The 72,089-nt window shown below is 40.9% G+C and overlaps 2 protein-coding genes across 2 annotated transcripts; one reads left to right on the top strand and one right to left on the bottom strand.

Moving 5' to 3' along the window:
* The first annotated feature begins 41,586 nt into the window (after positions 1–41,586).
* On the top strand, positions 41,587–43,958 carry LOC147614763 (uncharacterized). The gene is made up of 2 exons (XM_086779768.1): positions 41,587–42,307; positions 43,673–43,958. The coding sequence occupies exons 1-2, from the start codon at positions 41,816–41,818 to the stop codon at positions 43,949–43,951; spliced, it is 771 nt and encodes a 256-aa protein (XP_086635894.1). The 5' UTR covers positions 41,587–41,815; the 3' UTR covers positions 43,952–43,958.
* Positions 43,959–47,096: 3,138 nt separating this feature from the next.
* Positions 47,097–70,386, bottom strand: LOC147614762 (U-box domain-containing protein 44-like). Its single transcript, XM_086780099.1, has 4 exons — positions 70,271–70,386; positions 68,261–70,196; positions 48,984–49,287; positions 47,097–48,874 (listed from the first exon to the last, which is right to left on the bottom strand). The coding sequence occupies exons 2-4, from the start codon at positions 69,677–69,679 to the stop codon at positions 47,400–47,402; spliced, it is 3,198 nt and encodes a 1,065-aa protein (XP_086636225.1). The 5' UTR covers positions 69,680–70,196; positions 70,271–70,386; the 3' UTR covers positions 47,097–47,399.
* Positions 70,387–72,089: the final 1,703 nt, after the last annotated feature.

Genomic DNA, 72,089 nt, shown 5'->3' with positions numbered 1-72,089 from the left:
TCTAGAAGATTGGTGGCCACTCTTGACTCAAACAAGAGTTGAACCCTCAAACCATCAAGCCAAAGGAAAGCTCTCAAAATTCATTAGTATTTTGGTGATTCTTCTCTTTTCCATTTATTTTATGGTTTTTATGGTTTTTTAATGCTTTTTGTCTTCTCTAAAATTGCAAGTGATGTTATGCCTCATTGCAAAAGGCATTCCCCTCTCTTTTCTAGTAAATCCAACCATTCTTTATCCTAGGTGAATGATTAATAAATAAAATAAAGTTTTTCATAATGTTTCTCTTAAATAAGTAGAAAAATGTTACTTTAGTATGATTTAAATACTCTTGATGCATTTCTAATTAATTTTAGAGACTTAAAATTGAAAAATGGTCAGCCATACAAAGGAGTTTATGGTGAAATTTTTCAAAAATTTAGAAATAAGTATTATCTTTCATTATTCTAAAAGAGTAATCCTTATAATTTCTATATTCTAAAGTGACATTTTCATCCATAGAAGATGCATTTTGATTATTTGTATAACAAAAATTTAGTTTTATTATAAAAGTATTACTTTCATTATTATTGATTTTCATGCATAAAAGATTATTTTTTTTATTTATAAAAGTGTTACTTTTATTATATTTGATTTTTATGCATAAAATATTATTATTTTTATTATAAAAGTGTTACTTTTACCATATTTGATTTTCATGCATAGAAGTATGCATAAAAGATTTTTTTTATTATAAAAGTGTTACTTTTATCATATTTGATTTTCATGCATAGAAGTATGCATAAAAGATTATTTTTTTATTATAAAAGTGTTACTTTTATCATATTTTCAAGATTTTTATGCATAAAAGTATGCATAAAAGATTATTTTTTTATTATAAAAGAGTTACTTTTATCATATTTGATTTTCATGCATAGAAGTATGCATAAAAGATATTTTTTTATTATAAAAGTGTTACTTTTATCATATTTGAACTTCATGCATAGAAGTATGCATAAAAGATATTTTTTAATTATAAAAGTGCTACTTTTACCATATTTGAATTTCATGCATAGAAGTATGCATAAAAGATATTTTTTAATTATAAAAGTGTTACTTTTATCATATTTGAATTTCATGCATAGAAGTATACATAAAAGATATTTTTTATTATAAAAGTGTTACTTTTATCATATTTGAATTTCACGCATAGAAGTATGCATAAAAGATATTTTTTTATTATAAAAGTGTTACTTTTATCATATTTGATTTTTATACATAAAAGATATTTTTTTATTATAAAAGTGTTATTTTTATCATATTTGAATTTCATGCATAGAAGTATGCATAAAAGATATTTTTTTAAATTATAAAAGTGTTACTTTTATCATATTTGAATTTCAAGCATAGAAGTATGCATAAAAGATATTATTTTTATTATAAAAGTGTTACTTTTATCATATTTGAATTTCATGCATAGAAGTATGCATAAAAGATATTTTTTTATTATAAAAGTGTTACTTTTATCATATTTGAATTTCATGCATAGAAGTATGCATAAAAGATATTTTTTATTATAAAAGTGTTACTTTTATCATATTTGAATTTCATGCATAGAAGTATGCATAAAAGATTATTTTTTTATTATAAAAGTGTGATTTTCATCATAAATGATTTTTATGCATAAATGGGTGCATAAAAGATATTTTTTATATATTAAACGTGTGATTTTTATCATAAATTATTTTTATGCATAAATGGGTGCATAAAATATTTTTTTATTAAAAGTGTGATTTTCATCATAAATGGTTTTTATGCGTAAATGGGTGCATAAAAGATAATTTTTTATTAAAAGAGTGATTTTCATCATAAATGATTTGTATGCATAAACATATGCATAAAAGAAATTCTTCATGTTAAAAGAGTGATTTTCATCATAAATGAATTTTTATGATGATAAAAGTGTGACTTTCATCAGAATCGGATTTTATGCATAATTAGATGCATATAGAATCTTTATAATTAAATAAGGGTTCTCTTTAATCTTCTGTTAATTTTCGTAAAAATTAGAAAAATGAATAGATAGATAATATGTGAGAGGAAATTCTACCATTTCATATTCACTAAGATGGTAATGAGAAAATTCAATTAAACTATCGAAGTCAGAGATCGAGATAAATGATTATTTTATTCCTCTTAAGAAATCCATGTTTTAGAAATCTGTAATAAGCAAATATTCGTCGAACGAAATTTAGAAAAAGAGAAATTGAAATAGTATCTTTCGAGAAAGTTTAGGAAGAACCTTTGCAGACCTAAACTCTGATTTAGACTATTGACCAAGACCTAATCCCTTCCTCAATGATGACGATGTGATCCAGTTCAGGAAAAATGCACTCAAAACACCCACCGAGAAATCTGAAACTAGTTAAGACTTTTGATTTTGATCTGAGGATCAAGTTAACAGAATTCAAGGAATTCTATTTGGAATTCAGACCTGGATCTAGAAGTATTGGGATACGCAATTAAGATTTATTCATGGTATTCAAACAAAATCAAAACTATAAACTTGCATAGAAACCCTGTTTTCTTAAAAGACTGTCTTACGCCAAAATGCTGGGGAGGGAGCATTTGGCATATATGTTTATCTAAGGGAAGTTTGGTTGCAACAGCTAGCGGCGGGGAGTGTTCGAGGGACAGCTCAAGTGGCAAAGCCTGCGAGGTCTTGACCAGCCTCGGTATGGTTAAAATGGTGCGCTTCTGGTACGATGGGCGAGGGCCGACGAAGCGGTCCCTGAGTGAAGTGCCAGGACACCTAAGGAGGATCTTGGAGGGTTCTGACCAGGCGATGCACAGGCTCGTGGTGCCGAGGACACCCATACGTATGTCGAGGAAGATATTATATAACAGACCAATGTTATTGTAATCTATCACTGGATCTCGTTGTTGACTCGCTGGTCTCAACGGAGAGTCCAAAGTGATATTGTTTTCTGAGAAACAAAGACTCAATGGAAATTTTGAAGTATGACATGTGTAACCAGTAAATTGTTTGTCAATGGATTGTTTTTATTAAAGTTTTAAAGAGGAGTGTGTGCGTATCTATTTTCTAAAGCTAAAGTTAAGAAAGGCATTTTAATTATGGGTGGGTGAGTACTTATTTGGTTCCACCGATTCCAGTGGTAGGGTGGTGGCTAACCCATGGGCCGGCGGATGGGGTTAGGCTAGAATCATGGAGTTTTAATAATCAAACAGAAAAATTTTAAGATTACGCTAGGATTCGAGTAGATAGTTAATGCCCTGATAAATTTCTCGATTGAGTGGATCAGCGACGACTATGCCTAATCTTGATTAGGAAAAAAGCATTGAAATCACTCAGAATGATCAAATTATATCAGTGATAGTTTCCTTTTATCTGATTTATTCAGGTGAAGGATAGTTTAGAATTGATCTCGTTAGAAAAATTTGTTAAGAAAAATAAAAGAGGTGGAATCCTCCTCGCTTTCCGGGCATGGGAAATTTTCCCGGTTTCGGTTTTTGGAGTGACCACCAGCCTAGTCTCGTGCCCGGACATTCGTGGGCGAGGCCCTGAGTGAGAGACCCTGCCCCGCGCATGAGGGGGCTGCTTTCGCTATCAGCTACCGGGAGTTCGGTGTGCGGAGGGGGCAGAGGGATCTCACAGAAATACAAAAGTATTACATTGAAATTACCTTTCTATTGTTAATAATGAATATGAAGCTCTAATTGCCTTCAGTTTTGGGTGGTAAGAAGATCATGGTGCATTTCGGTGAGTGTATAACATTGCTTAAGAGATATAACAGCCAATAATGCTCCCGTTCATATAAAGTTTTTGAAGGGGCATTTTTCTTAACAATGTTGTTCTTGATGAGGCCAAGTGCCATTTGTAACAAAATTTAGCTCAAATATCCTAAAAACAGGCAGAATCATGCTTGCACACCTAAGAGGTCCTATGCCAATTTGGAGTGTAGGCACTAAATGGCGCAACAAAAGACCAGTCTCAACGGTGGTCATAAGTCAAGTTCACTGCATAGAAGATGAAATTGGCGATTTCCTTTGGTGTGATTAGTCGTCTAGGGATGTAGAGTACGTGTCTAAGAGATCTTGGCCAATGGTCAAAAGGATGAGGAGAATACTTTGCAATCTCAGCCTCTCTTGAGTAGAAGATAAGGTTGGGGTTAAGTGATTGATAATAGCTAATGATCTGAGATTAATGCAATGTGAGCTAAAGGAGATGAATGCTAAGATATAGGGAGCAAGAGATTGGCTTTGATACCATGATAAAGCTTGTGGATCCAAGCTCCCATAGAGATGGTGGTTAGTGTGATAAGAAAGACTTAATCTTATACTACTATAACAATGTGATTAGTGCTAATCTAAGCGTGTGGATCCAAGCTCCCATAGAGATGATACCTAAACACAAACATGATGAATGCCCTAAACTCAAGCACAATTAGGTTACAAGATTAAGACTTGTACTCATAAAGAGGCTTGAGAGCTTGCTTGATTTGATTGAGATTGAAAATGATCCCTTTTATATAAGGGAGGTACAACAAGGCTTTAATAGCTCATATGGGATAAATTTGACTAGTTGACTTGGCACTCTATCCTTACTCATTTCAAAATGCATTAGGGAAAATCAGAGCTCATTTTGGGGCCTTTTGGATAGAATGAAAAATCCCTCTCCTCCAATGAGAGAAAGGCCAATGTAACGTTAGAAAACTCGTACATCAAATTCTAATTTGAAAAAATGAAAGACTAAAACTATTCTTTATTCTAAATGTGAACGTGATGCATTTCATGTAGGCGTATTTTTTTAATTTTTAACTGGATTTTCAGGTTGTCAAAGAAGTCAATGCACTTGGGAGGAAATCAAACAAGAGTGAAAAAACTTCCCTCCCAAAAACAACTTTTCCTGCTCATGGTTGAGCTATTCTTTTCCTAGTCTCTTTGACAGGTATTGCTCCATTGTTTCTACTCTCTGTCATCTATTGCTCCTCCGTTCATCAAAAATGTTGATAGAAAAATATCAGCATGTATGTGCAAAATGTTGTTTGGAATAAAACATGGAGGAACAAAAAATATGTAAAGAGGTAACTTCTAAACAATGGAGACTTGCTTCTTCTATTTGTTTAGTAGTAGTAGTGGCAAATACAACTACTTCAATGAGTTAACAATGGGAGAAACTTGTCGTGTCAAAAGGAAATTGGGTACTTCTTTAACCAAACAAGAAAAGGAGAGCAAGATCTAATAACCTTTTCTTAGCAGCATGGAAAGGTAAAGCGAGTATTGTGATCATCACCATCTATGTAGATGATCTTATTGTTGGGGGTGACAACATGAATGAGATTGAGCATGTGAAAAGTCTTCTCAAAAGGAAGTTGGAGATGAAATATTTGGGAGATCTATGCTACTTTTTGGGAATTGAGGTCATTCGCACACCTGAGGGTATTTGGCTATCACAGAGACAATATGTATTGGACATGTTATCTAATTATGGGATGGCTGATTGTAAGCCAATCTCGGTGTCATTAGATTAAAATGGCAAGCTTAGTGTAGATGTAGGTTATGTGTTGGAGGATCCCACTATGTATAGGAAGATTATGGGGAGTTTGATCTATGTCACGATCAGCAGGCCAGATTTGAGTTACACTATTGGCTTAGAGAGCCAGTTTATGCATGTTCTACGCAAACCACATCTTGACATTGTGTGACGCACACTTCGGTATCTGAAGGCCACTATTGATTATGCATTGTTTTATGCAATAGGTGTACTATTGGAGCTATATGGGTACATAAATGCAAATTGGGCAAGTAGCATCTCAGACAGGAGATGCTATCAGTTGATTTATGTTTATGCAGTAGGTGTACCATTGGAGCTATATGGGTACACAAATGCAGATTGGGCAAGTAGCATCTCAGACAGGAGATCTATCAGTTGATTTATGCTTTCATTAGGGAGCGATGATGTGACATGGAGTAGCAACAAGCAACCCATAGTTGCCTTGTCGAGTACAGAGGCAGAGTACAAAGGAGCTATGGTGCAATGTGTAAGGTAGCTTGGTTACGCAACTACTTGTGCTGATTTGGGGTTGCATGTGGAGAGAAAGGTTGTCATATATTGGGACAATCTTAGCAATATACAGTTGGCTAGGAACCCAGTTTTCCATGTGCGGATGAAACACATTGAGATACATTACCACTTAATTAGGGAGAGTCTTGGCAAAAGCGACATCGACTTGGCCTACGTCAGCACACAGGATCAAGTCGTTGACATCTTCACAAAGGCCTTAGGAGCTGAGAAGCTCCGCAGATTTTGAGATATGCTTGGAGTTCATGAGCTAGAGTTGATATTGAGGGGGAGTGTTAAGATGTCAAGCTCAACATGAGTTGACACTCACGAGACACTTGCATGACCATTCGACATTTACAGTTGGCATTGATGTATCCTCGCCAGAGATTCTACAGCTGGACTACACCAACTAGTCCACACCTACCCATTCCTCTTAGTGTGTTCACATTATAGACCACTTGTGTATACTCTATTATGTGTGTTAGTCATTTTATCTTCTTTGTAGGCCTCTTTTGTTGTGTGAAGAAGAAGAAGAATTTTTAGCCTCTCACCTTGTGTGTTCTCTTCTAGGGTTTGTGTGAGTGTGTGTGTGTGTGTTCTCTTCTAGGGTTTGTGTGAGTGTGTGTGTGTGTACTTGCAAGAGCTCAAGCTCTCTTCTCCCCTACATCTTTTCAAAAGGCAAGTCCAATATTTTTGGTTCTATGAGAGGAGGTTTGTCATGAAACCACCCCATATTTCAAAGAAGGATTAGAAGTAATCTAAAAGGAAGCACCAAGAGAATCTCAATATATACACGTAGAACAAAAAGGCATAATTTTATGACATTCATGACATGAGATTGATTTTATTAGTATTACAAAGGGATTAGTTCATAGATTCATGAAATGAGACTCATTTTCTTAGTAGTACAGAGGGGTCAGTTCACACATTGCCTATCAAGTGATTTTCTCCATCAGTGACATTTCGTACCCTACCATCTACATATAGATTAATTTTTTTCTAGTTTCTTCCTTATAGCTTTAAATTTTCTTGTTTGAAAATTTGGCTTCCCCAAACACTCTTAAAGATTGAATACTCATGGTCAATATCTACATGCATGAAACCTATAACTCCATAATATATTTTACATGAATGTTGGTGAAGGTAGAACAATGACATTTAGGGGCTTTAATTATCTCAATAGTAAGAGGAAATAGGTAGCTCACACAATAAGATCCAAGGGAGGGAAGGATTAGGGAGGGAGGTATTTACAAATAGATAAGAGGGAAAGAGGGAGAGAATTGTGCCAAAATAGGTAGCTCACACATAAAGATCCAAGGTAGGGAAGGACTAGCGAGGGAGGTATTTACAAATAGATAAGAGGGAAAGAGGGAGGAAATTATGCCAAAATTATAGGGAGCGATGCATGAGTGAGACCCCTACCCACTAATTACATAGAATAATCACAACAAAAGACTAGTGTAAGGGTAGAGAGACTCACTTGAGGCTTCCATACATTATTAGCTTTCTCTACATACTGGATTGGAATAGACCTAATGTTTTCTTCATAATTCTCACCAATAAGAGGCATTGTGGCTCCCCTAGACTCAGCACGATGTCTTATTCCTTGATTATGAAGGGGTTGTTCCACCTTAATTTTGCTTTAAAAGACTTCTACTCTCTAAAGTTGATTCCCATACTTTTCCAAGTTTCTAAGTTTACAAACGAATTTAGTCTCTAGGTTTGGAAAACACCTGTAACTCCAATCCACCTAGCCGCTTGCTTTTAATGTTTAAATCCTTTATCAACTTTGATTGGTTCCACAGACTCAACATAATCCCATATGATCCCATGGGTTAGTGAACTCACACACCCATCATTGAAATTTCCTTTTTTGTTACACACACGCCGAATGAAGAATAGGTTTCATACATGCACTCCATGGAATACAATTCTTTTCAAAACTATATAATCAAAAACATGTATGAATATATTATCATATTATCACTACAGTAATCCATCAATGTCTCTACACACTTGATCCTTAGACTAGGAAGATATATTCTATATTGAGTCCAAATACTCTTAGACCACTACGCTAACCAGACGAGCCCATAAATCTCACATCCAAATCCAACAATTGCACCAAAATCTAGGGAGCTACTTCTAATAGCCATACCACTCCCAAGGCAAGAATGCTCTAACCAACAAGTCAAATGAGCCACATGAAAAGGCACAATGTCCAATCCCCTAACCTACCCTACCTACTACATTTGGAGCCACCTCTCTTGTCCACCCCTTGTCCATCACACAAACCATGCTAGGGGAGCACACGCACATCCGATCAAGATGGGTCAAGGTCTCAGGAGACTGTCTTATAACAAAATTCACTTTCAGGTGACATCTATACGGCAAACCATGCACTTGTGTGGTACCTTCACATGCATCCATAGTAGTTTACAATGAATACAAAGGCAAACAAGCAAAACATGATCAAGCAACCATACATCACTAATGCATCCAATCTGGCAAGTCATCACACAAGTCATGAGAATTTCACAGTCCTTGAGTCGTAACTTTGACAACAAATCCTCCAACCGCAAGTCTAGGCAAGGTCTCTGCCATTCCTTGAACATATTCCAATGTCCCAAATCTATCGAGAATTTCTTATTCTTCTTCGAGTATAAATATTCTCTATTGAACTTTCTAAAGTCAAAGCTAAAGTCTTCCTATGATAAAGGCTCTTAGTTAATGTTTGAATCTTTACCTTTTTCTTTCTTTCTCCTAATGGATTAAATTTTGATCTTCAAGATTAAAATTGATGCAATGTCAAATCTAAGGATGGGGATAACCCTAAGTGTCTTAGCCACATCCATCAGTTCCATACCATTTTAAAGATCTTATTCTCATAGGTGTGCATGGAGAGCGCTTAAACTCAAACTTTGTCATTCCTGAGCTACCCTCCTTTCTTATAAATGGCAAGAATTGTATCCTTCTCTCCCACATACAAAAGCTTTATAATTTAAGGGAGGATTACTGCCTCGCAATTATACCAGATGGTTGTGAAGCTCCCAGAGGTATACTCGATGTGGAGAATGAACATAAAGAGGAGTTTCTAAAGTTGGACACTGAGGTGATAGAGAACTTCATTGAAGCCCCTAGAGCCATGTAATTATGCTTTGAAAAAGCCAAGTAGACTTAATCTTCTCTTCCCACAGAGCTAGAGTTTCAAAGTCTTCAAGAGGACTTGGGAATTACTAAAATGGGAAGAAAGCCCTTGCTCGGTCTTGATCAAGGAAATGAAGAAGGTTCCATCAACCTTTAGTATGCATCCAAGTTGGAAGAGGATGAGAACCAGAAGGTAATTTATTTTTTCGTGTGACTGAGTTTATGGTATTGATTGAATTTATGTGAAAGCCAAGTTCTTTGTTTAATTCAAATAGAGCTTGATGATGCCGATGGTTTCCTTAGACGTGGAGGTGCTGCCCGTGCAAGAGTTGGGCAAGATGTTGCTCTTGCACACTACATCCCATCTATTGACAAAGAATATTTATTGTCTACCACAACAAATATTCTAGTGATGTTAAAATTCCACTCCTCACACTCAAGGCACTATCGAGATATACGGGCTATTCTTTTATCCCTTACAATACACATAAGGTCATGCTTATAGTAGAGAAGTGTGTTGCTATTCATATCTTTGGATATGGTATAGGATTTTGGCCTTCTAGAATCGGATACTTCCTCTACTATGCTAGCTATGCTCTAGGTGCCGAACTAGAAGATGTAAATACACTCAAGGGTTATAGTCGCAAGACATTTTTATGCTATAGAGGAAAAATGCCTAATGAAGAGGAAGAACAAGTAGAGAAGAGACTCGAGATCAATTAATTATCTTATTGTTGTAAATATTTTGTTATATCTTTTATGTAATGAAATGATGCGATTAAGTTTTAATTGCAAGTCTATATTAAGCAAAAATGTTTACAACACTCTTTAAAATGTTGTCTACTTGTTATGGCATGTTCTTAATTGTTTGGTATACAAAATTTCATTACACTAAATCCAAATTCTTCCTTCTCGTCTTCTTAATGATCTCCATGCCGCACGGCATATTGGTCCTATGCCAGCTTTCCACTTCAGTGATCTCCTCATTTTGGCTTGATTTTGTGCTACCTTTGCTAAATCACTCATACGGGCCTTTTCCATTGATGGTTTTCACCCAAAAGTATATCTATAAAACCAATTGAACATTTCTTTGAGGTAATTTGTACGAGTCTTTTTTTCTCCATGTTGAGTGTTTTTAAAATATACTCCTCGAGCTTGGTAGTGAGATTTTTCCATTCCTTGGGTGCTCCACATGTCAAGAGAACCATATTCATTCATGAATTATGCACCATGAGCATACAAAATGTGCTGCAAAAGAAAACAAGACCAATTCAAAAGCTATTATTCATAATCATTTCAAATTGATTGAGTAGAAAGAAACTCTACATGTTTACCATGTCATGCGTAATAATGGTATCATCCCATGTATCAAACATGGCTTTTGCAAAATTTTGAAGCTCTTCTTGAAAGTTTTGGTACTCCTCTACAGTCGTCCTACTTTGGTCATTAATTTAACCATCTTATTGAACTACAAGGCTTGGATTGGTACAGTCAAACATCGTGCATTTACACAAATCCTTCCACAAGTCCTAGGACTTTGAGTTCTTTAGTTTTTTTGGCCTCTCTATAAAATGTCTTGCCTTATATCCACTCATAGACACTTGCTGGGCCACTTCATGATTCATGCTAGAGGTCTTCTTATTAACGGCGGTAATCGACACATTGTCGCCATGGCACCCAATTGAGTTGAGTAGCTCCTTTACTTTTTGAAGAGCTTCATGTTGTCTTTCTTTGCCTTGCATAGTAAATGCATAATCAATGTGACATTTAAGCAGACGATCAAACACACACATGAATGCATGCAAAGTACAAAAGTGGACATTCTTGAGTTTGAATAGAATAACAGCATTCCATTCAGGGTCTCTCAAATGCCTATTTGGCTTAGCTATAGCATGTTAGCAGACAAGACACCACCAACCCAATTGTCACCATCATCATCCACTGTGTTGTTCTCATCATCTTGATTCCCTAGCTTCCTCTTCCTTCTTGCCTTCTTCTTTTTCTTTTCACTCACCATTCTCATGCACCATGGACAAGGATTTGGGGTGTTAGAACCTTGTGGACACTTTATTGTCTTTAAGTTATCTCCTAAAATGCTAGTCTACTGTATAAGTGCCCTTACCCTCCACTTCTAATTTTCTCCCCTGAATCTGTGCTTTGATGACATTGGTAATCCATGATATCCTATCAAACATCCAAGCCAGCACTTCATGTGTCTCCTTTGGTACTTCAAACACCCCAAGCCACCATATCTCCCTCTCAGATTAGACACTAAAAGAGGCAAAACTTGACTTGCAAACCCTCTCCCTGTTGCCCATCTGATTGTCTAGGTTTTCATTAGAACCTTCCAAAAGGAAACTCAGTCTCCTCAGTCATATTGATCTCACTCTTTGCATATGTCATTGCCTCATTCATAAGCATGATACTCATTCGTTCTAACCTCTTACCTTTCACAATCTGACACTCATCCACTTTCAACACAAAACTTACCTTATCACCTTGCATGACAAACAAAAGTAGATATGTTTTAGTACTTAAAATTATTTTCTATTAGCTTGCAAAAGGAATGTAAAAAAATACTTACATTGTTTAGGCAGTCCATAGAATAAGATCATAGCTATCTAAAGACGACGTAGATCAATAAATATATTGTTGAACTCATTGTAGGGATTCATGATCTTACCATTTGTGCTTCGCTTTTTCCCCTAAGCTTCAATGGTTAATGTATCATTGATGCAATAGTATTCTCCAATTTTGCATTGCACATCAGCATTACATGTCCTCTTTGCTAATCTTATCTTTCTGGGGACAGGAAAAATATTCCTTGTGATGCCTTGTTTGCGGAGTGTATCTTTTAGCAAATTGATGGAGGGCTTGATATCCTTTTGTGCTAATGCCCACCTCATTGCATGCATTCTAAACCTCCTCAATGCTTAGAAGATTGGTAATGTCATCCATTATCTCATTTGTTGGAATTAGGGTTGCAAAAAAGCATACAAAGCTTGGAGAAGAAGAAGCAAGAATGCACACAACACACAGTGTATTAGATTGTGTCAATGTACAAAGATAAGTTAGCCCTAGAATAATGGGCATATATACAAGCCGAGGGAAAAAACCTCCTAAAGAGGGAAAAAGTGCCTTGGCGGTCCTAAGTGTGTTCACACACATCACTACCTATATATATGGCAACAAATCCCCCCTGGGAGTGATGGTGTGAAAACGAGAGCTGGCACTCATGTATAGGGAAGTGCCATGCCCGAAGTAGATCAGTCCACAAAAGGGAGCAAGCCCAAAGCTTTGCAGAAAGCTTCAAACTTCAGGAGGAAGCGCCTTTGTGAAAAGATTGGCGAGGTTGTCCTGTGTTGGCACATAGGCCAAGTTGATCTCTCCTGCTGAGAGTCTCTCCCTGACATAGTGATAATGCACTTCAATGTGTTTTGTGCAAGCATGAAAAATTGGGTTTCTCGCAACTGCCAATGCGCTCTGACTGTCAGTGTAGATAGAGGTGGCAGACTCCTATCCAACACCCAAGTCAGCCACATAAGCCGTCTAAGCCACACACACTCAACCGTAGCTGTGAAAGGTGCCCTATACTCAGCTTCACAACTAGAAGTGGCCACAGTAGGTTGCTTCTTGCTCAACCAAGATATGCATGAGCTACCAAGCATGAAACAAAAACCACTTGTGGACACTCTTGTGTCATAGCAACCAGCCCAATTCGAGTCCGAAAAAAGCATGTAAATCTGGCGGCAAACGATCTCCCCTTGGGATAAAACAACCCAAGATGTATGGTGCCACTCAAGTAGCGAAAGATGCATTTAACTGCCTTCCAATGCTGAGACCCTGGGCTATGCATAAACTTGCTCACCTGTGAGACTGCAAACTGAATGTTCGGCCTCGTAATGCATACATAAATGAGGCAACCAACAGCTGTCTGATAGAGTGTGACATCAAAGTGATCTCCAGCATCATGAAGACTCAACTTCAAACCTGTCTCCATTGGAGTAGCAAAATAGGCTTGCAGTCTTCAATGCCAAATCTCCGCAACAATGTCTCAATATACTTCGTCTGACACAAAGCAATACCTCCATCACACTACTTAAATTGTATCCCCAAATAATGATGCAAATTCCTCAAATCTGATATCTCAAAAGAGGCATTCAAACCAGTCTTAAAATTAGCAATATGACTCTCATTTGGTCCTGTGAGCAGCATGTCATCAACATAGAGAGCAATGATTAGATGTACATCATCCACACGTTTGATATACAAAGTGCTTTCTGTTGGACTATTCTGAAAACCATGTGCAGTCAAATATGCATGTATCTTTTCATACCAAGCTCGTGGAGCTTGCTTTAAACCATATAAAGCCTTTTTCAACCTGCACACTTTGTTTTCCTGCCCTCTTTGAACAAAACCACGAGGCTGCGATACATACACCTCCTCATCAAATCTCCATTCAAGAATGCAGTCTTTATGTCCAACTGATGTACATTCCAACCATTATGAGCTGCCAATGCACAAATGCTACGAATGGTAGTCATACGACAAGTGGGAGAAAAGGTTTCATCAAAATTAATGCCCTTTTCTTAAGCATAACCCTTTGCAACAAGTCTAGCCTTATAACGATCAACACTGCCATCTGGCTTTCGTTTCAACTTAAAAACCCACTTACATCCCAATGACCTTTTTACCAATAGGCAAATCACACAAAGACCATGTACCATTCTTCATTATAGCATCATATTCACTTTGCATTGCAGCCAACCAATTTTTTTATTTTTGTGCCTCATCAAATGAAAGAGGTTCTTCCTCTTCACACATACTAGACACAGCCAAAGCATAACAATCTGATGCATAAGGGACATGCTGAAAACCTGAACGAGTACAACTAGACATAGGTGCATCAATTTTACTATCACGTAAGGTTTGCAGGCATACCTCTAGCCTGCTCATTTTCAGCCCTATCCTCATAAATTACATTCTATAAATCTGCATCAGAAATAGGCTGATCTATGATATCGTTTGAAGTCTGCATAGGCTGAATATTTACCTCATTAGGACTTACATTTGAATTCCCACCTATAAACAGAGGCAACAACGTATCAAATACATCCCGTGAGCTCACACCTGTCTCTTTGGTACATGATAACAAAGGTTGCATAGCATCTTCCACAAAAATAACATCTCGACTAATCAAGATACGCTTTGACTGCGGATAATACAATCTGTAACCCTTGCTCTCAGCACTGTAACCAACAAAAATGCATTTGACAGCCTTATCATCCAATTTTCTACGTTGTTGCACAGGCACGAAAGCATAGGCCAAGCAACCAAAGACACGCAAGTGACCAAGGCTTCTTGCCATGCCAAGCTTCATATGGAGTAACAGACTGCAAGGCCTATTAGTGAGACACCTGTTGAGTACATATGCAGCACACATGACAACCTCAAGCCAAAACGCATGTGGCAAAGCTTGGCTCTTGACCATACATCGTGCCATTTCCATAAGTGACCTGTTTTTCCTCTCAGCAACACCATTTTGCTGAGGGGTATACGGCACTGTACATTGGTGTTTTATCCCACGACTAGCTAGAAATGCCTCAAACTCTTTAGACATGTACTCCCCTCCCCCCCCCGATCAAAACAACAGAGGGTGCCCATAGTACAATTGGATACATTTTTAACCATAAGCAAAAACTGCTTGAAGCACAAAAACACTTCGGACTTTGCCTTCAGTGGATATACCCATGCATGCCTTGAGTAATCATCAATGAAAGTCACGAAGTACAAGTGTTTACCAAATGACAAAGTTTGCATGGGCCCACATACATCACTATGTACAAGTTGTAATTCGCGAGTGGCCCGCACAGAACCATCCTTTGGGAACGCAAAATGCTGCATTTTGCCCAAAATACAGCCTTCACAAACATGTTTCAATGGTGCCTCAAGAGGGGGCAATGAAGCAACCATATCAAATTTCTACAAACGCAGCAAACTAGCAAAGTTTAGATGACCAAAACGAGCATGCCATAGTTTTGCATCTGAAACTGCCTTTTCATCAAGAACTGCATTTGCTGAATCTTCCACACACTTGTCATAAGAATTGAGCCTATACAACCCATGAAACAAGGTGCTAGTTGCAATAATCGTATCACCAAAAGTCAAATCATGAACAGTACATCTGTCATCCACAAATTTGACTACAAGTCCAAGTCTAGCAAGCGCAAAGACAGACAATAGATTCTTCTTTATCCCTGGCACATACAAAGCATCTGAAAGTGTGAAAGTACTGCCACTTGTAGTAGTAAGTATAATTTTACCAACGCCGTTCACTGGGTAAGAAGCATTATTGGCACATGTGACAGTATTCCCATTAGGCCTCAAGACAAGTGAACATATCACGATGCGAGGTAATGTGCTTTGTAGCACCACTGTCAAAATACCATACATCAGAGTCAACAGAAACTGCCAAACATCCATCATGTACAGATGGGTCATACTGGCAATACAGGCTAAACTTCCATCATGTATAGAAACTATCAAACATCCATCATGTACAGATGGGTCATACTGGCAATACATGCTAAACGCCCATTCTGTATCCTGCACAACATTTGTAGAATCTACATTTGTAGAAACATCCGCTATTGTGGCTGCATTTGACTCTTTCTTCTTTGCCTCTTTAGCCTTTAGCTTAGGGCAATTCTTAATGACATGATTAGTTGCCTTACAATAGTTGCACCTGATCTTTTTCTTGCCTTTATCAAGAGCCTTCTCAGACCTATTGTTGCTACCTGTGGAAGGAGAAGAAGTTGCAGACCTACTAATAGGAGAAGAAACAGTGGAAGGGGCTTCCTTACCACTTCTTCTCTGCTGGGCAGCAACAAATGCTTGATCAACTGCACGCTGCCTAGCCCTATTTTGCCTGGACTATGCTTCTTGCAAGAGCTTGTTGACTAAAGCATCATACTTGACAACATCATGTCTGTCCTCAGGTCTTTAGGTGGAAGCAAAAGTCTAATATGACTCAGGTAAAGCATCAGTCTGCACAAGAGAATGATCAGGACTAATCTCACCTGCAGAAATCAACTGTTCCTTGAGATCTTTAATCTCAGCAAGAAAAACATTCATGTCATCATCCTCCTGCATAATCTTTGATTCTAGCTCTTTACGCAGGTATAAGATTTTTGCCTCATTAGACCTGCATATAAACCAGCTAGAATATCCCAAGCCTGTTTTGCTGTTTTAGCTAAACGAATATGTGGAGTGATGTTACTGTTGGAATTAGGGTTGCAGGAAAGCACACAAAGCTTGGAGAGTAAGAAGCAAGAATGCACACAACACAAAGTGTATTAGATTGTGTCAATGTACAAAAGATAAGTTAGCCCTAGAAGGATGGGCGTATATACAAGCCGGGGGAAAAAACCTCCTAAAGAGGGAAAAAGTGCCCCGGCGGTCCTAAGTATGTTCACACACATCACTGCCTATATATATGGCAACAAATCCCTCCTGGTGGGAGTGATGGTGTGAACGAGAGCTGGCACTCATGTATAGGGGAGTGCCATGCCCGAAGTAGATCAATCCACAAAGGGGAGCAAGCCCAAAGCTTTGCGGAAAGCTTCGAACTTCTCATGAGGAAGCGCCTTTGTGAAAAGATCGGCGAGGTTGTCCTGTGTTGGCACATAGGTCAAGCTAATCTCTCCTGCTGAGAGTCTCTCCCTGACATAGTGATAATGCACCTCAATGTGCTTTGTGCGAGCATGAAAAACTCGGTTTCTCACAATTGCCAATGCGCTCTGACTGTCAGTGTAGATAGAGGTGGCAGACTCCTATCCAACACCCAAGTCAGCCACATAAGCCGTCTAAGCCACACACACTCAACCGTAGCTGTGAAAGCTGCCCTGTACTCAGCTTCACAACTAGAAGTGGCCACAGTAGGTTGCTTCTTGCTCAACCAAGATATGCATGAGCTACCAAGCATGAAACAAAAACCACTTGTGGACACTCTTGTGTCATAGCAACCAGCCCAATTCGAGTCCGAAAAAAGCATGTAAATCTGGCGGCAAACGATCTCCCCTTGGGATAAAACAACCCAAGATGTATGGTGCCACTCAAGTAGCGAAAGATGCATTTAACTGCCTTCCAATGCTGAGACCCTGGGCTATGCATAAACTTGCTCACCTGTGAGAGTGCAAACTGAATGTCTGGCCTCGTAATGCATACATAAATGAGGCAACCAACAGCTGTCTGATAGAGTGTGACATCAAAGTGATCTCCAACATCATGAAGACTCAACTTCAAACCTGTCTCCGTTGGAGTAGCAATAGGCTTGCAGTCTTCAAGACCAAATCTCCGCAACAATGTCTCAATATACTTTGTCTGACACAAAGCAATACCTCCATCACACTGCTTAAATTGTATCCCCAAATAATGATGCAAATGCCCCAAATCTGACATCTCAAAAGAGGCATTCAAATTAGCCTTAAAATCAACAATATGACTCTCATTTGGTCCTATGAGCAGCATGTCATCGACATAGAGAGCAATGATTAGATGTACATCATCCACATGTTTAACATACAAAGTGCTTTCTGTTGGACTATTCTGAAACCCATGTGCAGTCAAATATGCATGTATCTTTTCATACCAAGCTCGTGGAGCTTGCTTTAAACCATATAAAGCCTTTTCCAACCTGCACACTTTGTTTTCCTGCCCTTTTTGAACAAAACCACGAGGTTGCGATACATACATCTCCTCATGCAAATCTCCATTCAAGAATGCAGTCTTTATGTTCAGCTGATGTACATTCCAACCATTATGAGCTGCCAATGCACAAATGCTACGAATGGTAGTCATACGACAAGTGGGAGCAAAGGTCTCATCAAAATCAATGCCCTTTTCTTGAGCATAACCTTTTGCAACAAGCCTAGCCTTATAGCGATCAACACTGCCATCTGGCTTTCGTTTCAACTTAAAAACCCACTTACATCCAATGACCTTTTTACCAATAGGCAAACAACACAAAGACCATGTACCATTCTTCATTATAGCATCATATTCACTTTGCATTGTAGCCAACCAATTTTTTAAATTTTGTGCCTCATCAAATGAAAGAGGTTCTTCCTCTTCACACATACTAGACACAGCCAAAGCATAACAATCTGATGTATAAGAGGCATGCTCAAAACCTGAACGAGTATGACTAGTCATAGGTGCATCAATCTTACTATCACGCAAGGTTTGCACCAGCCATTTAGGCATACCTCTAGCCTGCTCATTTTCAGCCCTATCCTCATGAATTACATCCTGTAAATCTACATCAGAAATAGGCTGATCTATGATGTCGTTTGAAATCTGCATAGGCTGAATATTTGCCTCATTAGGACTTACATTTGAATTCCCACTTGTAAAGAGAGGCAACAACGTATCAAATACATCCCGTGAGCTCACACCACCTGTCTCTTTGGTACATGATAACAAGGGCTGCACAGTATCTTCCACAAAAACAACATCTCGACTAATCAAGATACGCTTTGACTGCACATGATACAATCTATAACCCTTGCTTTCAGCACTGTAACCAACAAAAATGTATTTGACAGCCTTATCATCCAATTTTCTGCGTTGTTGCACAGGCACTAAAGCATAGGCCAAGCAACCAAAGACACGCAAGTGACCAATAGAAGACTTCCTGCCATGCCAAGCTTTGTATGGAGTAATAGACTGCAAGGCCTTAGTGGGACACCTGTTGAGTACATATGCAGGACACATGACAGCCTCAAGCCAAAACGCATGTGGCAAAGCTTGGCTCTTGACCATACATCGTGCCATCTCCATAAGTGACCTGTTCTTCCTCTCAGCAACACCATTTTGCTGAGGGGTATACGGCACTGTACATTGGTGTTTTATCCCACGACTAGCCAGAAATGCATCAAACTCTTTAGACATGTACTTCCCCCCTCGATCAGAATGGAGGGTGCCCACATTACAATTAGATACATTTTCAACCATAAGCAAAAACTGTTTGAAGCACAAAAACACTTCAGACTTTGCCTTTAGTGGATATACCCATGCATGCCTTGAGTAATCATCAATGAAAGTCACGAAGTACAAGTGTTTACCAAATGACGGAGTTTGCATAGGCCCACATACATCACTATGTACAAGCTGCAATTTGCGATTGGCCCGCATAGAACCATCCTTTAGAAACACAGAACGTTGCATTTTGCCCAAAATACAGCCTTCACAAACATGTTTTAATGGTGCCTCAAGAGGGGGCAATGAAGCAACCATATCAAATTTTTGCAAACGCAGCAAACTAGCAAAGTTCAGATGACCAAAACGAGCATGCCATAGTTTTGAATCTAAAACTGCCTTTTCATCAGAAACTACATTTGCTGAATCTTCCACACACTTGTCATAAGAATTGAGCCTATATAGCCCACGAAACAAGGTGCCAGATACAATAATCGTATCACCAGAAGTCAAATCATGAACAGTACATCTGTCATCCACAAATTTGACTACAAGTCTAAGTCTAGCAAGCGCAGAGACAGACAGTAGATTCTTCTTTATCCCTGGCACATACAAAGCATCTGAAAGTGTGAAAGCACTGCCATTTGCAGCCGTAAGCATAATTTTACCAACGCCCTTCAATGGGTAAGAAGCATTATTGGCACATGTGACAGTATTCCCATTAGGGACAGCCTCAAGACAAGTGAACATATCACGATGCGAGGTAATGTGCTTTGTAGCACCACTGTCAAAATACCATACATGAGAGTCAACAAAAACTGCCAAACATGCATCATGTACAGATGGGTCATATTGGCAATACACGCTAAACGCCCATTCTGTATCCTGCACAACATTTGCAGAATCTGCATTTGTAGAAGCATTCGTTATTGTGGCTGCATTTGACTCTTTCTTCTTTGCCTCTTTAGTCTTTAGCTTAGGGCAATTCTTAATGACATGATCATTTGCCTTACAATAGTTGCACCTGGTCTTTTTCTTGCCTTTTTCAAGAGCCTTCTCAGACTTATTGTTGCTACTTGTGGAAGGAGAAGAAGTTGCAGACCTACTAATAGGAGAAGAAACAGTGGAAGGGGCTGCCTTACCACTTCTTCTCTGCTACTGTGCAGCAATAAATGCTTGATCAACAGCACGCTTCCTGGACCTGTTTTGCCTGGACTGCGCTTCTTGCAAGAGCTTGTTGACTAAAGTATCATACTTGACAGCATCAGGTCTGTCCTCATTAAGAAGTCTCCACGTGAAAGAAAAAGTCTGATATGTCTCAGGTAAAGCATCAAGAACAGTCTGCATAAGAGAATGATCAGGAATAATCTCACCTGCAGAAATCAACTGTTCTTTGAGATCTTTAATCTCAGCAAGAAAAACATTCATGTCATCATCTTCCTGCATAATCTTCAATTCTAGCTCTTTACGTAGGTAAGCGATTTTTGCCTCGTTACGACCTGCATACAAACCAGCTAAAATATCCCAAGCCTGTTTTGCTGTTTTAGCTGAACGAATATGTGGGGTGATGTTACGTTTGACAGAAAGTGCAATCAAGGCATGAGCCTGCGCATCTTTACCATCCCAACGAGCTTGTTCAGCAGTGGGTAAAACAGTAGAGCTGCTAGAACCTGCAACATCCTCAACAGATCCTACATCCATAGAACCTCGACGTACATCCATACCCTGCAACAGTAGAGCTGCTAGAACCTGCAACATCCTCAACAGATCCTACATCCATAGAACCTGGATGTACATCCATACCCTGCAACAGTAGAGCTGCTAGAACCTGCAACATCCTCAACAGATCCTACATCCATAGAACCTGGACGTACATCCATACCCTGCACAATGTTCCACACTCCTTTTGCAACCAAAATATGCTGCATCATGTATGCCCAAAGTGGGTAGTTGCTGTCTCCATCCAGTTTGTCTTCAGCAGACAACATGCGAAATACATCATTGCCGTTATAAGCCATGGCCACTGACTGAAATTGATGCAAAAGCTACCTGTAATGAAGCAAGGACTGAATAGAAGACAACTTGTGCTATGTAGCACAGTCCACAATAGAACACGTATGCCTGTTTTGCAGAAAACTGCACTGTCGAATTTTCTGCAGAAAATGACGAAAACACCTGTGCAGAACTTGAAATGCAAAAACGGAGCCCGAAACGACCTCAGATGCAAATTCTGAGAACGCCAAGCCCTATGGGCTTGTTTGCAGAGCATAGGGACTTGAAAGCGCTCGTGAAAGCTCACCTCAATCGGAGAACGTGAGTCGGAGGGTGCTAGCGGCGTAGCCCTGGGAGCCGATGTGTGCTCTGATACCAATTGTTGGAATTAGGATTGCAGGACAGCACACAAAGCTTGGAGAGTAAGAAGCAAGAATGCACACAACACAAAGTGTATTAGATTGTGTCAATGTACAAAAGATAAGTTAGCCCTAGAAGGATGGGCGTATATACAAGCCGGGGGAAAAAACCTCCTAAAGAGGGAAAAAGTGCCCCGGCGGTCCTAAGTGTGTTCACACACATCACTGCCTATATATACGGCAACAGTTACGTTTGACAGAAAGTGCAATCAAGGCATGAGCCTGCGCATCTTTACCATCCCAACGAGCTTGTTCAGTAGTGGGTTAAACAGCAGCAACAGTAGAGCTGCTAGAACCTGCAACATCCTCAACAGATCCTACATCCACAGAACCTGGACGTACATCCATACCCTGCACAATGTTCCACACTCCTTTTGTAACCAAAACATGCTGTATCATGTCTGCCCAAAGTAGATAGTTGCTGTCTCCATCCAATTTGTCATCAGCAGACAACATGCGAAATACATCATTGCTATTATCAGCCATGGCCACTGACTGAAACTGATGCAAAAGCTACCTCTAATGAAGCAAAGACTGAACAGAAAACAACTCGTGCTATGTAGCACGGTCCACAATAGAATACATATGCCTGTTTTTTACAGAAAATTGCACTGTCGAAATTTTTGCACAAAATGACGAAAACACCTGTACAGAACTTGTAATGCAAAAACGGAGCCCGAAACGACCTCAGATGCAATTTCTGCAGAGTATAGGGACCTACAAGCGCTCGTGAAAGCTCACCTCAATCGAAGAACATGAGTCGGAGGGTGCTAGCGGCGTAGCCTTGGGAGCCAATGCCTGCTCTGATACCAATTGTTGGAATTAGGGTTGCAAAAAAGCACACAAAGCTTGGAGAAGAAGAAGCAAGAATGCACACAACACATAGTGTATTAGATTGTGTCAATGTACAAAGATAAGTTAGCCCTAGAATAATGGGCGTATATACAAGCCGAGGGAAAAAACTTCCTAAAGAGGGAAAAAGTGCCCCGGCAGTCCTAAGTGTGTTCACACACATCACTGCTTATATATATGGCAACATCATTTGTGAGTACCTAACATATCTTCTTGTGGCGTGGGTCTCGAATGATAGAAAGAATGTCACGCCTCCTCACACAACTATGTAATATTTCTCCAAAATCTTTAGGACCATTATCACCACATGCTTCTTTCAAAAAGTTCTTGTCACTCACAAACTAATAAATATTACGGAAAACACCTTAATCTATTGCTATAACAACCACGACAACCAAAAATACCTTAATCAGAATTACTTGCAATAATAATAGACAAAACAAAAAACAAACTTTGCTACATGGATTCTTTGCTTGCAAGCACCACCACTAACTATGAGTTTTTGAATGTTATTGATTGTCCTCTTTCGCTCTCTTTCTCCCACGGGGGTGCTCTTCATGATGCAAGAGATTGTGTCTTGTAGCTTCATAACGCGGGCCTCTTTCTCTTTGTCTCTTTTCTCTAGCTCCACAATATTATTTTGTGCATCTTGTAGCACATGTTATGTACTACTCAAAGTTCTTTGTAAGCTTTGTGTTTGTGAGTGAAGGAATTGGACTCTCCATGCATCACTAATGCTTAACCTTCTGTAGTACCCAAGCAGCCCATTCTCACCCTCTCCAACAAATTGAATAAATGAAGAGAGATCAGTGAAAGGGTGGAGGACAATGCAAAGAAGGATTATTAGGATATAACAAATGCCCCCTAATTTTTGGTGTCCACTTTGAAAAAATATCATTTATAATGTGTATAAGTGTACTCATTGTTTTTGTAATAATAAAGTAGGTTTGGATGCACATGTACAAGTAGGTTTGGGTGCACATGTACATGGGGAAATGGGGCCTAGGCACTTGGGCTTAGGGACATTTACATGTGTACTTTTAGGGGACCCTATATAAGGCATAGGGTTGATAGACATTGTACCCTTTTGATCAATATACTTTCATGAGTACTCTTACTCTTTGGAGCTCTAAGCCTCCATGGTTGACTTCTCCCTTTTGAGAAGCTATGTGTGTACTCCTCCATTATTGAGTGCAATAGGGGCTACTCCCTATGATGAGTGCAATAGGGGCTACTCCCTATGATGAGTGGGACATGTGTGTACTCCATGCTAATGAGTGCAAACCTTAAGTTTCATTCATTGCATTGGTATCAGAGCTCTTGACTTAGATCCTTGCTTAGGGAGTGATTAGTGTTAATCATTTTCGGAGTTGATTTTCACACATTTTTCAGATTTGCTATGTCTATCTTCTTTGCAGCAAGAAAGTATCAAGATCAAAAATATTTGATCAAGAATCACTTACTGTTCTGTTTTTGTGTCAAGATTTGATTTCAGCACAATAAATTTTGCATAATTTATAAATTTCTCTGTTCTACACTATAGATTTGCACCAATCCTGGAAAATCTATATCAACTGTACACAATCTTAAAACCTGCACCAAAATTTTGCACTCTTTCTTGAAACTGTATCAAATTTTTGCAAAGTAATCTTAATTTCTACACAGCAAACTGTACTCTGCATAAACTCTGCAATCTGAATACTCTACACAGTCTACACCAATTTACACCAGTCAAAAAACTGCAGTGAAATTTTTACAAAACTGCTTCAGCAACCAAGCTTCTTGTAAATCTGCTCCAAGAACTCCAAGATTTTGGAAAATAGGACTAAAATAGAGGCTTAATGGATTAGTAATTGGAATTGTAAGCTCTCTAAGCAAGATAATGCAAGAAAAACTCTAAATTTTGGTTCCTAAAATCTCTATAAACCCTAATTCAAAAATCAATATCAAGAAGTTCAAGAAATCAAATAGTAAAGTGGATTAGGGTTCTTAAATTTCTTTGCTAATCTTGTGTAGAAATCCAAAAAGCTTGTTGATTAACACTGTGTTTTGCAAGTATGGCCTTGCTGGGAATTGAACCTAATCCACTTGTGTGAGCCAATGTGCCCCATACACCACAAGGTTCTCCTAACTTTCATATACAAGGTTTCTTAAGTGTGAAGATCTTCAAGCAAGAGTACAGAGATTACTCAGAACTAGTACAAGCAAGAGTTGTTACTTTCTTTCATATCTAGACTCTGATGTATTATGGTCACATGGGGGTTTCATCCTGCTAAAGCTCTTTACAACTAACAAGCAGTCGAAGGTATGTTCTTACTTTGCTTGCTTGTTGTTTTGAAGAGCAACAGTTGTTTCCATTCACTGACTAGCAATCAAGCACAAGTGGGGAGAGCAACTTGAATAGTTTCTTGGCCAATAATTGAGCAGACAGTGCAAACAGTCCAAACCCAAGCAACGTTTTAGAGCACAAAATACTCAATTCGCAGCCAACATCAAGAACATAAGGGAAAGCATTTCAATGCAAGGGTGGTAGCAGAAGCAAAAGACATCGAGTCTCCCAATGTATCTTTTAGAAGGAGACATTTTTTATCCTAGGGGATTGATCACTGGTGGATCTCAAAAGGGAAGTGGTGAACTCCTTAAGAGCTGTGTCAATGGTGGAGTCAGAGTTGGCTAACCATCAAGATAACCTATCAAGAATTGAAGCTGAAATCTTACAACTTGGTTCTTTTTGAAGAGAGAGCCAAGGAATGTGAGCATCACAAGCTGAGTGAAGCAGTATCCCAACTAGAAGCAGATCTCGAGGCCTCTCGAGGCCTCTGTAATAACAGAGGCTAAAGTGAAAGAAGATCTTCACAAGTCTTGCTCTGAGTGAGTAGCCACTCTAGAACAAGCAATAAAAGATCATGGCAGGGACTGTGAGAGTGGGCTTACAGCTCTAGAAAAGTGGCAGAAAAGAAGCTGACGTTGGTCCTGTGGCTGGCATTTTTAGGCAATGAGATCAGTGCTTGTTGGAAGCAAGCTCTTTAGCAAAAGCACTTAAGCAAGCGCACAATGATTCATAGTTTCATTTCACAGCAGCAAGCACAGTAGAAAGTGGAAAGAAACAGCATTTTTTTTTAATATACAAATTTGTTTTCTTGCCATCATTGCTCTGAGATCTAGGCTGCTCTTTACTCAAGCTCAGCGCAGAGAAGATGAGCTTAGCAGAGAAGATGAGTTCAGCAACGAAGGAGAGATAAACTGGCCGCCGCCAACCTGAGAGGGAGAAGTAGAGGAGGAAAAAACAAAGTGTGTGCAGTCTTTAATGTTAAGGTTTCTTTTTTCTCTTTTTCCCTCTTAGCCTTTTCACACCCCTATTTTTTTTACCTTGTATTCCTTGGCCATTCCAAAATGTGGGCACCCTTTATACTCATACACAATACATTCTGGGCACCTAGACACCTACATTTTGAGTACTGTCATGGGGGTTTGTTTATACGTTTTTAGCCCACGATGGGGTTGTTAGTGTGCCATGGGATAGATTTGGTGCAGTTGAGAGGTGTTCACATGCTTTGAGCCTTTAGGAGACATTTTTCACACACGCATCTTGGCCCTTGTTTAGTGTATTTTGGGCGTTCACACATGCATCTTGGTATTTGTTCGTGCACGGGTGGTGTGGGATTCTTAAGCACATTTAGAGCTATTTCCACACTTTCAGGCTTTGGCGGGACGCCATGGGTGTCCATTACTACCTCTACCCTGCCTACGATCGTTGTGCTACCCACCATCATCATCGTCGTCGACATCATTATGTTTCTATCCCAGATACTGATCGTGCTGCATCAGCTTATACCCTAGTACTCTAGCTTTATGGCCGTTGTGAGGTGAAAATAAGGAAAAAAGACCATGCCTCTATAGCCCTTCACCTCCCAACTTTGATACAACAACTACAAACGGGCAGTTCACCACACCACCCACACCAGAAAGACAGCCAAAACAGGGGCACCACAGACCAAGATAAACACCCAGCAATTAAATTCCAAATCAACACTTCATACAAGCTTCTCCCGACACAGAAACCTTACTCACACAATCTTACAAACACTCAGGCCTGGATTTACTGCCAAGGGAATTCTACCACGGCCTCACAACCTCGGGAATTACAACCTTGCGTCTGACGACCAAGCCTCTTCAGCCACATGACCCATCAACACTTCTCTGCACTGCACTCGCTCTCCTGACGGCAACCATACACGAAACGACCAGCCCACCAGTAGCGTCCGTGGCTGCGCCAACCACACCAGAAAGAACCCGGCCACTCTCTCTCTTCAGAGGGCGCCCCACCAGCAACCCTCAACTCTCTCTGCAGCCCATCACTTCTGTGTGTGTCGCCAGCACTCTCTGAAACGGCTACCTCTCTTGCCTTCGCTTGCTGTTGCTATCAGCACACAAAACATATCCGCAGCCAACCTATCGCCAGCCCCTTCCAGTTCTCAGAGCAAAAAAAACCCAACCACCTACATCAACTCTCTCTCTCATAGGTGGCCCTTCACCTCGTCGCCCTCCTGCATCCGATTCCTCGCCAGCAGCTCTCTCTTCAGAGGGCACCCCACCAGCAACCCCCTTGCTCTCTCAACTCCATTCCCTTCTTTCCGTCGCTCCAGCTACCACGATGACCCCCACAATTGTAGCCAGCTTCTCTGCTGCAGCCGATTCCTCGCCAGCAGCTCTCTCTTCAGAGGGCACCCCACCAGCAACCCCCTTGCTCTCTCAACTCCATTCCCTTCTTTCTGTCGCTCCAGCTACCACGATGACCCCCACAATTGTAGCCAGCTTCTCTGCTGCAGCAAACACCTTCAGCAAGGCACACCTCTCCCACAAGGCGGCAACCACCTTCCAGTCCCAACTCGCCACTCTCTCTGTTAGCTCTGCGCCCTTACCCAAACCTGCATCCGGCTGTGCCGTTTGCGCTACCAGCTTCAAGGAGGCTTCCCCCTCGCTGACGTCCCCTGGCTACAGCGCTTCACCAAAGTGGCTCCCTTCTACAGCACCAACCCATCAGCAGCACCTTCCATCACGTCCAGCAGCCCGCTCCAGAGGCTGCTCCCTCAAGCCTTCTGCTCTTGCACGCTGGTTCCCCTTCGCCAGAAAGCTTCTCCTGACGGCAGCCTCTGCACACTTCACTGAAGAAGCCTCCTGATACAAGGCGGGCACCTTCCATGCTAGACAGCCACAGTGAACAGCCAAAGGCGGCTCCCCCAGTTTTGCCACCCTTCAGCAACCCTGTTCGTATGCGACTATGCCTTTTTTTTTTCTTTTTCGCCAACCTTCTGGCGTATTCCTCAGTGTGCTGGCCAACGTGTTGGCAAGCAAGCTAGCCTCCATGTGGTTCCTTACAAGCTGGCCACTTTGATTAGTGTATATTTTTTTATTTTTAAAGCCTCAAGGATGGCCACCATCACCCTGTACATCACATGTGCTTCAGATTCACGTGCAGCACCACGACCTTCCAAAACATGACAAGAGCTGCCCACAGCTGTAATCAGCAGCATCATAAATTACCAAAACCCGACCATTGCCCATGCTCTGCCAATCTCTTCACATGTTTGCTAAAAATGGAGCGCCATCTCAGCATCCAGAATCAGCCCATATTGACCAACCATCATCACATTCGGGGTTCCCGTAACACTTTCACATGCAGGCATCACCAAGAGCTCGTAAAAAAAAACATAAAACCACCCACTCTGTACATTTGCTAGGGCATTTAGGGCAAAGTTTATTTGCAAACCATGCATCCCATATGTACACTAGCTCAAAACACCTTTCAGATTTTTACCTGACACCGTCATCTTGATTTGCCATTTCAGGTGAGGAGTTACATATCATTTGCCGAGTTCATACATACATTTGGCATATCGCGACTTCGACCTCTAGATCCTTCTTCTCCGACATCATGCTATGATGACACATCATATTCATGTCACATATGGATGTTTGAGCTTCAGATGTTATTACCTAGCCAGCTTAGACACTTATTTGATAAGGAGGGTGTTTGTGGTGCTAAATGGTCTAGACGTTCTACACATGGTGATTTTGTTGAGGATCTATGTGGTTATCTTTACATGGATGGTTCGGCATTGCTTGCATGGGATGATGTATGTGGTTATCTTTACATGGATGGTTCGGCATTGCTTGCATGGGATGATGTATGTGGGGACTTTATTGAGTGCCCTACATTTATGAGCAGAGATGACTATATACCTGAGGATGGGTATCATTATTTATGACATGCATTCAGTGGATGACAATGTGGATAGTGATGATGATCATCATGTTGATGGATATTGATGTTGACACATGTACACGGTGATGGTCATACACATACATGTGATGACATTGATGTATCACACCCACCCTATGATGATGTATCGTGCACACACACACATGATGATATTGATGTATCACAAACACATATACATAATGATAGGAATACACGTGCACATGATGCCACTGACACATATGCACATGATGATGATGTATGTGATAGTGATAGTGAGAGTGATGTGTGTGAGTTAGATCATATGGACATGATCTCGAGGGCAGGGATGGTAGCGAGCACATCAAGCATTACGAACATCATAGAGCTACCTATCTCTATTCCTAGTGATCATAGGGATACATTAGATGACCATAGTAATGAATTCCATGATCTTGATGGGAATTTGACTAGTCATGAGCATTCGGCTAGTCATACATCTTTAGTCACACCACATGGGATTGACACTTCACATGTCATTGGGCACATCATAGAGGAGCATAGACCCGAGGTTCTAGTATTATATGTGTTGGACTACTCCTCTATATTTGTTACATGTGGAGAGATTTCGGATACAACCACTACTCCTAGTTTTCATAGCATTCCTGGCAGCATTCGATTGGATCGAGTTGTTGTGATTGAGCAGTCAGGGATAGTGCATGAGAGTAGTGATGAGTTCGTAGAGGTGAGACATCGTATAAGAGTATGCATATCGATCATATTTTTAGCATATCCTATGACGTTAACTTTGAAAGTTTTATAGTTGAACTAGGTGTTTCCTTAGATCTAGTGCTATTGGAGATTGATCTATCATGGGATTTAGATCATATAAGGACACCATTGATGGAGTTGGTCTATACCTTTGGGGATGACCTTAGTGGCCTTGGAGATTCCATTGATAGGGATTTGACTGATACCACTTATATCTCTTGTGTAGACACTTGGTCAGTGCTTAGTGATGACGATCTTTATGATGATCCAGCTTTTATTCTAGAGGGACACACACATATAGAGTGTCTTACACATGGAGATATTGTGCATGGGTCGGATCATCATACTCATACATACATAGATATGGTGGATCATGTCTTCGACTTCTTGAGTGGTGCTACGTGTGATGGAGGCATGAGTTCACATTTGACTCTACATGAGGCCGACCTTGAACTATGTTCATTTGGCTCCAACGGATGTCGACACAATCCTATGTTCTTTGAAGTCAGGACATTGTTCTTTGGCTGCATTCTTTGCCATTTAAGGATCGTAGTTTTCAGATATGTGGCTCGACATTCAGGTGCATCTATGACATATTCCAGTCTTGGCCTACACGATGATTCTTTTGTGCCAAGACCACTTGACATTCTAGCCAGGAGTTTCAAGCTTCTTCGGTGGATACCTTTCATGCCAAATTCACAGTGTGGTCGTGAGGATGGGCTTATGAGTTTTCCTTTTGACCGTGGGGCTACTATCTCTTTGGAGTTGAGTTTTCCTTTTGATCCAGGAGCTACTACCATTCCAGCTTCGACGGTTCAAGGTGTATACCATAAATATCCCTTTGATCCTAGAGGATACTCGACTAGATTCGTCATCGACAGTGGTTCCTTATCTACTCCACTTGCACCAGATTCTCATGGGGCCATTGCCTTGGATTTTGCATGCCTCAAATTTCCTTTTGATCCAGGAGGTTGCATAGATAGCCTCATCATCGATGGGAGCCCTCTATCCTTTCCATTTGACCCAGGGGATCATATGATTCATGCACGAGTTTTCCACTACATTCAGTCATGGATGTGATTTTTGGCTTTTGTACATAACCACTTGTATATGTCTTTTCTTTGGGCACAACCACCCTTCGATTTCGAGGATGAAATCATTGTAGGAGGGGATGGTTTGTAATGAAGTAAGTTTCATGCACAAGTAGTTTTGGGTGTACATGCACATGGGGAAATGGGGCCTAGTCACTTGGGCTTAGGGACATTTACGTGTGTACTAAGGGGACCCTATATGAGGCATAGGCATGATGGACATTGTACCCATTTGATCATTATACTTTCATGAGTATTGTTACTCTTTGGAGCTCTAAGCTTCCATGGTGGACTTCTCCCTTTTGAGAAGCTATGTGTGTACTCCATTATTGAGTGCAATAGGTGCTACTCCCCATGATGAGTGAGACATGTGGGTACTCCATGCTAATGAGTGCAACCCTTAAGTTTCCTTCATTGTAGTTTCGAAAACCGGCCCACAAATTTTCTATCTCCCACCACCAATCAAAACATACCGACATCTTTGATTTCCACGCTGCCCAACAATCAAACGTGCACCATGTAGCTAATCACTTCTTAGATGTGGATTATTCACTTTCTTGCCCATGATCTTATTGTGCTAACTACAAGATAGCAAACATCAACACAAAGTCTTGGGTAATCAACACTAATCTATTTCAGTGTAGTGCGGCCCACTTTGAAAAAATATCATTTATAATGTGCATAAGTGTACTCATTGTTTTGGAAACTGGCCCACAAATTTTTTGTCTCCCACCACCAATCAAAAAATACCAACATCTTTGATTTCAACGCTACCAATCAAACATGCACCATGTAGCTAATCACTTCTTATATGTGATTTCCATGTGACTAAGATATTATTTTGCACTCATCATGCCAAACTTTGTTCACTATTTAACCAAGTTATTAACCTTGAATAAATTAATTAATCTTGGAGATGACTTTTTATAAGTGATGTCCAAGTGACTAAGATATTACTCTACAATTATCACACTAAACTACATTAGCAATCCTTAACAAGGACATACATATTTTACAAATATTAATGGACCTTGTGATGAGAGAAATCAAGTATGGTTCAAGTGCACTTTATTAATATGGTATGCTAAGTCATGAAGCTAGTGGGCTGACCTATAAGATGAGATTTGTGTTTAGACTAAAATTCCATCCATGTAGTTGGTACTTTTTAATTGTGTAACATGGGTCCTATTGTTTACGTACAAAAAGTCATTAATTATTTTATGATCTTTTCCTTATATGTTGCCCAACTTTTAACAACATAGTTCCTCTACTTAAAAGCTACTAAAAGCTACTAAAAGAGTTCTTAATGCCTTTCTCGTCCCATTATCAAATTTCCAAATTAGTATGGCCTTAGATCTTTACTAGAATAAATCTTTAAGCACATCAACCCATGTGCTCACACACCCAAACATTTAACACAAACATATATATACACACTTTACAACCTTGAGGTACTAAGTAGTTGTAAAACCTCTTCTCTTAATTAGTTATTATTTCATAAAGTGACATGGTCCATATGGTTTTTCATTAGGAATTTTTTGGACCCAAAAAGGGCCTCCTAATAAGGATTCCTAATTTTAAGAGATTAGAGCTTAAAAAGCTGGGCTTAAGGGAGACAAAGGCTATGATGATCCCTATTTTTTGCCTTGCCATATCAGCCATATCCCCCTAGTTTCACTTTTTAAAGGGAATATGCTCATACTCTCTCTCTCTTACTTTTTGACTTTTCGCATACTTACTTTTTGATTTTTTTATCTTCACTCTCTACAAATTGAATCTTTCTTGTCAGTTTGAAATCTCCTTTCTCATTAACTCCCACCATATCTCCCTTCCACATCAACAAAACATTCTCGTATTTAGGTGGGTCCCAAAAAGTGAAAATTTTTATTTTTTTTATTTTTTTACATTTTGAGGTGGAAAAACCACCACCCAACCAATATGTATGAATTTTTTTATCTTCACTCTCTACAAATTGAATCTTTCTTGTCAGTTTGAAATCTCCTTTCTCATTAACTCCCACCATATCTTCCTTCCACATCAGCAAAACATTCTCGTATTTAGGTGGGTCCCAAAAAGTGAATATTTTTTATTTTATATTTTTTTATATTTTGAGGTGGAAAAAACACCACCCAACCAATATGTATGATGAAAATAATTTTTTCCCCTCCAAAAAGCTTGTAATTCAAGGGTCACGTCAGAAGCCTGTCAGGAGCCAGTACATACATAACTAACTCTCAGGTCCCCACAACCCCATAAACATGACTAACTGTCAAGAACCACTACATCCATGAGATCCCGAAATTGTGGGATCCCAAAAATTAATATTTTTTAATTTTTCTCATAAAAGTAATTTATTGATGAAAAACTCCATCTTAGTATATTTGTATATCAAAAATATCATTTTCTACTTAGAAAAATGGATTTGTGTTAAACTTCCAACATCAAAGTTTTGACTCTCTCTCTCTCTCTCTCTCTCTCTCTCTCTCTCTCTCTCTCTCTCTCTCTCTCTCTCTCTCTCTCTCTCCCCCCTCTGAGGATCTCTCTGCTTTAGCTGCTTCCTTGGCTTAGCTATGGAGCCTTTGCAAGCTGTGTGTGTAGCCCCTTGTGAAGCTAGAAAATGGAAGGTTGATTTACACATTCGTATTCCTAAAGAGTATGGCAGCTCTAAAAAAACCCATCCTACTGATGCACAATCTGTCCAAGCTCGTAGGATAGCTAAGGAGAAAAATGTAGATCTTTGGGTTGATGGGCATCTCTATCCAATTGACCCTCCATTAAGAGCAAACCCTCCTTTTCGCAATTTATCATCTTTCATGCAATTTGTTGGTGAAGGAGAGCTTGGCTTGTTAGGATACTGCAGAAGATTGACTACAAGTGGAGCTTGGTAAACCCATATTCTCCAATCTCAATTGCAAGCATCACAATAAATCAAGAAATCAAGTTTTATCAGAGGGACACTGAGTTGCTGATAAGAAGAGCCCCTTTCGCTTGCACAGTGATGGAGATTCTCCAACGATATAGAATAGAGTTCTGTGTGTAGGGGATTGCCCTTGAAGCATTGCAAGAAGCCTCCGAGGCTTACCTTGTTGGGCTTTTTGAAGACACCAACCTCCTTGCAATACATGCAAAGAGGATTACCATATCTGCCAAGGACATGCAAAGAGGATTACCATATCTACCAAGGACATGCAACTAGCTCAGCGCATTTGAGGCGAGCGAGACACGATCTTAAGATCTTAGATATTAACCTTCTTTTTGAAGCAACTCTTTTGTTTCAAACCCCCCTTTGTAACAAGCCTATCTGGCTTTCATTTGTAACCTTCTGATAATTAAAATTTTAAGTTTCTCTTACAATGTCTCGGTGTCATCATGTTTATTTAACATGGAGTGTCTATCATGTGCCCGTTTGTCACCCAAGGCATCAAAAATGCTCCTGGAGGACTGAGGAAGTTGTGCCAGAACAGTGCAAATTTGGCCTCTGCAACGGTGATGTGGGCTCAAAATTCGCACTGTTCTGGCACTTCTCTCCTAGCCACTCGGGATCATTTTTGATGCATTTATAATGAAGTTGAGCACACTAATTGTGAGAAAGAGTAGTTTACAAGATTAAAACACCTTTAATCATGTGTAAAAATACAGTGTTTATCATCCAATGCATCAAAATTGCTTCTGGAGGACTGGGGGAAGCTATGCCAAAACAGTGCGAATTTAGGCTCTGCAGCGGCGATGCAGGCTCAAAATTCGCACTGTTCTGGCACTGCTCCCCTAGCCACTCAGGATCATTTCTGATGCATTTATAATGAGTTGAGTACACTAATTATGAGAAACAATAGTTTATAAGATAAAAATAGCTTTAATCATGTGTAAAATTACATTGTGTGTCATCCAATGCATCAGAATTGCTCCTGGAGGACTGGGGAAGATATGCTAGAATAGTGCGAATTTAGGCTCTGCAACGACGGTGCAGGCTCAAAATTTGCACTGTTCTAGCACTGCTCCCCCAGCCACTCAGGATCATTTCTGATGAATTTATAATGAAGTTGAGTACATTAATTATAAAAAAATAGTAATTTACAAGATAAAAATACCTTTAATCATGTGTAAAAATATATTATTTGTCATCCAATGCATCAGAATTGCTCCTGGAGGGCTGGGGAAGCTATGCCAAAACAGTGCGAATTTGGGCTCTACAGCAGCGGTGCAAGCTCAAAATTCACACTGTTTTGGCACTAGTCCCCTAGTCACTCAGAATCATTTCTGATGCATTTATAATGAAGTTGAGTACATTGATTATAAAAAACAGTAATTTACAAGATAAAAATACCTTTAATCATGTGTAAAAATATATTATTTGTCATCCAATGCATCAGAATTACTCTTGAAGGGCTGAGGAAGCTGTGCCAAAACAGTGCGAATTTGGGCTCTACAGCAGCGGTGCAGGCTCAAAATTCACACTGTTCTTGCACTGCTCCCCTAGGCTCCCAAGGTCATTTCTAATGCGTTCACAAAAACATTGATGGTACAAACTAGAAAATGATATACTTGATGAAAATAAGTTTGCAAAAACTGTATTGTATTCATAAATAAGAAGTGATACATCATCTTTACAAAAGCTTTCTTACAATATTGAGCTTACTTCTCTTGTTATTGGGCAGAGTGTGCTCAAGGAGTGATTGGGCTATTTCTTAAGGATCCTCTATGCCTATGCTTTTGGCTATACCTATACGAGCAAGAAGCTTACCCCTAAATCCAGAACCAAAAACATCGAAGGCAAGGGATTTTTAATCAGAACTGTACATTTGGTGCTCTATGCCATAGAGGCTACATAGAGTACCTTAGAGAGGGCTTTCAAAAAGACGAGAGTGAAGGTAGATTGAGGGGTGTAGTCCCTGTGGATAATGGCGATGCCATAGAGGCTACACAGAGTACCTTAGAGAGGGCTTTCAAAAAGACGAGAGTGAAGGTAGATTGAGGGGTGTAGTCCCTGTGGATAATGGCGATGCCATTCACCACAGGAAGCCGACAAGATAGTGCGCCAGCGCAGCATCATGTCCATGGACCTTAGCCTGGTCTCTGCTGCCACCGCCTCTCCCAGCAAATGCGTCAATTTCAACTACCCTCCTCTACAATCAAAGGAAAAATCAAAATATTTTCCTATACATAATTCCCATGGTTGTCCCCTCCTTCCACTTCCCAATCTGTAAAAATATAGAAAGTGGCACAATAACCAGAAAGTGTAAGGGTTAATTCTAGACATGTAGTGGAATCAGATATACCATTCTTCTCATCAACTTGAAACTTGACTCTTCCACATTATCAAAGCCCATGATGCTAAAGTGTTGACGCAGGTCTGCTAGGCTCCAATGCTTGCTTGCTGCCACTCGCTCAATCCATCCATTTTGCATCATCACAGCTACCTCAATAGGCATAATTTCTTCTTATGAGGCTTGAAGTGGGATCCATGTCCCGTGCTTTTGCATCTATCTTTGGTAGTGCAGATGCATGTACAAAATAGAGCGTGCATTCAAGATCCTGAAAGACACTGTAGAATCTACTACATTGCACTTGTACACATCACCTTGATGTGACCCCTCATTAACCTCCCAACCCTCTCCTAGTAATCCTGAGGTCAGATCGTACCTCCTTATAAATATACATTGTTTTTGTTTGGTGCATTGGCATGGAATTGAACATGTGCACAAAAACATGTAAAGGACAAAACCAATTTAGCCCTACTGACCTAGATGCCTTTGAAAACTTGAGTGATGTCTTGATATCACTTACCATCTTAAACTTTACGCATAAGATGGTCCAAGCATCTGGTTTGGGCCATTTCGGGATTGTTAAGAGGGGGGTCGGGGATCTCTTCTAGCTTGCCAAATAAACCTGGTTTTTTATCTACAAAATATGAGTGAGAAAAGAAACAGATATTGTTATGTACAAGATCACTTGGGCTTTGAGATACAAACATTGCCTCTCCCCAATGGATGCATGCATAGCATAGAAAACTCCAGTGAGGCTTTGGAGTGGTTGTTCCTCAACATAATGAGAGGGGAAAATATCTGCAGAGAGACATAAGAAAATGGAGGATCATAAGAAAATTTGAAACAAAAAATCCAATATTAGCATGTTGTTAAAGCTGTGTTTATGTTACACTGACAATTTGAAGGAAACCTTTGTCGTTGGTCTTGAATGTACAGGTCTCCAAGGGTATACACATGTTGCACTATGGCAACCAGTCCTTCCTTCTTAGTATGCTTGAAGCCTTGTAGCCACCCCTTCCAATGATGTAGCATATTCCCCAGTTGATGCACTCGATGTGGTCCCTTAGAGCTTGGCTGCATGTAGACCCAAGCCCCAACCCTGAATCTTGTTGGAGCCCAAACTCCATTCTCATCTCTTGTGTTATGCAGCACAAGCTCTTCCACCTTCTCCCTAGGTCTTCTCACATTACTAGAAGAGGCCATGGTGGTAAGAAAAGAGAAGAAGGGAAAAGAAAAGCTTATTTTACAACAGAGGAGTGGAGAGGAGAGAAAGTTCAGGGTTTTCAGTGCAGCAATGGAAAGCTTAAAAGAGGGTTAGAGTTTGAGAATAGGCTTCCTGAAGAGTAAACTAAAGAGGGATAGAGTTTCTGCAATCAACAGCAACAATGAAGAGGGAGGGAGCTTGAGAGAGAGGGGGGGGGAGATTGAGAGGGAGGGAGCTTGAGAAGGAGGGAGAGCTTGAGAGGGATGGAGTTTCTCCAGGCAATGGAGAGCTTAGAAAAGGAAGAAAGAGGGAGAGGGATCTTGAGACTGAGGGAGCTTGACAAGGAGGGAGAGCTTGAGAGGTATGGAGTTTCTACAACAATGGAGAGCTTAGAAGAGGAAGACAGAGGTTCAAAATGAGCTTTCCAAACCTAAAGTATGTTGGTGGGGGCAAGTTTGAGAGGGAAAACACATTTTTGAGAAAAATTTAAAAATTTTCAATTTTTAGGGTTTTTAATCTGCGCGATTCTAGGTGGGAGGACCTCTAAGTTTATGCCCGGGAGGTAGGGGGACAAGAGTAGTAATTGGGCCCCATTAGCAAACCAAAGCCTAAGTCCCCTAGGGTCAAAGAAGTCAAAAATGTGCACCCAGCCCTCTTCCTATTGGTCCATTCCTAATCAAAAGTTAATCCAAGAGGCCCTCTTTGGGTCCAAAAAATTCCTAATGCAAAGCTATTAATTACTTGTATACTCTATCTTGGACAGACTTCCTTTCATGTGTATACTCTATCCTAGGCACACTTCCTTTCTTGTTTTGAAAAGATTTGTCAATGTATGAAACTTGTAACCAACTCGCTTGGGTAGGGTGGACAAAAGCAAGCTAAATTCTCAAGCAAGAGCATGTCGATGATGTCACACTTCTTTTCTAAGTAGCATGTCCCTATAATTCAATGGTGGTGGTGGTTAATCATGGTAGGCACTATCCTTGGCATATTGATCACTTTTTGTTTACTTTGATAAAGCTCCATGCCCCATGTTTTTAAACACTACCTCTCGTCCAAATTTTGGTGTGGAGACTTAATCATTGGTCGAAATGACAAAAGAAGAAGAGGGATTACTCCTTAGTAGTGGCACAAAAAATGTATAGGCTTAGATATAAGGGAATCACTCCACCTTTAGTCCAAATACTAGCATGGAGACTTCATTTATTGATGTGCTCCAAGATCTCCACACCTCCGTAGGAAGCTAGTTCCGATAGCCTTCCTCTTATCTCACAAACTCCTCACACAAGCTCACTAGCATCTCAGGGGGTGCACTACTAAGAAACCCTATATATCACGTGCATTCAAGAAGTATTTAAAAAACCCCTTACTTATGATTTTTTTTTGAATAAAATGACCCCTTTTTCTTTATGGGCTTATGGGTTTTTTTCAAAATTGATTTAAAAACCCCCTTTTGTAAATGTTTTTCTGTAAATTTACCTTAAATTTTTGAATTAAAAAATCCCTTCATTTGAACTCATGTGCTATACTTACATATTTTTAGGTGAAACCCAGAGACTAGCATGCTCTCACTAGTATGTTGTTAGTGCTGGATGTTGTTAACTCATAAACGGGTTAACAAAGAGTGAATATATTGAAGGCGTAATGTGTTATCCTCTTCAAGATTGTAAGACTTTATTATGCCAAGTAGAATCAATCCCAAAAATAGGTGGATTATTCACTTTCTTGCCCATGATCTTATCGTGTTAACTACAAGATAACAAACATCAAAACAAATTCTTGGGTAGTCAACACTAATCTAGTTTGGTGCCCACTTTAAAAACAAATATCATTTATAATGTGCATAAGTGTACTCATTGTTTTGGAACCCGGCCCAAAAGTTTTCTCTCTCCCACCACCAATCAAAACATACCCACATCTTTGATTTCCACACTACCAATCAAACATGCACCATGTAGTTGATCACTTCTTATATGTGATTTCCAAGTGACTAATCTATATTATTTTTCTCATAACACCAAACTATGTTCACTATTTAACTAAGTCATTGACCTTGAATGTATTAATTATTGATATTGGAGATGACTTTTGATAAGTGATGTCCAAGTGACTAAGATATTACTCTACAATTATCACACTAAATTACATTATCATTCCTTAACAAGGATATACATATTTTACAAATATTAATGAAGGACCTTGTGAGAGAAATCAAGTATGTTGCAAGAGCACTTTAGTAACGTGGTATGCTAAGTCGTAAAGCTAGTGTGCCAACCTATGAGATGAGATTTGTGTTTAGACTAAAATTCCATCCATGTTACAATTGGTACTTTTTAATTGAGTAACATGGGTCCTATTGTTTACGTACAAAAGTCATAAGTTATTTTATGATCTTTTCCTTATATGTTGCCCATTTTTTTAACAACATAGTTCCTCTACTTAAAAGCTACTAAAACAGTTCTTAATGCCTTTCTTGTCCATTATTAAAGTCCTAAATTAGCATGGCCTTAGATCTTTACTAGAATAAATCTTTAAGCACATCAACCCATGCACACACACGATATATATACAAACACTTTACAACTTTAAGGTTCTTAGTAGTTGTAAAACCTGTTCTCATAATTAGTTATCAATTCTTCATAAAGAGACATGATCCATATGGTTTTTAAAGATATTAGTTACTTGTATACTCTATCCTAGGCACACTTTCTTTCTTGTTTTAAAAAGATGTGTCAATGTATGAAACTTGCAATTGTACGACCTCGCTTGGGTAGGGTGGACAAAAGCGAGCTGACCGCTCAGGCAAGAGCCTGTCGATGTGTCACACTTCTTTTCTAAGGAGCCATGTCTCTGGAAGTCGTTGTTCCAAGGAGCATGCCTCTAAGATTGATTAGTTAATCATGGTAGGCACTGTCCTTGGCATATTGCTCACTTTTTTGTTTTACTTGATAGAGCTCAATACCCCATGTTTTTTTAAACTTGAAGGTGCAAATGCCCACATGCTAGAGAACTCTTATCTTCTCTAGAAAATATCAATACACAATTCATCCCAACTTGGCAACTTGGCATATGACATTACACTTGGTTTTCTCAATTCACAATCCCTTGCAATACGCTTAGATTAGTGTAATATATGGTACTACTAACCCACAAAAGGCCTATTAATTACTAATAAGTTACCATAGACATGCAAGTGTGTAGCCTTATTAGCCCCACCAACCCTTGTCTCCAACTTAAACTCTATTAGGGATTGTGATTGGTCATGAAGCTTCTATGTGATTATGGATTGTGATTAGTCATGAAGCTTCTATTAGGGATTGTGATTTGTGATTAGTGATTGTGATTAGTCACATGAAGCTTCTATGTGAGTTTTGTGAGAGTAATCCTGCAAAGCCTCATGTGTTGTGATTAGTGATTGTGATTAGTCTATGTGATTAATCCTGCAAGCCTTATCTGTTGTGATTAGTGATTGTGATTAGTCTATGGGATTAATCCTGCAAGGATTGTGATTAATCATGAAGCTTCTATGTGATTTTTGTGAGAGTAATCCTGCAAGCCTCATCTGTTGTGCTGATGAAGCCGCCTTGTGCCTCAAATGCGATGTTCAAGTGCACGCAGCCAACAAGATAGCAAGCAAGCATGAACGTCTTAAGCTTCTCGGCTTGCTTAATGATTCCAAGCACTCCATCCTCTGTGACATTTGCCAGGTTCAATATATTCTGTCTTACCAGCTAATTAGGTTGCTTAATGTATATTCTTGTCACTTCATTGCAGTAGTTAGCACATGCAAATTAAGCCTAGTTTCAGTCTAATCTAATGTTTCTTAGTGTAGATTATTGTCACTTAATGCAGTAATTTTGTATATTCTTGTCACTTCATGCAGTAATTACTGCCACTTCATGTAGCTTAATGTAGATTATTGTCACTAATTTGTGCAGCAATTTTGTATAATCTTGTCGTGCTTCATGCAGTAATTTTGTATATTCTTGTCACTAATTTGTAGTAATTATCACATGCAAAACTAAGGCTAGTATCAATCTAATTTAATTTTGCTTAATGTATATTATTGTCACTTTTTATGCAGTAATTATCACAGGCAAACTAGGGCTAGTATCAATCTACCATAATGTTATTTAATGTAGATTATTGTCAGTTTATGCAGTGCTTTTCTCATGCAAACTGAGACTAGGATCAATCTAACCTAATGCTGTTTAATGTAGATTATTGTTACTTTATGCAGTAATCATCCCAGGCTAGTTTCAATCTAATTACATATAATGGTGTTGTTTAATCTAATCTGATGTTGTTTAATGTAGATTATTGTTACTTTATGCAGTAATCATGCCATGCAAACTAAGGCTAGTTTCAATCTAATTACGTATAATGGTGTTGTTTAATCTAACCTAATGTTGTGTACTGTAGATTATTGCTACTCTATGCAGTAATCATGCAAACTAAGGCTAGTGGTTTAATGTAGATTAGTGTTAATTACATATAATGATGTTGTTTAATCTAACCTAATGTTGTGTAATGTAGATTACTGTTACTTTATGCAGCAATCATGCAAGCTAAGGCTAGTTGTTTAATGCAGATTAGTGTTAATTTATGCATGCAAACTAAGGCTAGTGCCAATCTAATTACATAATGCAGGGTAAGGTTAATCATTTGATGCAGTGATGGTAATGCAAAATAATTAAAAGGTGGTGTGGAACAGGAGAAGAATGGGTACTTGTTCTGTGTGGAGGACAGGGCTGTGCTATGCAGGGATTGTGATGTGGCAATCCACACAGTGAACACCATGGTATCAAAGCACAGAAGGTTTGTGGTGGCAATGGGGACAAGGGTGGCACTACAGTCACTGAAAGAGCCCACAGAGCAGAGGAGGAGGGCAGGAGATGGAGAAGAAGGAAGATCACCATGGATGGAAGCACAGGGAGTTAGCAGAAATGCACAGGAAAATGGCCAAAACCTATCATGCCATAGCAGCTATGCACAGGAAAGTGGCCAAAACCCACCATTTCATAGCAACCATGCACAGGAAGATGGCCAAGTAGTGCATGGTGAGGTGCAGATCAGGAGGGGTGCCAATGGGCAGCAGATTAATGGTGGAAATCACATGCTTTGCACCCACCAAACCATGAAAGATTGCATGCTCTTGCAGGCTCCCAAGAGCTCCATAGGCCAGTACCTCACTGAGATCATACCAGGATGGCAAGTAGATGACCTTCTCAGCTCACCTCAAACCTCATCAACAAGCTCTCATTTCCCTAACCCTAGACCACATCCAAAGGTATGGATTTTAAGGTTCATTTGGTTCATCATATTTGTATCCTAAGCTTTAATTTTGTCTATAACCTAAGGTATAGATTTCTTGAGAAATTTTGTGTATAACCTAAGAGTCTTTTTTTCTTCTTCTTATGATTAATTTTGTATATATAGCCTAAGGTTCTCGTTTTAAGCTTGACTTGGTTCATATTATATCCTAAGCTTTAATTTTGTATATATAGCCTAAGGTTCTCATTTTAAGCTTGACTTGGTTCATATTATATCCTAAGCTTTAATTTTGTCTAGATTTCTTGAGAAATTTTGTCTATAACCTAAGAGTCTTTTATTCTTTTTTATGATTAATTTTGTATATAGCCTAAGGTTCTCATTTTAAAGTTGAGTTGGTTAATATTGTATCCTAAGCTTTAATTTTGTCTATAACCTAAGGTATAGATTTCCCAAGAAATTTTGTCTATAACCTAAGTGTGTTTTTTTTTAATAGAAATTTCGTCTATAACCTAAGAGTCTTCTTTTTCTTCTTATGATTAATTTTGTATATAGCCTAAGGTTCACATTTTCAGGTTGAGTTGGTTCATATTGTATCCTAAGCTTTAATTTTGTCTATAACCTAAGGTATAGATTTCTTGACAAATTTTGTCTATAACCTAAGAGTCTTTTTTTCTTTCTTATGATTAATTTTGTATATAGCCTAAGGTTCTCATCTTAAGGTTGAGTTGGTTCATATTGTATCCTAAGCTTTAATTTTGTCTATAACCTAAGGTATAGATTTCCCAAGAAATTTTGTCTATAACCTGTGCGATTTTTTTTCTTTCTTATGATTAATTTTGTATATAGCCCAAGGTTCTCATTGTAAGGTTGAGTTGGTTCATATTGTATTTTAAGCTTTAATTTTGTCTATAACCTAAGGTATGGATAAATTTTGCTTATACCCTAAGAGTCTTTTTTTTCTTATGATTAATTTTGTATACACCCTAAGGTTCTCATTTTAAGGTTGAGTTGGTTTAAAATGTATTCCCTAAGGTCCTCATTTTAAGGTTGAGCTGGTTTAAAATGTATATACAAAATTAATCATTTTTTCATATGATTAATTTTGTATATACCCTAAGGTTCTCATCTTAAGGTTAAGTTGGTAAAAAATGTATCCTAAGCTTTACTCTCTCTTTTTTAAAGGAAGGCTACTTGAGAAATTTTGCTTATAACCTTAAGAGTCTTTTTTTCTTCCTTATGATTACTTTTGTATATACCCTAAGGTTCTCGTTTTTAAGGTTGAGTTGGTTCAAATTGTATCCTAAGTTTTAAAATTTTTTTAAAGGAAAGGTTACTTTGGCTACTTTAATTAACTCGTTTGTTATGTGCATGCAAACAATAGGATTGTGCAAGCGCTCAAGATGTGGGCCATATTGAAGCTCCAGCTGAGGTACCGGAAATGCACTCTCTAGAACTACCTTTCGCATCAACAATAGACATGATGACCATGATGGGGGCAACCCACATGCACCCATACATCTCTCTACCTCACAACACTAGTCCGTATTACTATGCTCAAGACAATGCTCCCCAAGTGCCTGTTTTGAGAAGTCATCATACGCATCATAATGTCTTGAGAGGTCATCATACCCATCATAGTGACCCTCACTTCAGGAAATAGACTCTTGTGCCATCCAATGTTGTCAAATAAATTAAAAAGCATAAAATTAAGAGTTTCCTCAATTGTCCATATGCTTGTTGCCCACTGATGCCAGATAAATTGAATAGCATAAAATTATCGCTACATCTACACAAACTTTACAAGAAAAAATGAAGTGGTCATGGTCAAAAGTATCATTGAATCCTCTTAACTAAGAATTAGAAGTATTCACAATTCCTTTCGAAACACTTCTTCGAGAGGAACATTGCTATGTAACATCATAATTTATAAAATAGGTGTATTCATGCTTAATTTTTAAAAAATAAAACTTGATTAATGCTCGGAAGACCAACAGGGGAGCGGGGGAAGAATTAGTCGAATTTCTCAAGTTTTCTAAGTAAGAATAGAGGGCTTATTGTGGGGGAAGTTGTCCTCAACCTCTCCTTGCAATTTATGACCTTGCAATCATCACTAGTGTATTGTGCATGTGCACCATGCAAGATCATCTCTAGTATCCCTCCAATTGGTGCATGTGCACCTTGCAATCATCAGTAGTACCCCTCTTATTTTCTATGTGCACCATGCACACATGCGTACACGTGAGTGTAATTTCTGACCTTGCAATCCCCACTAGTACCCTTCCTATTTGTGCATATGCACCATGCAATCATCACTAGTACCCTTCCTATTTGTGCATGTGCACCATGCAATCATCACTAGTACCCCTCCTATTTGTGCATGTGCACCATGCAATCCTCACTGTTACCCCTCCTATTCGTCCATGTGCACCATGCAATCCTCATTGCTACCCCTCCTTTTCGTGCATGTGCACCATGTAATCCTCACTGATACCCCTCCTATTTATGCATGTGCAGCATGCACCCATGCATACATATGAGTGCATGCACGTGCACACAAGCGCCTGCACACACACACACACACACGTGCGCATGCGCCAAAATATATGCATGCACATACACACATGTGCACATGCACACGTGCATGTGCATGCACGTGTGTGCACACACATAAAGAAAGCAAAAAATCTTTACTCCAATGTCCTAAAAGGAAAATTTAATTGATAGATCATACCTACATGGCACCTCACAAGCTTGTAAATTTAGTCTATCCCCAAAATCTTCTCATTAGTAAGAATTTCCCTCCACTTTCATGCCTAAAAGATCACTTGTATTCCAACATTGTCCAATTCTATTAATAAATTTCATACATATGAGTGCATGCATGTGCACTCATACTTGTATTCCAACACTGTCCAAATCCATTAATAAATTTCACACATGCACGTGCAAACGCATGCGCATGGACGTGCATGTATACATGGCATGCACACACACACACACACACACAAGGAAAGAAGCAAAAAATATGTACTCCAGTTTCCTAAAAGGAAAATTTAATTAACAAATCCTACCTTCACAAGCTTGTAAATTTTGTTTTATCCCTAAAAGCTTCTCAATAGTAAGAAGTTCCCTCCACTTTCATGTCGAAAAGATCACTTGTATTAAATTTCTTTTAGATGCTAGAGTTTCTTTCATTGTCTAAAAGATCCTTGTATTCCTTTTAGATGCTAGAGTCTCTTTTAATTATCCTTTTATTCTCTTTCAATCACACAAATCCCACCTAATTAAGTTTGTGATCTTGACTCTTGAATTCTCCTCTTTATCTTACCTTCTTTTCAAGTTGTCACTTAATTTTACACAAAAATGAAAAGTTGATTAGCACATTTGAGCATAGGGAGTATTAAAATCAACCCAATAGTATGATAGAAGTGATTGTAGTTCTTTTAGAGGTGATAAAAGAAAAACACGGAGTTAAAAGTTCTACCCAAAAATCTATATCTACAAGAAAGACTCATCATTACTTTGAGCGTGTTCAGAAGCATAGGCTTGATATTTTGTGAATACAACTATCCTAAAACTTGGAGGAACCTCCTAATAATAAGGCATGTCATGATTCGACTCATGGTGCCCCATGTCATATGTTAAAAAATGAAGTTAATCCTGTTCTTAGTGCATATTGCCCATGGGAAGAGGGGAGGTGGGGGTTCTTGGAATGAGTCTCTCCCTCCCTTTATTTGCCTTCTTGCTTGTGATAATTTTCAAAGCTACAGAGCAATAGGTCCCATGTTTGAGGTGTATAATGCTCTATTAATCTCTCTTTCTCCTCTTAAAAAGTTTCTTTAATTTGTGCAATGCAGAAAGGAAGTTGGAATTTATATCTTTCTTGATTTTTCCTATGAGCATTATTATACCTTAGAGTTAACTCTTTTGTGCCATCACTGGTCAATTGGCACCTGGTTTGAGAGAATTCTCTAGGATGTTCTTGAACTTTCTAATGAATGACCCTTTCTTTGGCCTTAGGGCACTTGGATTGATGGTCAGTCTGCCAGCCTTGTGGTCCTGCACAATTCAAACCCTGCTAGCTATACCCGCTGGACGTAACCTTTGTTTATCACTGAGTACTATACATAATCTCAGCAACAACAACAAAAAAAAGGCCACATCACATGAGTTTAAACATGTCAACAAGTCCTAGAGATTTGGATTGTTTTTTTATTGATTCAACCAGAATCTCATTTAGCAGTTAAAGTGACTAAATTCTAAAAACAGCCCGTACATTAGGCGTATATTTTGATGCCTGATTGGAAGAGCTGCAAAGCTTATTACAGGTCTCCTTGTGAAGGTTCGATTATAACCCTCAAAATTGATCAAAAGTTTTATACACTGATACAAGTGTAGCTTGACTACAACAAATACCATACATATATACATATATACCTAGATGAATCTAGGAACATGCCCAAATTCACCTTTTAGGAATGTGCATGTTATATACTCATGGTAGTCAACCCACAAGACTATATAACTATCAACTCCATTATGCATAGTATGGACTAGATACTACGACATCCCCACTAACGTCATCAGTGCCCAATAGTGGGTGTAGAACTTTGTATCAAGATATGGTCTCTCTCTCTCTCTCTCTCTCTCTCACACACACACACACACACACATAAGAGCATATATTCACACAAAGCCCTTCGTACTAAGTTTTTGTCAAACCTCCGGAGATGCAGGGCAAACTCAGCCATAATGAAGCCTAGCACAAGGGAAGTAGCAAATAGAAAGAATTAGTACACCAAATAAGTAGTTCATAGGGCAAATGCACCGCTAAAGATAGAAAGAATTAGTACCATACAATCTATAGACAACACCAACTCATAAAAATCAGTGGACATGCTGCTACAGGCAAGACAAGCTTCTAGTATATTCGTGTCTATTCAAATGACATCATGAGTGGGAAAGACTCGCACCTCACGACACTCACAACAGATAAAGGCCACCCCGCCTTGGTTTAAGAAGAAATGCAATCAAGTAGAATAGTTGCAGTGGCTGCTGAGTTCCTTTCTTGTTAACATTGCGAGAGTGTGCTTCCACAAGGACCTGGATCAAGCAGACAATGTAGCCGTGTAGCTAGTATCAGTGGGTATCATTCCGAGATGCATCAAGGCAGTGGAAGCTAGCTTTTGTACATCAGGGCTTCCTGCTGCCATTGTTGTCATAAGAACAGATTTGGCGACATTCGAGTATTTGGCATCTCTGTACTTCTTAACTCGAAAAATCTTTTCGAGCATTTTCACTGATGTCTCTGTGGAGCTTTGATCCTTTCCCACGAGCATTACTAGAGGTACTAATATGTTGCTTTTCATGAGAAAATCAACTCCTTTCTGTGTGTTTTCACTATCATCAACTAGTGTATAGAGTGCTTTGACTGCCCACTCAGCACTCTGCACTCCACCTACTTTAATCAAGTTGACAAGAGGTGGAACAGCACCTGCTTCTATGAGGCAAAATGTTTCTCTTGTGCTGCATTTCCCACTATGCACTCTGCATGCTTTGAACTTCTTGCACCCCATCCTTGCCAGACATCTCTGCAAGAAAGACTGTCGTGCTGTAAGACTTGGTGTACAAGCAGAGAAGAGGCATAGCGTCTCAGCCGCATACTGCTTTGCCTGTTCGGTGCTGGATTGATTATCAATCAAAACTATGAAAGAGGAGAGAACACGATGTTTAGAAATAGCCATCTGAATACTGGTCTCCATGAGCCCAAAATTGGCATACTTGGACAACAAGCCTGCAGCAGTTTCTTGTATCTTTGAGTTACCTTGCTGCAGATACTCTGCAGACAACATCAATAACTTCTCATCTGATAGCATCACAGATTTCATTTCTTCTACATGTAAGAGAGCTTCCAGGATGCCAAACACTGCCTCTTTTTCCTCTATGTCGGCATTACCTTCTAACAGGCCAATGAGATATTTGACACCTTCTGCAGATGGTGTAACAGCCCTTGAATTCTCATAGTCTTTGGTAATGTGGTATAGAATATTGAGTACGCTTCTCTGACATGTCGCAGATAGCTTTCGGCATTGCAGGAGGGTATAGAATATAGGAATCATCCCTAACTCTACCACCCGGTTGCGCACAGTCTGGCTATCCTTTGCCATAAACTCAAGAGTTTTCAAGGAATACTCTTGCAATACAGTATCTTTAGATTTCATCATGGCAAACAGTCTGATGACTGCTCCCTCTGAGTCGATCTCATGAGCATTTTGGCTGTCGGTGGCCAAGTTGGAAAGAATTGATGTAACATCTACTTTGATTTGGTCCAATGGATAGCCCAAGAACTTAACTAGAACAGGGATGGCCCCAGCTTTTGCAATAAGCATCTTGTTCTTTTCGGTACATGAGAGTTGAGATAGTACTTTCACAGCAGCCTGTATGCTTTGAGGAGAACCTTCTTGAAGCAAGCTCAACAATGGAGGTACTATGCCCGCGTTTACTAGAGCAACACTGCTGAACTCATTGAATTCAAAAGAGCTAAGAACTGCAGTTACAATCTCAAGCTTTGTTTTCTCATCTCCTGTAAGTGGTGAAAGCAAAGATGAAGTCATTCCTACTAGAGCTCACATAGCTGTAGAAGATTGACCACAGCCCTCAAAAACATTTCAGAAAGGGGATATAACACTTACCACAAGTCAAGCTCGAAACCAATGGCTCAAGAATCGTTGACCTGGCTGCTTCAATGATCATCGGTGTATCATCTTTGCATAGGTTATCAAGCAGAATCCTGGCATGCAATCTATCATTTGCTGGAGTAGAGTTGAAGGCAGTGGCAATAACAAGCATAGAGCCTTTCTCTGAAATAATGGCTTTCTTGCCTGCTTCTACCTTTGATAGCTCACAGAGGAGCTGAGTCAACCCACCTTTTTCAGCAGGGTTCTTCCGAAGTAATCCCAACAATACAGGAACAGCTCCTGCTTCTATAATTGTGACCTTCAAGCAACCAAACCAACAAGGAGTAAAACAAGTTAGTCCACATAAAGTACTAGAAAGACAATCACCTAAATATGCAGGTTCTTACCAAGGGGAAGATTTTTATTTATTTATTTATTTTATTTTTTGGGGGGGAAAAGGGGAATGGGATTCAGTCAATCTATCAAGCATGTTTCAGTGGAATTAGAGCGAGAATCCAACTGAAAGAGAGGAAACCGCTTTCATACTAGTAACTACAGATCCAGGAGCTTCGAGGCTGAGGATCAAGAACTGTTCAAGCAAGCTCAGGGGAAGGATCCCCTCACTTGGCTAAGCTCCTACGGCTTGGCATGGGCTCACAATCAATTCCCTCCCTCAAAAGACTCCACATTGCTTTCACTTGTTTTCACACAAGAGAGAAGAAGTAGAACAGCAGTTATCTTCCTATACACAACTTGACCTTTACTCTACCAGGCACTTAAGAGAGAACAGCAACTATTCGCAAATAACCAGATCAAATTGAAGCTGTTTGTGGGGACTCCTTTTCCTTTTATTTTATTGTTTAAATAAAAATAAAAACAAATGCTGAAAATAAACAAGTTAAACAAAAAAAATTAGGTCTGCGAATTTGGGGGAGGGAGGGAGGAAGAGAATGATGAAGATTACACTGTCTGCCATGTGGAGTACCCCAAGTTAGAGAATGATGAAGATTACACTGTCATATGAAGTTGCATAAAACTTGGAAACAAATGTGTTTTGAGTCTGGACCATCCTGCTCGAGCCGACGCCCATTGTGGGTAGGGCAATTCCTCTCCGGAAACCTGCCGGGTTTGCAGAGTTTTTAGTGGGTGAGCCTAACAGCAAGTCCCACAGTACCTGGGCTCCTTCGGGAGTTCTCGGTCGCTGTCGTGCCCAGCTATTGGGTCTTCCGAGGTCATGCCTTAAGGAAGTAGCGAAACCGTTCTCACGACCGAGACGACGAAGCTAATGACAAAAGCGTTTCTCTGCTCGAGTCTCAGGGACGAGTATGCTCGTCTTTGACCCCGGCTCGAAAAACAAAAACAAAAAAAAAAAGGAAGAAAATGCTAAAGCATGTGCATTGTGTGCGACATGTACTGTTTAACAGTGCTTTGAGAATAAAAGAACTAAAGGTGTTACCATGAGGAAAACACTCACATGTGTTGTTTATCATTAGCCATGTGGCAACCCACATTTAGACCTCATGATCTGATGAAGATTGTCACGATTGTGACGTATTTATGTATCAGATTCTCTCTTCATTGCTGATTCCTGTTGCAGATGCAAAGAGTTACCAGCCAAAGGGAACCCCTACCCTCGACTGGTTGCGACTCTTCGTCAAAGGATGTACCTCTTCATCGAATAGCCACATCTCTTCGACGAATGGTTGTATCCCTTAGTGAATGGTTGTGCCTCTACATCGACTGGACACATCCCTTAGCCTAAAAGTTGTACCCTTTCGTCTAGAGTCATGTCCTTTCATCAAAGGACATGCCTCTTCAAATGTGTCTCTTCATCTCCTATATAAGAGACCTATTGTACTCAGTTTAATAACAACAAGTCAATTCAATCTTGTCTCAAGTGTTCTCCTGAAGGTTCTTGTTCTAAGTTAATTACTTAAGTAGTAATTAGTACACAATATGCAAGATTAACAACATAATCCTCACAGTGGTATCAGAGCAATTTTTTTCCTACCCGTGGGTTGTGAAGCCCTCACCCTCTCCTCGGCACTCCCTCATCCACCTCTCCTTTCGGTGTTGTATGGAAGAAGCAGAGCGATGGTGGACTTGGCGTGAATCCTTGCTCGCAGTAATGTAAACAAGCAGCAAACTTTTTTCCGCCCTGTGAGATGCCCAAACCCTAACCCTAAAATCAGTCCAAACCCTAAAATTGGGTGTAGCAAGTGTTGAATGGAAGAGCAGGAGAGAATGCCCCATTTAATTCTACCCAATTTTGCCAATTTTGCTTGATTAAGCATTTTCCCAATTTTCTATCAAAAAAAAAACGATGGAAAGCAGAGAAGCAGAGAAGCAGAAACTCACATCAAAGTGCTTGTAGTATGCCTGTATTCTACTGGAGGCCCTCATCGCATCTTTTCGGGCTGCATTTCTCTCCACGCAGGGTCGCCACCTTTCGATCTTGCCTCTTCACGTTTTCTTTTAAAAACGTGACGTTTCATATTAAAAAAAAAAAAAAACGACACCAAAAGCCTTATAACTTAAGGCTTACATTAAGCCTTTTAATATACGTGGCTTCCACCAGCCACGTAAAGCAGCCACCCAACGGCAACTAGCGCTAGCGCACGCAAGGAAACCGCCAGCGAGGAGCAGCAGCGCACACATTAAAAAAATAAAAAAAGCAGGAGAACCCGACGGCCAGCCAGCGACCTGCGATTTTAAAAAAAAAAAAACAAAGGAGTAACCCACGGCCAGCGATCAGCACAATCTTTTAAAAAAAAAAAAAACCAACAGGCGTGCGCTAATGTGAACCGGCACCCCCCCTTTTCGTTGGCGATTCGGCAACCAGACCCCCCCAGGATGCAGTCCTCTTCATGTACGCCTCTCTTGTCTCCGGCAATGGCTTTCTTGGCATGCATGTTGACTACCTTTCACACTTCTCCGGCTACCTTGTCTATTTCCAAGGTTTCTTTGGCGCTTATGCTCGTGGTAGCACATGTTCCATTGAATGGTTCTTACTAGCGCAATCAAAATGAAGGCATTTCAACTACTCCTGAAGCCTTCTCTGGCTACCTTTTCGTCACACTTGATCCATGGTGAGCCAAAGCCTCCTCAAGCTCCCGGCAAGCAACTTCTCGGCGTACAACACCCACAACAAGTTTCTTGTCCTCAGCACGGTTCTGTAGAGACCACTAGACATGAACTACCTTCGTTCGAGCCTCTGCATGCTCGTCGCAAACATTCTCAACATTACAACAGTTATGAGAAAGATCCATCTTTGAATCACTATCAGCAGAAGCCAAAGCAGCAATATGAAGCTTTCAGAAGATCTCCCCTTGAAGAGTCATCAATCTCTTCGAAGTGGGCTCACATAGTGGCACATATTTGCGACCCTAGTCGAGTACTCGGTCGTGAATGCCGCAACGCTGGACAAGTTCCCCCTTGCGAGCCATGCCATGCTCCTCCTACTCTGGAAGCCTTAATACCCGCTGATAAAGCTGAAGATTCAAGAGGTTCTGGTTCATGTGTGGCATCCCAAATGCACACAACTTCTTTGGCTGTGGTCCAGGCAAAAACAAAAGCCTTGTCACCGCCCCTGCAGAATGAAGTCTTTGTCTCTTACACAATAACCGATGCAGTTGCAATGGTGAATGAAGATTCTTCAAGTCGGAAGACTCCAGTTCTTACCTTGAATGGTACAAAGAATAATTCTCATACAAACTCTTGCAGTATGACTTCAGTCACTGCCTCTTTGGACAATACTTGTCCTAGTCTCGATGCACTATCTTTGCAGATGAAAGAGCCTTTAAACAATACCTCTTCTTCATCTACGACAACCCTTGAAGACATCCGTGTTACAGACAAGCCAATGGACTCCCTTTCAGATTTTCAAATGATGGTCACTAACCAAATGCAAAGTTTGGTGACACAATCCTTGATATTGGAGATTCAAGACAGTTTGCTTATGGTTTCTCTAAAGGCAGATGAAGATTCAGTCTTTTCTTGGACAAAGCTCGAAGTTACCAATGATGTTAACAAAAGAGTTCCAGATATGATTCTCATACTTTCGGTAAAGATGAGACAAGTTGCACATGCAGTTAATATTCAGTTTGGTATGTGCAAGATTGTTATGGTCAACAATAATCCCATGACATGGGATCTAGCAGCTAGAGCTTTGGATGCAGAAGCAATTCAATCATTTCCCTTCTTCCAGAGTCTCAACAACCACCCCTGGGTTTTATTTTAAATGGGAGGGAATGTCACGATTGTGACGTATTTATGTATCAGATTCTCTCTTCATTGCTGATTCCTGTTGCAGATGCAAAGAGTTACCAGCCAAAGGGAACCCCTACCCTCGACTGGTTGCGACTCTTCGTCAAAGGATGTACCTCTTCATCGAATAGCCACATCTCTTCGACGAATAGCCACATCTCTTCGACGAATGGTTGTATCCCTTAGTGAATGGTTGTGCCTCTACATCGACTGGACACATCCCTTAGCCTAAAAGTTGTACCCTTTCGTCTAGAGTCATGTCCTTTCATCAAAGGACATGCCTCTTCAAATGTGTCTCTTCATCTCCTATATAAGAGACCTATTGTACTCAGTTTAATAACAACAAGTCAATTCAATCTTGTCTCAAGTGTTCTCTTGAAGGTTCTTGTTCTAAGTTAATTACTTAAGTAGTAATTAGTACACAATATGCAGGATTAACAACATAATCCTCACAAAGATACATGACAAGATCAAAGGTCAAGACATAAGAATTACAATTGATGAAAGAGTAACACATTTTTTCTCGACTTATGCTTTAATCAAAAAATTGAGCCTCTAGGTAGGGAATTATAAATGAGGCCATTCCCTATAAGGCAGTCATTTAAATAATTGCATTATGTTTCAACACGATGAAAAAGAGTTTCAAATCCATGGCAAACAAAATGTACTAAACCCTACTCTAATCTATTTGATGAAGCTGAAATGACTAATGGATTGCGAGGATATCGAGGTAATTCTATGTAATCTTATTTATTGTAATGATTTTTTCGTGTTATTCTCAGCCTAGTAGCTCTTCATGGACTTCAGCAGTTTTACTAATGAAAATGAAGAATGGTTCTATGCATCTATGCATAGACTATTGAGCCTTAAACAACACTATAATTGGGATTAAGTATCGATGCCTCGCATTGATGAGTTCTTTTGTCAATTTCAAAGAGCTAGGTATTTCTCTAAGAGTCTAGGTATCATCAAGTGCATGTTGTAACAAATCCGCAGGTTCACACACAACTATAATGCACACCACACTAGGTAGGCCAGCAGCTCCCACCCCCCCCCCCCCCTCTTGTAATTTATCTCATATTATCAAGCAATGTTTATCTGTTACAAGCTTTAGGGACCTCTTATGTTCCCACACATGGGGTAGGCCACGTTATCCAGTTTATATCATTGATGTCCCAAGATATTCACATGTCCACAGATTCTTGTGAATACAAGAAATCCACAAAGCATAGAAGATGTCCACACAGGTTTCCTGTAAACTCATGGAACCCATTGACCACTTCAGTCTCCTCCACTCTCATATATGGTACTATCAAAGTCAAGAGATAGGCAGCCAATAATGATGTCCAAACTCCCATAAAATTATGCTGAGGCTCAGGTGGCGATCAAGAGATAAGGCAGCCAATTAGGTCTCCAAAACTCATCCAAAACAAGGGAAAAATGGTTCAACTGGACAAACAATAGGGTACGGAAGGTACTACACATGGGAAATAGCCTCTGTGCGATTATTGGATATCACAAGGGATCACACATGGAGCTCTGGAGGATGATATATCATCATCATGGTGGAGTGTGTAGAAGAGAGAGAGGAGGAGAAAGATAGATAGATAGATAGATATTAAGCGTCTACTAAACCCAATGGGCATATGAGACCAGAGTGATTAAATAATGTCCATGGCATATCTCATCATGGAACGGAAAATAAAAATAGAAACAAAACAAAGCTATCTCACTGAGGTGATACAAAACTGTCCATCATGGAATACCAGGAACATGGAACATGAGAGGAGCATCAACCCCCAATAGATGGTATACCACTCTCCAAAATATCAAGCATGGGGCTAATGAGTATAGCCAAGAGGTCTTTCTCAGCTACGTCATGTGGAAAAAGTTGTGCAATAGAGCTCAAGTATAAGAGAGAGATTGCACAACTTGAATGGTACTCATAATATGTGAATGAGGGACCCAAGTACATGCTTTTATAGGCACCAAGGCCTTATCTTTTGACCCTAAATAAGAGGGTGTTCACACCACTATAAGGACACTTGACTAGACTCCAAACTAACTCTAAAATACCCAACAAACCCCCCTTTGAAGTGATGGTGGAGTTGCATGCATAACCTTCAATAGTCCCGTACACCAACACAAAGCAAAGACCAAACATGGACCCCACGACCGGCTCAGCATGGCTCAGTGCAAAGGATTTAGAGGTCATGTCCTGCCTGGGGGACAAAGACAGCCTACATCGGCATACCAAAACAACCCCACCCCCCCTCTCCCCCCCGCTCTCCCTCCCCTCCTCCACGGGCAAAAGCAGGGGCAAAAAGGGAATGAAGGAGAGGCGCCTTTATAGAAACAAGGCGTTACAAAATCCAAAAGGATCCAAAATATGTAACTTAGATTTTGGGAGACAGCCCGTGCAGAGGACCCTAGACGCGAACATAAAAAAACTAAAGATTGAGGAAAATTCCCCCGTCAATGCCAATGAAGATCCTTTTTCAGCATCATTTCCAAGATTCCGACACTTGATGGGCAAGTGTGGAATGTGTACTTGCAAGGAGCAGATACTTCATTATGGTGCTTACAGTACAGACGATTGAAGTCCTTTTTGGCGCAATGGTGGCCAGGGCAGAGGATCCATGATACTTTATGTCAAAAGGCCACCTAGCAGCAAGGTCCCTTCCTCTTGGACAGAGACCGTGACCTCACTTGGCATTACAGGTCACCAATGTGCGCCCTCATCCCCCCCCATACTACTATGAGGTAGTTCCCTCCGAGAGCAACCACCCATGAAGGAGACTACTCTCCCAAGTGTTTCCCCTCTTTTAGAGGCTATGTGCATTTTTTACGACTTTTTATGGCCAATAAAGGGATGGCCGACTTGAATATGACTTGCTATCAAGATCCCTATTCCTTCAACGAAGGCATGAAGCTCATCCGCTGGGGACAGAGAATCAATCTCCAATATCACATTAGTGAACTGCGAGATATAATAAGCCAAAGAACCAATTTGGTCCAAGTGGCATAAACGAGTTCGGGCTTGAAACTTCGCATTGCTAGAAATGAACTTATGGATGACCCGCTCAAATTTTTCCCACGTCGTAACCTTTTTTCTAGTGTGTTGTTTTCATTGCCACCAAAGTAAAGCGTTATCTTTAAGCAAGGATGTGGCAAATGTAATCTTCTTGGCATTGGTAAGGACCATCGGGTCAAAATACAAGCGTAATTTATAAAGCCACTATTGAAGTGTACGCTTATTATGTTGTCCTCCATAAGACTCAGGGGGTTTAATTTCCAATTTCTATCATTTACTAGCTTACAAAAGACGATAAAGAGTCTTAAGATCGTCACCTTCCACCTCAGGAGAAATGTTGTCTTCATTGTATGATATTGTTGTAGTGTCGACTGCTGGTACAAAACTCATATGGGAATTGTAATCCGTCTGCAATTGTTGGATCTAAGAAGCCAATGTGGCAATGGACTCTTGAAGAAGCTACTGGAACTGCTACTGCATCTGCCGCAAAGCCTGCTGCGTGATACAAAGGCATACTGTGAACTGGAAAGGGTAGGTCGCGAGTTGCAGAGGTTTCTATAGACCACCTTGTATAGGTACGAGGATTAGTTGGAACCGCGAGTACTGGGACGGAAATGTGTTGTGCCCATCTAATGAATTTGCAGATTTCTGCAAGTAAAAAATGCCACATTGTGTATCATACAAGCACTCAAAGAAAATATTGGGATGAGCGCACCCTGATTAAATTTGTCGGCGAGTAGGAGGATCGACATCAAGACAAGAGCAACGTTGAGCAGCTAGTATCCACACACTGCTGGAGAGGGGCAAAATCATTGTAGAGAGCTGTAGATGTAGTAGAGAAGAGGAGGGGGGGTTTTTTTTTTAAGAAGCAACCGCTAAAATTTAATGGAGAGAGCACACCTTGTGAGCCATGAATGCCACTAGTTCTTATGCAAACCAGCAATGGGAAAGCTTTGCATGAAGGGGCTAGGAACGTGTGCTGTAGAGAGAACTATCACGGGCTGATTTGCAAAAGCATGCAGAGGAGGGGGATTCATTCGTGTATGTGGCAAGCCAGGGTCTATAACTATTTGGCCCTCCTAGCTCTTTTTCACATGATGGAACACATGCCCGGACCCTGGATAGGTTGAAGAAGGCATGGGGACAGGAACCATAAGGTTTGCACAAGAAAAAGCACCAGTCTTGGTCAAAAAGCAAGAAAAAGCAAAAAGTCAAACTTGGGTTGACCGCGAGCCAAGGGCACCACTTGCAAGAGGGGACCAAAAAGCTAAAAGCCGCTTTTTCAAAAAGCAGCTCCAGGGCCGAAAAGCAAGGCCCTAAAGTTAGAAAAGCAAAGTTAAAGAACTTTGACAAAAGTGAGAAATATTTTATTATAAGTGGAAAGCAAAGGGAAAAAGGCAAAAGCAAAAGCTTGCTTAAGGTTTTGGCAAAAAGCAGAGCCCTCTTCAAGTATAATAAGGCTTGAATCTCTTTCGTAGCATCATGAAGAAGATCGTGGAGTGTGTGAAGACCATCTTCATTGTTATCATCACCATCATCAAGCTTTTGAAAAGCGCCCTCTTTCTGTGCAGCTTGCACATGTGCGCACTGCCTGCCTGCACCAAAACCTTCGCCTTCTTCTAGTAGGTTTTCAATGTTGATTGCTTGCAAGGAAAGCACAAATGTACTAATCATTGATATCTGAGGCTCCCAGGCTGAAAAGCATCCTTATTACATGCTGTTTTTTGGCTGAAGCACTGACCCATAGGGCTGGACAGAGCTGTAAACAGCCGCCTATGGCAGCATGCATGCCTACATAGGTTGGTCGCATATTTGTACAAGTTTCCAGACATCATCCTTGATTCCATGGGCTGCCCAGGTGCTGAAAGCAGGGAATTCAGGGCTGAACAGCAGGTATATAAGAAAAGCAACGAGGTTTATCACGTGCTTTTATGGTGCTTTCCATCCCATAACTTATATAGGGGTTGCCCGCTATTGGATAAGTGGATAGTTTGGTCGTGGAAAGCAAGTTGCTTTTGTGGACCAAGGGTGTTTTCCATTTCCACATGTTACTTCGGAGAGTTCTATAGTTGGTATCAGAGCCTAGGGAACCGTGTGCATTCGGATTTGGGAAAAGTGAATATTTGGGTTCCCTTCATTGTTAAGGACAATGTGGTTCTAGGGTTTGCTGCCTACATAGGCTATGGTGGATTAAACTGAAACATTCCTATGGCATTGGAGCAAAGAGAGAGAGAGAGAGAGAGAGAGAGAGAGAGAGAGAGAGAGAGAAACACTACGCTCAAGAGAGAGAGTGATAAACATGACTGAATGATGTTGATTGATTAATTGTTCACACAAGTACAATACCTTTATAGGTTCCAAGGTACATTTCTTGACATCATTGCTTATGTCAAAGTACACAAAACATTTAGATATTATTTTAACCCCTCTAAGAGGTGGTTCACACATAGATAAAACCTTGATTGCCAACAATCCCCCCCTCAACGGATTACCTCATACTATGTCAAGGATAAGATCCCAAGGATAAAGTACATACGGGATTAGGTCACTCACATTCATAACACACAACTCATCACAACACAACAACACAACACGGAGATTACAGCAGCTTCGTCATTCCTATAACCTCGCTTTGATGAGTAAAGTGGTGAAGTGATATGAGCCTACTATAGCTAAAGAGGCTCTTGCTCTTCCTGAGTGGCGGGCAGCTATGGAGGCCGAGATTGAATCCATTGAAAGGAATGGTACATGGGAGCTTGTGGACCGGCCTTTGCATAGGCAGGTCATTAGGGTCAAGTAGATCTTTAAAACCAAGTTTCATGCTGATGGTGTCACATGCGCGGAAACTCTGTGTTTGCTTTCATCCCTAAACACCTTTCCATAGGAACACCTTGATGCAAAACGCAAAGTAGAGATGGAGACGAGAGAGAGATAGCTGTATTTTCAGTATATTCATAATGTACAAAAAGGTACAGATTCTTGGCAGCCATAGGAATGCCTAAAAAGGTGGTCCTGACTCCATGAAGTCCTAGTCTTAAGATCCAATCCCTGAAGGGCTAAATGAATCAACTAATGCTTGGTTGAGCCTTATATAGGCCTTGGATGAAATTCCCAACTGGCTGACCTGCAGCCGGCCAACACAACAGACACTATAGCTCCTCGAGTACTCTGCCAACTGTGCCGGAGCGACAAAGTGTGAAAGTGGCAAATTCTGAAGACAACACTGCCAAGCAACTCCTTGCCATAATGGCCAAGCTCCTGTCGGTCCCCTCGAATCTCAGTTGAGGCCCAAATTGTGTCAACCAAATGATAGAACCAAAAGAAATGATAGCATCCCTCTTAATCCTACCAAAGAGGTGTGCAATAGTAGACCAAACCCTATGTGCTTCCCTGCATTCCCATAAACAATGGTAAACTGACTCCGAAACTCCTGCACATCTAGGGCATGCTGGTGGGCAAGCACCAGTAATAACAGACCTCCACTTATTGGTGGCCAGACCACCATGAAGAGAAACCCAGATAAAGGAGGAAATCTGTGGCTTCCTATAAGAATGCCACAATCTCCGCCAAAATACCCTCTGAATGTCAGTCGAAATGCCGTAAGATTCCCAATGGGGTCTAAGAGTAGGGACACTCTGATTGTGTCCCAAGATAAGATGTCTGGCATTCCGCACCGTATAACTGAAAAAAGGCATGCTTTTCAAAGGGTTACAAGCATCCTTCCACTCCCACTCACCGGGGTCCCAATGCATGAATGGAGAAGAATTAGGGTTTCATGTGGGAGACATACACAGAGAGAAGAAGGGAGAGAGAGAGAGAGAGAGTTGTGGGGATAAGTCAACTCATCAAGTGTGAGTGTGTGACTCCCCTATCACACATGTATATTGCACTAGTACACATAGTACACTTAGTACATTAAAAGTACTAAGTGTACTATGTACTATAACTTATGGGCTTGTACACACTACAAGGGTGGGCATAGTGCCTTTACCCCAACAACCTCCCACTTAAAGGCAAAGTGCCCTTAAGTAAAGGAAAAGAAAAATCAACATGTACATGATAATATACAAGGCCATATCAAGACTGAAACTGGCCTCATCCAATGCCCATCAAGTGTCTGCAATGAGCAAACCGCTCTGGAGGCAAACTCTTTGTCAACAGATCAGCCGGGTTGTCATCCGTATGAATCTTAACAAGCTGAATTTGCTTGTTCTCTATCACCTCTCTGATGAAGTGATACTTCACATCCACATGCTTCGTCTTTGCATGAAAGACAGGGTTCTTTGCCAACTGGATGGCACTCTGACTGTCACAATGCAACAATGGAATATCCCCTGTATAACCCAAATCAACCACTAACCGAGATAGCCATAATGCCTCCTTGCAAGCCTCTGTGGCTGCAATATACTCGGCCTCTGTAGTAGATAAGGCAGTGCACTTCTGCATCCTGGATATCCATGACACAGCACCTCCTGTGAATGTAAACACATAACTGGTAGTAGACTTCCGGTTATCTGGATGACCGGCATAATCCGAATCCGTGTAACCATGCACTAATGCATCCTGTTTGCCAAAACAAATGCACATATCCTGTGTGCCCTTCAGGTATCTCATGACACCTTTCACTGCTTCCCAATGCTTCTTGCCAGGTTTGGCCATGTATCTAGAAACCACTCCCACTGCAAACGCAATGTCCAGCCTAGTAGCAACCATGGCATACATGAGACTGCCACAAGCTGAAGCATATGAAACCTTGGCCATATCAGCCCTGTCTCTATCCGACTGTGGGCTGTCCATAGCACTGAGTTTCACATATGGAGGCAGGAGTACTAGTCTTCTTCCCCCCGTCCATATTGAACCTCTGCAAAACTTTGCCAATGTATTCCTTCTGAGACAAATACAACACATGCTGATTTCTGTCCCGAAGTATCCGCATACCCAGAATGTGATTTGCATCACCCAAATCCTTCATATCAAAGGTCTGATGCAGCCTCTTCTTCAAGGCATCTATCTCTTTACGAGATTTCCCGGCAATCAACATATCATCAACATACAAGATGAGGATCAATAGACTGCCATCCAAAGCTTTCTTGGTGTATAAGCAATGATCTATGTCACTTCTCCTGAAATCCTGGGATTTCATGAATGTATCAAATTTATGATACCATTCCCTTGGTGCCTGTTTGAGCCCATAAAGACTCTTTTTCAGCTTGCATACAAGCTTCTCCTTTCCATTCACTGCATAACCCTCTGGCTGTTGCATATATATCTCCTCATGGAGATCACCGTGAAGAAAAGCAGTCTTCACATCCATCTGAATCAAATCCAGATCACCATGAGCAACCAAAGCTAATACAGCTCTAAGTGTGGTCATTTTGACCACTGGAGAGAAGATCTCATCAAAGTCCACACCATATTCCTGCTTGAAACCCTTAGCCACTAACCTGGCTTTGTGTCTTGGCTTTGCATCAGGTGCAACTTTGAGCCTGTAAACCCACTTGCATGGCAAAACCTTCTTGCCTGTAGGCAAATGCACCAACTTCCATGTTCCATTTTTGTGCAGAGAATCCATCTCTAACTTCATAGCACGCTCCCATAGAGCCTTGTCTGCCCTCTGTAAAGCCTCCTTATAACATGAGGGCTCCCCACAGTCAGTGAGCATCAAGTAGTCAACCCCTGGAACAAACCTGTCAGGGGCTCTGGAGGGTCTTGTGGACCTCCGTACCCAATGACCATCATTTGCAAGTTGCTGTCCAGCCTGCATATCACCTATTGGTGGCTCCTGTTCCATGCCATAAGGTTGAAATATCATGCCCGGTATCTCCTCTAACTGTGGGATATCCATAGGGATATCTTCTGCCATCTCTGGCTGTCCATTTGGACCATTTTCAGCACCATTTAAGGGCTGGTTTTGCTGCTGTAATGGCTGATTTACAGCCCTTGGTTGTTGTCCATGATGTCCATCACCATCAAAGATGACTCTGCCAGGCTCCTTATACATGCATGTTTCATCAAAAATGACATCATTGCTGCGTATAATCTTTCTATTCACTGGATCCCAAAGTCTATACCCCATTTCACCTCTGTCACCATATCCTAGGAATATGCATTTGTGAGACTTAGGATCAAGTTTGGTACGTATTTCCCTGCATATGTGCACGTACGCAACGCAACCAAACACTCTCAAGTGCTTGTAGGACGGAGGCTTCCTTGTCCATACTTCCTCTGGCACTTTCCCACCAAGCCTCGTGTTAGGTGACCTGTTTATAAGATGAACGGCTGTCATAACAGCTTCAGCCCAAAAACCATGAGGTAACGCAGCATGTGACAACATAGAACGGACCTTCTCCTGAATGGTCCTGTTCATCCTCTCTACTGTCCCGTTTTGTGGAGGATCATAAGGAGTAGAGAGCTCCCTCTTGATGCCTTTAGCATCACAAAAGTCCTGAAACTGTTTGGACATGTACTCTCCACCATTGTCGGAACGCAAAGCCTTCAGTGTTTTGCCAGTTTGATTCTCAACAAGAGCAACAAACTTCAAACACTGAGAATGTATCACTCTTCAAACGAAGAGGATAAACCCACACCTTGTGTGTGGCATCATCAATAAAGGACACAAAGTATTTTGCCCCTCCCAAAGAAAGCTGAGGCATCTCACATACATCTGTATGCACAAGCTCTAACTGAGCATCTTTCTGTCCAAGAGCTTTCTTGTGGGGGCACTGGAGTTGCCTGCCATATATACAATGCTCACAAAACTGCAAACTTGAGAACTTTAGAGAAGGCAAGTAACCCAAACGAGACAATTGCTCCATTCCTTTGACACTCATGTGTCCCAACCGGCTATGCCACATAGAGATTTCCGGCAGCTCGGTTGCATTTACATTAGCATGGTGACAAACACCAGCATGCATAAGTAAAGAGTGTCCACCTTAGAGCCTCTGGCAACAACCAGTGAGCCCTTACTAATCTTCCACTTTCCACGACCAAATGTGGTAACATAATCAGCATCATCAAGCTGTCCAGTAGAAAGCAGGTTCTTCTTGATCTAAGGCACATGCCTGACATCATGGAGCATAAAGTTTCATGTGGGAGACATACACAGAGAGAAGGGAGAGAGAGAGAGAGAGTTGTGGGGATAAGTCAACTCATCAAGTGTGAGTGTGTGACTCCCCTATCACACATGTATATTGCACTAGTACACATAGTGCACTTAGTACATTAAAAGTACTAAGTGTACTATGTACTATAACTTATGGGCTTGTACACACTACAAGGGTGGGCATAGTGCCTTTACCCCAACAATGCAAATGTCTGATAGGGCAGCCACCATACAACCAAAGGCTAACACTCTCTGTGCTCATCCCTCGGGTCGGGGGGGGGGGGGGGGGGGGGGGTGTCAACAAAGACGTGCTTCCCTAACCTGCCAACAACTCTGACTGGACGAATCTAGGGGCCCTCAATAAGGTCCTGCACGTCACATCTCTCCACCTGCCATCCATCCTGTACAGAAAAAAAGACCGGTACATCATCCTCCCTAAGCAAGGGGAGACCCATAACTTGAAGAGGAACACCTGTCCCAGAAAAAACCCCAAACCAAGAATGATGACGGCCATCCAAGAAAGATCCAGTAATCTAGTGGTTGGGAATGGCTGCATCAATCTGTGCAATCCTCCGGCTAGAGCCTCTCAAATGCTGCGTGAAATCCAATCTCTGTACCTTGATGAGGCTCTGAAGTCGCTTCCAAGCCAGCACTGTGGGGCATAGGGTCTCCCAGCCAGCCCAAAGAATATGCATAGCTGCCCCAAGAGGCCTACCATGCACATCTAAGATCAAATCATTCCACAGAATGGGCTGCCGGTTAGCTTCCTCCACTGAACGCGAGGGGATGTGTACCAAAAAACTCCTCGGGCAATCCCAGGCCCATAGGAGGAACCTAACCAGGGGGAATGAAGGGGAGCAGTGAACTGCATCCTAAAAAATAAAGCGTGAGCTGAGAGTCCAGTCATCTCCGCGAACAAGGACACACTTCGTGATCTGCTACATGAGAAAGTCCTTCCACCGCTCAGTGGGCCTGGAAGAAAGCCCCTAACAACAAGCTTACAAAGCAAAGCCTTACATTGCACCTCAAGGTCAATGATATTCAATCCCCCTTCCTGCTCAGACCTGATAATGGTTTCCCAAGCAACTCTGGCCCTGGTGTGTGCATTTCCATCAAGCCCTGACCAAAGAAAGTTCCGAATAAGGCAACGAAGCTAGCCAATGCAGCCCTTATGAAAAATCCAGCACAAAGCAATAAACCAAGCCATGGCTAGCAAAACTTGGTTAACCACCAAAGCTCTAGAGGCCAAGTCAAGCTTCCTCCTATTCCAGTGATGAAGTTTGCTTTTAATGCTTAAGAGCACTGGAGCAAACTGTTGTGCAGGGGAGATGTCAACGCCCACTTGACAACCAAGGTATCTGGCAGAGCATCCTCTCTCAATCCAAGTAAAACCAACATCTGTACCCCAATCTACAAGAGGAGAATCACTGATCCAAAAACCAACTGACTTATGCCAATTGATAGTAGCTCCTACTACCAAACAAAAGGCCTCCAAGGCTGTCCGGAAAGCACATAAACAAGCATGTGAAGCCTCAAGGAACAACGCCGTATCATCTGCTAACGCAAAGTCCAAAAACTCTTCCTCCGTGCATAAAGGCATCCTAAGACCCACAACACCAGGGGCAGCCCAAAGAAACCTGCTCATACCCTTAGCTACAATGAGGTACAGTAAAGGGGCGAGGGGACAGCCCTACCTCACTGAACGGGAAATCTGAAAACGCCTCGACAGCTTCCCAGAAAGAAAAAATGTTATCAAATATACTCCTTCCTTGGAGGAACCCATTCTGTGTATCATGGATAGTCCTTTGGAGAATCAGCTACAACCTTATACTCAAGCCTTTAGCTAAGATTTTATGTGCAGATCCAAGGAGGGTGATGGGCCTCCATTGCTTGATGTCAGTCTTGTCCCCACTCTTGGGGATAAGGTGAATCAGCCCCTCCGTGAGGTATGGTGGCATCATACCCGACAAGAACATTTCCTGAAGGGCAACACTGATAGCATCTCCAATATGATCCCAAAAAAGAATAAAGAAGGCGGGAGAAAGACCATCATCCCCTCGGCATGAACCACTGGAAAGAGCATGCAGTGCGTGAAGGAATTCATCCTTCAAGAAAGGGGCATCCAGGGAAGAACACATAGCACCTCACCTTATCATGCTCAATCTGAACCTCACCCTGTGAATCCTGCAAGTACCTCACAGAATCCCTGCTATGGGAAGGCATGTGTGCTGAGAAAAACTCTTTGTTGCATCTGCCACCTATCTGAGTCCAAAAAGCCTCATTCGCATGAAACGCGAACTCAGCCCTCCTGTCCATGGCCAACTGCAGGATCAGGACCGTCACAAGATCTCCATCTCTCTCTGATCTCAAGGAGTTGTCAGCATCTAGATAAAGAGAGTCAGGGATACAGACACGGGAAGAGGCCGAGCGAGCCCCAGGCTCCCTGAGACACAAAATGACGCGGCAATGATCGGATTTGGTGGTGCCAGGCATAATAGCAATGGTGCCTCCTCTGTCCAAGGACCAATCATCCACATAAAACCTGTCCAGATGTGCAAAGATGCTCTCATCCCCGCTCCTGCGGTTATGCCAAGAGAAAGATAAGGAGTTTGGCCTTCTCTGGAAGTCATCCTTAGTCCAGCAATCCCTGCCAAAAAAGGAAAGCGTGAACCTCTCCCATGAGGTTCAGTCCAAAGGGTGTAAACCCCCTTCGCGTCCACCCTTCTTGTCAAAAGGTTGCTCAACCAGATTAAAATCTCCTCCCACTATCCAATTATCAACCTGGGGAATGACATTTGTAATGGTGTCCCAAAAGGCCACCTCACGTTGGGTGCATAGATATTCAAGATTCCCAATTTCTGACCCTCATGCATGATCATCCACTGCGCTCTAGCAGGGATGATAACACCCTGCCCAATAACATGAGGCATAACAGATCCTGCCACTGAAATGCAAACACCCCCTCTAGTCCCAACTGCCGAGGACCAGAAGGTGTGGCCAGAAAGCATCTTACCAGTTTTGCCACACTGAGATCTATCCAATTTGTGTTCCTGCAACAAAAGTACATCCATAGACCCTCCTGTAACAGCAGGGTGAAGCTGGTCCTTCAAAAGGCGCTTCCTACCACGGGTGGGAAGCCCTCCAAGGCCCTGAACATTCCATGAGACGATTCTCATGGAAGAGAAGAGGGTTTGACCCCCGATCTAAGAAGACGATGGGCAGCCTGAGGACGCCTCTCATAATGCTGGAGGACGGGATAATCCACGGGGCAAAGTCCACTGACATGCCCTTGTCCAAGGCCCTGCACAGTACCTGCATATGTATGAGAAACCTGTTCGCCCTGCGGGGCATCAAGAGCAATGGCATCATGCTGAAAATCCTGCAATACATGATCCCCACTACGCTGAACATCCTGCATATCGCCCCCTCCAAGTAGAGAGGACTCAACAAAATCATCCTGATCTGAGATATCATCTCTTTGCAAAGATGCATAGGCTGACACATCCTCTGACCAGAAACATCATCTATGTGTACATGATCCGAGGAGGCCTTCCCATCAATCGCACCAGGGGGGGCGGGCGTGAGAGACAGCTCGCCACGCTTGGCGGACTGAAGGATGGGAAGGAACCAAGGGAGGTGGCACCTGAGAAGCACGCTTACGAGGCCTCCTGCGACCCCGAGCCCGAGGGCAATCTCGAGCAAAGTGACCCTGTTGGTGACAAACCCGGCACTGATCGGGTTTACCTACAATCTCCATACGTTGCTTCAAAGGGCCACAAGGGCCCGGAAGCAAAACAAATCCTCAAAGAGCTCAATGTCACGGGCAAGAACCATGACCCTGGGGATAGCATCCGCCAAGGCAGTGACCACCTAGGCAGAAGATGTCGGCAAGGCGTGGAGAGGGGGCACTTGAAGAACCAACCCAAAGGCGGACCCGATGGCCTCTAACATAGGCCAATATGCGCAAGGAAGACCTGGGAATCTGAGAGTAATCGGGAAACGGTTCCGGTCTTCCTCAACAGGGTCAAAATAGCTGGAGTAGGGAAGAAAGAATATCTTCCTTGGGCCCAATGAAAAAGGGCTGCCCTTCAAAACCTCTGAGGCTGGGTCCTCGGAATCAAAACCCACTTGGAAGAAACCTCTTCCAAGCAACCTAACATCTCAAAAGTGTGAGGCGAGGTCAGAGGGCAGAGCTGCCAAGACCCAATCCCGAGCCTGGAGACGGGAAGGGTGAGATCCAAAGATTCTGGCAATGAGGGTCGTTTTGGAGTCTTTCTCGATTTCGGCGTAGAGGACCGCGAGCTCGGCTTTGGAAAAAACAATGGTTCGCCCGGCTAAGGGAGATTGATTAGCCATGATGCTAATCGAAGAAAAAGGCCAACTTGAACCCGGATGAGGAGCAATCCGAACCAAGCGGAAGAGATAGGCAAGGAGTCCATGCTGGTATTTCTATAACTTCCCATGATCATCTACATGATGCATAAACATAGACAATTTCAAAACTTGCTAAGAATATCCCCTCACTATTTGATCTGTGTAAGATCAAACCACCCGTTTGGGGGCTCAAAAAAGGTTCACGATAGAACAAGCTTTGCCTACACCTTAAGCACTATAAGCTATGAGAAGTATTTGATAAGTCATTGAGGAACATGTGAGGCCAAGTCAACTTGCCCAACCTGCCCGACTTGCACACCCAAGTCTAGAAAAGAATATATCCACTTAGCAACAACTGGCAATCAACCATGTCCAAACATAACCATCTATCTTAAATTGATAAGCCTAGAACCACTGGTCTATGTGCAATTATATAAACTAAATCACATGCTCAGTGAGAAATCAACCACTGCCAACATCTACAAAATACACATAAACAGCTGATGCATAGCTTACCTTCTGTGCATCTCCGGGAGCAGAAATATCAATAAGAATCTTGATGACTACTTCCCTAATATGTGGAGCTGATGGTTTGAGGAGACCAACTAAGGGTTCCACTCCATCTAAAGAAAACACTAGCTGCATGTACTTAGGATCCAAGTCTGTCAATCTCTTCACAGTATGAACTGCCTGATCCACCGTCATTCCCATCCCTCGGTTCCTCAAAACCTGCAGCACATAGACCATCTGCGCCTGATACATGTGATCAAAAAATTCTTCCATGGCCTGTTGAAGCTTTAGATTTGGGACCAGGAGCAAGCTCTGCAACTCCTTGCCTGTATCTGGACATGTCTTGTGTCCTCTATCGAACCATTCCAAGATAGCCGACTTCTCATAGGTGTAGCCCTCTTCTGCAATCATTACAGGCTCACGCATGAGAGACTTGGTGATAGGGCAAAAAAAAGAGCTTGGAATGGATGTAATGCCAGCAACCAAAGGAGAGTCAACAGAAGCAAGTCTCCTTCTCTCATCCAGAACCTGTGCTGAGCTAAAGAGCTGGTTGAGAGCCTGCAGAATCCCTGTGGATTCAAGTCTCCCTAACTCTGCTTTCTCCAGATCATTTTGAAGCTCTTGCTTGAGCTCTGCTGCTTCAAACTCTGGAACTTTCAAGTGATCTGCAATTCGCTGCAACAGCCTTGTAACACGAGACTCATCACAATTAGATTCATCCAGGCACGACGAAATCTCGTTAGCCAAATTGCTGTAACCTGGCTCCTGAAAGATGTTTGAGGATATGAACTTTGCCTGCACCACCTGAATGGAGCTTTTAAGCTCCAAGGGTACATCAGTGGCAGATGCAAGCATAGCACTCAAGCAGAGACTTAGCTGATTGAAGTGTCTGTTCAACTCATCTACTACCCTGTTGCTGTAATAGAGAAGGAAAATCCGGCTTCTTAACGAGCAGCCATTAGTAAAACTGTACAAATCCCTGAGAGTATCCGCAAGATGCTGCAGTGGTGGCCACCTTGGATGTGTTCTTAGAAACTCTGTCTCTTTGATCAGCTGTTCCAAGAAAGACTTCATCTCCATCAAGTGAAAGACCATCATGAGAAAGCTGGCCCTATTGATGATCATCCCAAGTGCAGACTTCCGTGTGTCATCAATGTATGTTTGCATGCTTTGCACCAAGCTGAAACTCTCTGACACAGCATCCTCCACACTCTCCTTGTCCCCCAGCTCCAAAACATCATTTTCTGAGTTATTGCTCAACATCATAGGGTCCATGTATGCCCTTAGCATGCAGAAAAAGATAGGCAGCGCCACCCCACCGGTGCTGACATGGTTAAAATCATTGCCATGATACCTGTGCCCCTTCTTGCATTTCAGGTATTTGGGGCTGGAGAAGACATGGCAGCACAGGATTTGATGATGCATATGTACTTTTTACTTGCAATTAGGTACCTTAAGGGCGCCAAACAGACTGGAACTGACATGGTAGCCATGGCTGATGGGGATGGCTATAGTTTATTCTTCTACCAGCAATTAGGTATTCACCAAGCAACCATATCTTGCACAGGTGTACTGTTGTAGGGTTTGATTGAACAGGAGGTGTACTATTCTCTTGCATTTAGGGTTTCATGAGAGCATGGACATCAATCACATAGTGATTGAGTAGGTGTGACGCTTTTCTTTCAACCCTAGCTGTAGGGTACAATCAGATTGGGGCTGGCATGGCCAAAAGACTGTACCCATTGAGGGTTTCCTGTGAACCTTTTAGGGTTTCATGTGACCCACTGTAATCCACTTAGGGATTCTGCAGATGTAAGAGCTGCTCAATTTAGGACAAGCACAGAAGGGATGCAAATTAAGGAGGGTCTACCTGGCTGCAAACATCTTCGCAAGGCGATCAACCGAGAAAAAATGGCATGTGACAGAACCTTAGAGAGAGAACCTTAGTCCTGTATGCTACTAACCCACTTAATCAAAAAGGCAAACAAGGTTGTGACAGAACCTTAGAGAGAGAACCTTAGTCCTATATGCTACTAACCCACTTAATCAAAAAGGCAAACAAGGTTGTGGACTATGGAAATTGGAATAAATCAAAAACAAGGTACCTTGTACATCAAAGTGCAAGAAAGTTTTTTCCCTCACTTTGCCCAACACGCTAAAGTGCAAGAAATTTTTTTCCCTGACTTTGCCCAAGACACTGGAGAGTTGAGATTCGAACTCACGTCCCATGGACCGTAGCTGATGGACTTTAAACTCATGTCCCATGGACCATAGCCTATGGACGGTAGCCGAGAGCTCTAATGGGCTACTGTCCCCACCCCTATTATGTAATTCTTGCTATAAATAATCTTGTGTTTGGAAAAATATATATAGAAATAAATTATTACATGCTTAAAATAATATGATATTAAATAATTAACTATAGCCACCTCAAACTTTGGCTAAGATATGTACTTAATTTACTCCGTCTTTTCCAATGTGCTTATTAAAATTAAGATATAGAATATATTCTCTCTACAAATATCCACTTTAGAGACTATTACGGCTTCCTCACATCATTGCTTGAACTTCCCATCCTTTACGACATTTCTTCTGAGGTAGTTCCCAGAAACCTCGCTGGAATCTAACCTTATCTTAGTTTAGAGGGTTAGATTTTGTGTAATGTAGTTATAATCCCAACATGTTATGTCACTCTACTTGCTTTACGGTGGCAAAAACTAGTAACGAGTTGAATGTGAAGTTTTGTCAATGGACATTGTATAAATTAGTATTTTTAAAAACTTGCATTTATAGATTACTTTATACTTTGTCATACTAAAATAACAAATGTATGGGTATGGTGGGTCATCCAAACTATGTTAGCTATTTTAGAAATAATCAATGTTGCATTCATATGCCACACTTCTCAAACTTCTTTTGTTGCATCTCTCTCTCTCTCTCTCTCTCTCTCTCTCTCTCTCTCTCCCCACACACAACACACACGCATATACATACATATGCATGTGTGCATACACATATGTATGTATATAAGTTTAATGGCATATAAAAGACCTTGCACATTCATAGTCAAGCAAGACCAATACGCATGAGGACGAAGACTTTAAAAAGGCATATGCAAGGAGACAAGAACTCCAACTCACATGATTGAGATTACTTGTCCTCTCAAATAGTTAACTAAATTATTACTAACAAGAAAACATGTATAGTTAGTACTCCTTGTAGCAATATTTCCACATCTCATTAAATATTTTCAAATCTCATGGACAAAAACAATAAAGATTTCTACACATCGGTAGATGGTTGAGTGCCCAACATTGAGTAGCTTAAGAACTCTACAAGTAGTAGGTTCTTCCAACCAACTTGTTACACATCTCCCATGCAAAAAGCGGCATCCACCACCTGGAACATTGATAAAGGAAATTATGAGTTTATTACAATGGGTCAATAAAAATAGTATTCACGACAGCTTGTGCCGTCCCTAGGCATTTTTTAGCAATGAAAACAAGTTTCTTAAACGCCCTTTTTTTAAAAGGTAGTATTAGAGTGTATAGGCAATGTGGAATTTTTGACCGATTATATAACAAACTTAAAACCTAAGGCAAGAAATTTTCACTCAATTGTGTAAACACCTTAAGTGCCCTCTCCTTTATATAAACTTTGACTAGTATAAAAAGAAGTGACCCCTACTTTAAAGTACTTATCCATGAGCATTGTGCATTATTTATTGCCTATAGAACTTTAAAGTTCTTGATGGAACATGTACATCATAACACCATTGAGAATTAGAGTATTGTAAATATTTTCTCATGCCTTAAGTCAACATCTTAAAGCATTT

The sequence above is a fragment of the Cibotium barometz genome, chromosome 41 (assembly GCF_041138505.1).
Source record: "Cibotium barometz isolate CiBa-2024 chromosome 41, ASM4113850v1, whole genome shotgun sequence".
In the NCBI taxonomy this organism is placed as follows: Eukaryota; Viridiplantae; Streptophyta; class Polypodiopsida; order Cyatheales; family Cibotiaceae; genus Cibotium; species Cibotium barometz.
The sequence above is the reverse complement of the archived record's forward strand: the minus strand, read 5'-3'. Positions and strand labels throughout refer to the sequence as shown.

Coding starts and splice junctions, on each gene's coding strand:
- LOC147614763 (XM_086779768.1), top strand. CDS start 41,816: ATGGTATCAAAGCACAGAAGGTTTGTGGTGGCAATGGGGACAAGGGTG. Junction 42,308..43,672: donor ACCCTAGACCACATCCAAAG/GTATGGATTTTA, acceptor TGCAAACAATAG/GATTGTGCAAGCGCTCAAGA.
- LOC147614762 (XM_086780099.1), bottom strand. CDS start 69,679: ATGCATCATCAAATCCTGTGCTGCCATGTCTTCTCCAGCCCCAAATAC. Junction 49,288..68,260: donor CTCCCGGAGATGCACAGAAG/GTAAGCTATGCA, acceptor GGTTGCTTGAAG/GTCACAATTATAGAAGCAGG. Junction 48,875..48,983: donor GGTTTCGAGCTTGACTTGTG/GTAAGTGTTATA, acceptor CACCACTTACAG/GAGATGAGAAAACAAAGCTT.